The sequence below is a fragment of the Prosopis cineraria genome, unplaced genomic scaffold (genome assembly GCF_029017545.1).
Source record: "Prosopis cineraria cultivar Desert tree isolate PC_DT_omini unplaced genomic scaffold, ASM2901754v1 PC12, whole genome shotgun sequence".
Classification (NCBI taxonomy): domain Eukaryota; kingdom Viridiplantae; phylum Streptophyta; class Magnoliopsida; order Fabales; family Fabaceae; genus Prosopis; species Prosopis cineraria.
The window spans coordinates 6,570,809-6,633,671 of record NW_026555343.1 but is presented as its reverse complement, the minus strand read 5'-3'; the positions used below and the strand labels follow the sequence as shown (position 1 = coordinate 6,633,671).

The window sequence follows — 62,863 nt, the reverse complement described above, 5'->3', positions numbered from 1 at the left end:
ACATGCAGAAGATGATGAGGTTGAGGCTATTACTGCAATAGTATCTAATTACTTAACAACTTTATTGAAAGAGCCTTGTAAAACCAGCTCATAATCAGGTCATACATGGGTGTAAGAAATTTTGCAAGGGCATCCTCAACATTGTTATGACATGTTTCGTATGGAAAAAGATGTTTTTCTTTAACTTTTTGATGAACTAGTGCAATATGGTCTGCATCTAACAAGAAGAACAGGGATTCATGAAATGGTCAGTATGTTCTTAAATATTGTTGGACATGGAGTGGGGAATAGGATAGCACAAGAACGATTTCAACATTCAGTAGAGATTGTTTACAAACATTTTAGAAATGTATTGCATACTTGTGATAAGCTAGCAAAGGAATATATCTAACCAGAAGATCACACTTTTCAAGATATTCATCTAAAAATTTTAGGTGATTCACGATATTGGCCATTCTTTAAAGATGCCATAGGAGCAATTGATGGAACACATATCTTATGTGTGGTCAATGTTGAAGAGCAAGGGAAATATATTGAAAGGAAAGGTATTTCAATACAAAATATAATGGCCACATGTGATTGGGATATGCACTTCACTTATGTCATGGTTGGATGGGAAGGGACTATCCATGATGCTCATTTGTTTGACCATGCACTCACAAGGCCGGACATGAAATTTTCACATCCACCCTAAGGTATATTTCATATTTATCTAATTTAAAATAATTTTTTCAATATTTTTTGGGATCTTATAATATTTATTTTTTTATTAGTAAGTAAATTTTATTTGTTAGATGCCGGCTATCTAATGTCACATGAATATTTAGGTCCTTATAGATCTCATAGGTATCACTTCCTAGATTTCAGGTGTCCATCTGGATTTGCAAACAATAATGAGGTTTTTAATTATTATCATTCAAGCTTAAGGACCACGATTGAAAGAACTTTCGGGTTTGGAAAAACAGATTCGCAATCTTACGACACATACCTAGCTATCCATTTGTGACACAAGTTCGTATGGTCGGTGCAACAATGGCTATACATAATTTTATTAGAAAAAAATCTATAACTGATTTTAACTTTAGGTATTTTGAGGATGAAAATATGATTAACACTAACAATGATAATGACAAGCATGCATTTTTATCAACAATTTCAAGTACAATTTCAAGTGTAGCTTTTGAGAGAAAGATGAATAGGGTTCAGGATTCTATTTGAAATCAGATTGTATATTATAGATCGAACCGTTAATCATGTAACTATTCAATATTAATGAATGTTTAACTATTTATTACATAATTTTTTTCAATATTAAATTTTATATTCTTTTTCTTATTATTTAACATTTTGAATTTTATGTTATTTTAAATTTGTTTCACATTTTTTAAACATTTCTAATATATTATATTTGCATAATAAAAATTATAAATTATCATAAATCAATGTCCTTTTTGGTCATTACATATTAAAAAGTATATTTTAAAAGTATAAATTTTTATTAATCCAAACAATTTTTAATTTGCCAAATTGACTTTTGAAAAAATGTATTCAAATATAAATTTCATTACAACAACTGACTTTTGTCAAATGAATTTTTATCAAACTGAAAATCAAATACACACTTAAATGACTTAGTGAAGTTAGTAAATTTTCAAGTCACTTTTGTATATTTATAAGTGACCTGGGAATGTTTCAAAAGTAAGTTTCTTTTATAATGAAAAATAATTTATTTCTAAGTGCGGTTCCTTATTTCTCAATTAATATTAATAATATTCCCATGCCACGATAATGATTTCAGTGGTGTCATCTTTTTATTTTTCAAGTAGTAACTATATGTAAATAATCATAAAATTTGACAAATTATTAGGTTCATATTCTTTAGTAAAGCTAGTAAATTTATGTCATATCTTGAAATATAAGAGTGGCCGACATGGGATATGTGTACAAAACACATATCTCTTGAGTCTTAATTCAAAACATTTTTTAATACTCAATTATATTTATGTTAAAATTAGAAAATCCTAGATAAATTTATATTTAAACAAAAGCCTTAATATTTTTGTAAGAATTTCAACAATACCTCCCTTATAGGTATGATCTCCCAAAAATTCGACAATATAGTTTTTTTGTACTTTACAACCAGAATATCACAAAAATTAGGAGCACAGCTCCATTCAGCCAGTGGATAGAGTATATAACCAAATAAGAATCCTAAATATAGCCTATATGGAACACTTAATCATGTTTTTAAAACATAATACATAAATTTCATAATTACATCAAAAAGAGATATTTACAAAACAAAATTTCACCTCGTTCCGCAAAAAGTCCCTCAGTGGTCGGTAGGACATGCAATGTCAGTTATACTATTTGAGACTAAACAATTCTCTAGTTAATAACATTCCAATTATAGTTGATGAAAATAATGGAAGGTACATCATTGAGTTTCTTATAAACTTATTAAAATAATCAATTGAGAATAATATAGCACAAACCTTACATAAATATATGTATATATGTCAACAGTTATGTAAATGTAAAAAAACTATGAACACATGAATTTAATTACAACTTTATTAGAAATTCAAGTTTTGCTTTAAACATCAACATTTTTAAACACTTTGGGAATTATATAGCTCAATACAAAATTCAAATATGGTAAAATAATAGTTTGCTTTAAAAGACTAAATTTTAAGAAAGATTAATTTTCAAAATTCATTATTTAATAGGACTTAATTAGAACGATTAATAAGCATGAACACACAATTTATAAGGGTAAATGACCAACAAGCGTAACTCAAAGCTACGAAAATAAGTACGAGTATAAATCCCATGAAATTAATTGTAAGCATAAGACCCACGAAAACAAGTGTGAGTATTATGCTTACGAATAATTATCCCTTCATTTCACATGCATTGGCCATCGTATAGGGTTAACAACTCCTGAGTATCCTACTAGCTAGGTGTATCATGGTGTGCCAAGAGCTAATGGCATTCTGATTCAATCCCACACTTTAAATCAAACATGCATAGGTCGATAAAATCAATATATCATCTCTTTTTAACATTTCTCATCATATTCGGCATAAATGAATTCATTTGTATATATATCTCATGCATAAATCATGATAGTTAAATTGTTCTTTAAACATAAAATCAACATTTTCAACATAGCAGATACTTCTAGATGTTCAATTGAAAGATAAATCCAACTATTTTTGTATAATATAATATAATATAATAAAAATATTTTCATGTATGATAGTTGATAAAAAAATTAAGATGATGAACCAAAAATAGATAAATAAATAAATTAAAATACTTTATCGTTTGTTCTTGCGGAATAAAAAGGGTTGTATAAATAAAAGAGACGGCACATAAATATGGGAAATCAATATTTTTATAAAAATGAATTTGCTAAAGAGTAATTGAGACACTGTTGACTTATCTGATATGTTCACAAAATTTAAAGTTTACCTCTTATAACTTCAATCGAATTGCTTCTCTTCTAAGCACCCTTCATCAATAATGCCTAGAGAAAGGAAGAAGCCAACAGAACAAACAGAACAAGGGAGACAAACCTGGTGACTTACACCAATAACAACAGTGAACCACCTGCTGCACCAATTGATGATGCATAGTTGGAATAGAAGGGGAGGAAGGTCAAACACACCCACGTAATACGGACACCATGGCGACGTACAAGAACACAGATGAATGGAGAAGGAGATTTGAACACACACAGCCACACAAACTAAAGGACCACAGTCGACACCGGTGTATTCAATTAGAGAAGGAAGGAGCTTGAATGGCGGAACCCACAATATCGGCGACGACAACAACTAGATGAGGTAGAGGATTGAGATTGTCGGCTATAGGGATTGAAGCTTCTGAAATAAATGTCCCTGGCTCTCTTTCCATGGTTAGAACATGTATTGTTGGTAAAGGAGAGAAGGGAATGCAAATTTCTAATGGTTTAAGGGTAGTACAGTAATTTCATAGGGTTGAAGAAAATGAGCTCCTATTTTTTGTTTTGTTTAAGGATTTGAACCCAGACTAGGAAGTTGAATACCAAGAGGATTTCCACTAAATCACCATATCATTCTTGTTATGTGTTTCCCAAAAAATAAAAATATATTTTAATACCTCATATAAATTTTAATTAATTAATTAATTTATAATTATTATTATTTAAAATTTTAGGTCATTACAATTTACAAGTCACTTTTATATATTCGTAAGTGATCTTAAAATGTTTTAAAAATGAGTTTTTTCATATTGAAAAATAATTTATTCTTAAGTGTGGTTCTTTGCTTTCTTAACTGATATTAATATTATTCTCATATCATGATAATAACTTCAACAATGTTATGTACATTTTGGTATTTAGTAGAGTATAATTTTATAAAGTTATGAATGTTTTTATTTCAAGGAAGGACCATGGTCCTTCATTAAAATTTCAATATTTGAGGGTCTTTAATTGAAATTAATTACCTTAAGGGTCCTTAATTGTCATCACTAGGGTCTCCATCTGCGTTCTGCAAGCAACCACGCCGCTTTCCTCCTCCTCCTCCTACTCGGCTTCTTCATCTTCCTCCGAATACAAAATGACTTACAAATACGATGTATTCTTAACTTTGAGAGATCCCTACGGTCGCCTAAAACCACATCTTGAAAGCTCTCTAAGAGATGCTGGAATTTCCGTTTTCGTTGATGAAGAAGAAGAGGGATTTTCCTTACACGAGACCATACAAAGGTCAAGAGTTGTGGTGGTCTTCTTCACACCAGAGTTTCTCGAGTCTCGGATGTGTCTTAAGCGACTGATGACCACAATTATGTGGTATCACAACGCTATGAGAAAAAAAGTTTTGCCAGTGTTCTGCGGAGTGACCCATGGGGAATTGCTTAACAAGTTGAAGGATTTGGATTGGGGAAAATCAGCCGCTGGCTGTAAGTATTCAAGAGAAGCCACCAATGTTACTTCGCTCCCTCACAGTGGCTTCGGCTTCACTACAGGAGTTAGGTAAGTGATAACTAATACTTTATTGGCATTGCTCCTCCCGTTTTTGCACTTTACCAGCTATCTTGCCGAAATCATGAAATTCAATTTGTATTATTCCTTTAACAAAAATTTTAAAAAAGTTGATTCAAATTTCAACCAAAAAAATTAATTTTCTTTTCTTTTCCTTTTTAACTTTCATCGGAGAAGATCAGCTTATGGCAAATCGGATTCAAGTAAAGCTATCGAGGAAGTTGCTTCGCTATCTGGCTTCATACTATCAGTTGATTTGGGGTAATAGTTGTTCTAAAATACACACACACACACACACACAAGTTTGATCTCGACATTTTTGCCCCCTATTTACCTGTTTCAATCGGTTTTGATTGTATCTTATTCACTAAATGTGTAGCTAAACTCTTGTTCTAAAATAATTGTAGCTTTATTTATAGTTTAGTATATGTTTTCTTCATTGTGTTTCTCTAAAAATGGTATATGCATGCCTATCTCCTTGTGTGCTTAATAATTTCTTGTTTATGGACGCTACTAAGTGATTAATTTGTGTTTTCTAATTAAGCAAGTGATAGTGTGCCAGATCTACGGGGAGATTGTGTGCCTTCATGAAATTCACACACAATGATGGGTGAAATGATTTGATTGTATGATAGACATGTACCTACCAGCTTCATTGTTATGTAATTGTAATATTGAGAGGGAGGTTAGTTACTGTTAGTTAATTAGAGTTAGTTATAGGAAGATATCTGTTGGGTATTCTTATTTCTCGGTCACGCATCAGAAGTTGGATTTGGTTTGAAAGACCCATTACTTGGTCACTGAGTGTGTCAATGGTGTCTAACTTGGTAAGTCTTTGCTTGACCTGGTGCAGTCTTTCATCCATTTCTTGTTGGGTCTGATTTCTTGTTTTTACCATAAACTGGAAAGATGAGTAGAAGGGAAAAGAGGGTGGCCGAGGAGCATTTGCTCTGATACCACTGTTGTAGGATTGTAATTTCAGAGGATTATAGGAAGAAGATAGATGAAGAGATTGAGAGAAGAACAGAAGGGTTAGAGAAGGAGGTTGAGAGAGATTAGAGAGAGAAGATAGAAGATAAGAGATACTGAATAATACTAGAGTTTCATTAATCTGCCATCCTTGCTTTACGATTCAATTGCAGGGGTTTTTATGGGGACTGACGACTAAACTAAATTGACACATAATGGCTATATCCCCTTGTCATCCTAACTAACTAAGTCAAAATTATAAAATCATAAACATTCATATATATAGTCAAATTAGGTATGTTGTTAGTCCATGCAATAATCACCTAATACATTCGAAGTTAATTCAATCGATACACCTATCAAGAGATGCTTTTAGCTAAAATTGAACCCTAAACTAGCATTATAGACCATTATAAGCATGAAGCAACTAAGAGTGGTTATCCAACAACAGCAACAAGGAGAAGAAGAAGCTTTATCCCACTAGGTGGGATTGGCTATTAAAATTTATTTTATATGCATGTTTATCTTGTATCTTTTAATAATTCATGCATACACTCTTTCTTTCTAATCTAATTTTAATTGGCCAGCAGAGGTGGTACAGAAATTAGTGACCTTATCACCTATTTATTTGTATGCCTTCGTGAGGAATTGATTCGCAATCTTCCACATCATCAAGTAGGTTTAAAACTTCGTGTGAGAGAAGTGCTTGGTTTGTTGGAGTGGGAATACATTCATTTGAAAGATACGGTCGTAATTGGAATTTTTGGGACTGGAGGTGTTGGAAAAACTGCTATTGCCAGAGCTATTTATGATAGAATTGGAGGCAATTTTGAGTGTAGAAGTTTCCTTGAAAATATCAATGATTCATGGGAGAGAGATAAAGGCCTAGTTCTTTTACGAAGGCAACTTATTTCAGATATTTCTAAAAGTAAACTTGATGAGATAAGTGATGTTGAAGTGTCAATTGATCAAATGAAGCAAGTACACAATAGAAGAGCACTATTAGTTCTTGATGATGTAACCCAAGTAGGCCAACTCTTGGCATTGTGGAGAAGTAAAGTGGGGTTTGGCAAGGGGAGTTTGATATTCATTACAGCAAGAGATAAGGATATACTTGATGGTATATTACAGTGGTTTGGTTTTGACATTACATTCAAATTATATGAAATGAAAACGTTGGACAGGAGTGAGTCTCTCGAGCTTTTCAAGTTGCATGCATTTAAGAAATTAAGTCCAACAAATGATTTTTTGGTTCTTTCCATGCAAGCAATCAGTTACTGTGAAGGACTACCACTAGCTCTTGAAATTATTGGCTCCCTTTTGCATGACAGGACAAAATCAGAGTGGAAAAAAGTATTGCATAAATTGAAAGAAATTCCAGATGGTCAAATACAAAATAAGCTCAGGATAAGCCTTGACTTTTTAACTGATTCAGAGAAAGATTTGTTCTACAATATAGCTTGCTTCTATGTGGATCAAAGTGAACACAATGTTCTACAATTATTAAAGGGCTTGAGATTTCCAGTAGAAAAGGCAATGCATGAAATCATTAACCGAAGCCTTGTAAAGATTGTGAATGGCAAGATTCATGTTCACAATTTGTTGCAAGAGATAGGAAAGGGAATCAGTCCTAATAAGCCAAAGCTCAAATATTTATATGATGTGTTCCTGAGTTTTAGAGGGGAAGACACACGTAAAGCATTTACTACTCATCTCTGTACTGCTCTTAAACAGTCAGGTATTGAAGTCTTCATGGATGAAGAAAGGATTGAAAGGGGAGAAATTATTTCACACTCACTTCTACAGGCAATTGAAACTTCTAGGATGTCAATCATTATATTCTCAAAAAATTATGCTGGCTCTAGTTGGTGCTTGCAAGAATTAGAGAAAATCATGGAGTGCCACAAAATTTATCAAGAGGTTTTCCCTATATTCTATGATGTGCGACCATCTGAAGTTCGTAAACAACAGAATGCCTTTGGAAAAGCATGGGAGAGGCTTATAACAAGACCTTCAACTAGCAAAGCTAAGAAATTGACAATCAATTTGCGTAGAGCCCTCACTGAAGCTGCCAATTTATCTGGATGGGATATGCAAAACTACAGGTATTTTATAATTGTTTGTGCTTTTAACTATTGTTTTGAATGCTTGAATTCCACAAGTTCCTTTTTTCTCATAAGTAATGTTGTGTTCCTTTTATTTATACAAGCCTCAACGAAAGCACTTTCAAAAACAGAAAAGAAAAAAAAAAACTTGGTTGTAACAAATCTATCACAAATATCCATCATTAAGCTGCGTGGACTTTATTACCTCTAAATAATTAGAACCACATGTTACCCAAAAAAAAAAAAGAAAGAAACCAAAAAACTGTTTAGTAGATCGAAAGAAAATTAAGGGGAACAATTGCACAAAGTGTTGCTAGATCTTTTTAACATTCAATGCAACAAAAATCTGCTCAGCCAACAGAAAAAAGTCAATGCAACAGAACATGGGGGTTAAATTGGGTTTTACACATTTTTGTTTATTAATAATAAACTGGGTTGAAATATAAGCAAGAGTGAAGGAAAAAAATGAAAGAGTGTAATGTGTGAGAAAACTTAGCCGGATACTGTGGGGCTTTGACATTTCTTCTATATAAAGAACATTAGCTTGCCTGCAGGTTCTTAACACTCTCGGAAAAGTGAAGTGCAAATAATTCTCTTCCATTAATGGGTCTGTTATTTCATGTTCATTGATGACGCATAGTACAACATTGATGTTATTTTTGTGCAAATAAATCCCCTTAAACTTTGAATCATTTGCAAATGATTCTTATTAATTTGAAGTCATGTATAGATAAACTCTTTATTGTTTTATATTTTATTTGTGAAAATAACGACAAGGGAGTCATCTGTATAAATTAAAACTTCTAGGGTGTTCCTAGCCAAATTTTATAGGTTTGGAGGCCATTTGAACAAAACTCAAATTTCAGGAGGGTTATATGTAATTTATGCTGTTAGTTACTGAAGATGCACACTTGATTTTTAATATGTACTGTTATGGGATGATATAAACAAATACATTTGTTTTATCATTCCTTTTCATTAAATTATTCTATTCGAACCTTCTTAATTTGTAGCCCTGTTTTTTAAGAAATTGTAGCATCATAAAATTGGTGCTTTTGAACCCTTTACATTATGGAGAACTAATAAAAAACCGAAAATTTGTGATGGAAATTTCACAAATCTGTTGCAAAAATCTTGTGATGCCCTAATTTATGATGGAGTAATGTCTCACAAATTTTCATACAGATTAATAATTTTTTTTGTCACAAATTTCATTTTTGTTTGTTGGAGAGGAATTATAAAGTAATTATATGTACTTCAAAATGTAAGGACTTTCGATTGTTGCCTATTATTTTGTTGGTTTTATAGTTCGTACTATTTATTTTGTAGATTCTTTGTAAAATTTATTGTTATCTATCCTCTTGTTGCCAGAACTGAAACTCAATTGATTGATGATGTTATTGAAACTATTACATTGAAGTTACATGATAACAAGCACCTGTTTGTTGCTCAACACCCAGTGGGATTGAAATCTCGTGTGGAAGATATCATCCAATTGTTAACTAGTAAATCAAATGAGGTTATCATGGCTGGGATTTGGGGGATGGGAGGGATTGGTAAGACAACCATTGCTAAAGCCATTTACAATGAAATTGGTCAAAGTTTTGCAGGAAAGAGTTTTCTTGCGAATATAAGGGAAGTTTGGAAGCAAGATAATGGCCAAGTTTATTTGCAAGAACAACTTCTTTCAAGAATTTTAAAAACAAGAAAGATAACACTACCAAATGTAGAAATGGGGAAAACTCTAATCCATGAAATGCTTTGTCAAAAGAGGGTGCTTCTTGTACTTGATGATGTGAATAATGAAGACCAACTCAAAGTGTTGTGCGGAAGTCATGAATGGTTTGGGCCAGGGAGTAGAATAATTATCACTACAAGAGATGAACGTTTGCTTAAGATCCTAAGAGTCAATCATGTATATAGTATGAGAGAAATGGATGACAATGAATCTCTTGAACTTTTTAGTTGGCATGCGTTTAAGCAAGCTATCCCTGAACAAGATTTTATTGAACATTCAAGAAGGGTATCTTCTTACACGGGAGGGTTGCCACTAGCTCTTGAAGTCCTTGGCTCTTATTTGTTTGATAAGAAAATAACCTTTTGGGAAAGTGTTTTGGAGAAATTACAACGAATTCCAAATGATAGAATACATGAAAAGCTAAAAATAAGTTTTGATGGTTTGGGTGACCATACAGAGAAAGAGATATTTCTTGACATATGTTGTTTTTTTGTTGGGAAAGATAGAAGCTATGCTGCACAAATATTAAATGGTTGTGGACTTCATGCTGAAATTGGAATTAATCGTCTAATAGAGCTTAGCCTTGTAAAAATTAACAACAAAAATAAGCTTGACATGCATGACTTACTATGTGACATGGGAAAAGAAATCATTCGTGAGCAGTCACCGGAGGAGCCTGAGAAGCGTACTCAATTATTTTTGCATGATGATGTGTTGGATGTGCTGAGAAATAATATAGTAAGTATTTTTCTCAATTACTTGTTTTTTGCTGGTCAATTGTTTCTCAAGGGCTTAATTGTACTATTTTGCTAGTTTGTGCATCTAAGTTTTAAAACTTGTTTCATCACTTATTATGCACTCTCTATCTTTTGATTGTCAATTGTTGGCATCATTTCTTATTTGCATTATATTGCTTTTCCATTAGTGATATGCCATTCCCCTCTTCTTTCCTTTTGATAGGGAACAATAGCTATCAAGGGATTGGCTCTAAACTTGTCAAGAAACAATTCATTATCCTTGAGTACCAAAGCATTCAAGGGGATGAGGAGGCTTCGTTTACTCCAATTTGATCATGTACAACTTATTGGAGACTATTGTTTTCTATCTAAAGAATTGAGATGGCTTTGTTGGTATGGATTTCCCTTGGAAAGCATGCCGCCTAACTTAAGTCTAGAAAAGGTGGTTATTGTAGACTTAAAGTGGAGTAATCTCACCAAAGTATGGGAGACAAGCTAGGTATTTGTAATGAATTGCATTGGATTTTTGAAGTTATTTGCTGGTGACAATATATATTTTGTATTAATTTGTTTCTACTTATTTTGTTGTTTACATTTATTATGACTTTATTTGAAACTATTCTCTTTGCACAGATGTTAGAGTGGTTGAAAATTCTCAATCTGAGTCATTCCCATTACTTGGTACAAACACCTGACTTTTCGAAGCTACCATTTCTTGAAAAGTTATTACTTAAAGATTGTTCATGTTTGTCTATGGTTCACCCCTCCATTGGAGAACTCAAATGTATTACTTTGCTAAATTTAAAGGATTGCAAAGGTCTCAACCATCTCCCAAGAAGTATATATAACTTGAAATCTTTGAAAACTCTCAACCTTTCTGGTTGTTCAAAGATTAGAAAGTTGGAAGAAGACATCGAGCAAATGGAATCCTTGACAACTTTGGTGGCAAATCAAACTGCTATAACACAAATTCCCTACTCGCTAGTGAGATTAAAAAGTGTGAAATATGTATCTCTATGTGGCTATGAAGGATTATCACGTGATGCATTTCCTTCTCTAGTTTTGTCTTGGATGTCGCCAACTATCTATTCAAAGTCCTTGTTCCGATCATTTAGTACCATACCATCTTTAATTAAGGGTCTATCTCATCCTTTCTTTGCCAGAAGCTATGAAATAATAGAAGCAAGACCAAGCACATCTCAAGCTTCATGTAAAAAAACTCCAACATTACTTGGTTTTCATGAAGAAGTTCACAAGGAAAGGTCGGAAAATTTTTTGAATTCTCTATCTATTCAGGTTGGTGGGTTCAACAATGTTACTGATACACTTTTGAAGAGTATTTCACAGGTTCTCTCTTGATCTCTGTAGTAACCACTGATAATTTATCTCAATATCGGAAGTTTGAATGTGCAATAGTATACAGTGTGCTTTTCTCAGTATCACGTGTGTATAACAGCATACATCATACTTTTAAACAGCATTATGTTTTCTTTGTCTAAATGTGTAACTATCTTGAAAGTTACAAAATAAAATATAAGTTTAATAAAAAATTCCAGTTTAAAAAAGAAATTGGAAGGCATCATTATATTAAGTTTACAAATCATACTGGAATTATTTTTTTGATTAATTTGTTACAAATAATCCTTATAAACTAAAACAAATGTATTTTTAATTAAAAATAATGGTGGTTTAACACTCCTATCAGTATATTCTTAAGCAATATTCCTCCTTAAGTGCTACAAAAGCATAATAAAAAATTACCAAACATGTGTGCCAAATATTAAACCTTGATATTTTTCATTAGTACGAGCATTATATAATGCTTCAGAGGTGTCAATGCAAGCGAGTTTATCTTTCCTCTCTTCCCAATTAAGTAGGGTGCCTCTTCTATTGTTTTTGTGGAATAGGGATTCAATGATGGAGGGCTTGACTATTCTCTTCCAAGCGACAATTATCCTGATTGGCTAGCTTTTGAAAACGAAGAATCCTCAGTATCATTTAAAGCGCCTCAAGTTGCTGGTCGTTGCTTAAAAGGGGTGGTGCTCTATATTGTTTATTCATCTCTTCAAGATAACATGACAACTGTATATCCAGTTAGTCTCATGATAAAGAATTTGACAAAGGCTACCATAGAATTCTACAAGCAAGATGCAGCAACAATTTATGCTGAGGATGAATGGAGGAAAATACTTTCTAATTTGGAGCCAGAAAATGAGGTGGAAGTTATAGTAAATTTTGCGCACAAATATACCATAAAGAAGACTGCAATCTATCTGGTATATGGTGAAGAGCTAACAAGCTACGAATCAGTGAATAATGTTAAAACATAGAAAAATGGGAGGTTTGTAATTTTTTTTGGTTAATCTGTTTTTAAATAGTGTATAGGATTGGCTTATACTTATTCTAGTTATTTTTTGATATTTGTTTCTACGTAGGATAATGTCACAAGACCATGTGGAAACAAATACCAAGTGAAGTGGAGGTTGAAGGCTTTGAAACTCTTCTACTTGTTTTTACTTCTTTGATTTGTTGAGGTAATTAATGTCACAAAAATTGTTGAGGAAAGAAAAAGATAATCCTAAATTTTTGTCATAGTATTAGAGCTCACTTCCATCTCTAGTATCATAATACTCACCCATTCTCTTTGTTAAAAAGTAATCAATTCCTGTTATATAGTTTGTGACATTTATAATGGTGCCCACTTGTTTAGTAATAGTTTTTAAAGCCCATTGGGCCTTTCTTTAAGTGACTCAAACCCTTGACCCATGGACCCAAATCCATCACCAATTTACCCAAATTCTTAGGCACTCACTTAAAGCAACTCAACTCTCCTTTATTATGGAACTTCAGGCTCAATATTGATGAGAATTTCTGTTCTTTTGGTCAAATAAGAAAAAGTTGTTATAATCCTAAACTTTCATCTGAGCTGAACAAATGTTGATTTTGGTGATCTCTTAGAATTTGAAGGTTGAAGATGCTCTGAAGCTTGAGCTCTAGAGGGGTGCAGACAAGCACAAAGAGTATAGATATATTTACTATCTTCCATATGGATTTTTCTGCATTCGTGTGACTGTTTGTTCAAATTTTAGTTTTTGACCCATCACAAGGGAATGGTATTGGAATGGTCTTGGTTTCTCTAAGAAATATGGTGGACAAAAAGGAATGTAAGCCTCTATTCTTGATATTTTCTATGTGTTAGATGAATTATTATTCATGAGTAGATAGTAAGCAATTTTTGGTTTATCATGTGATGAAAAGGAATTGAGATTCACGATTATGGTGTTGGACCATTGGGGGAGATAGAGGTCAAGTATTTGTTATAGTAGGTAAGTTGCAGTAATACGATACTCCTTGCAATAACTAAGTTCAAACGTTGTCATGTATGTTTGGCATGTGTTCTTGAATCAGGGAGCAAAAGGTAGCCAAAGATTACTTGTTCAAGCACTTACGGTAGCAATGGCCAAGAGACCTCTGATGACACTCACTGAATCGAGTTTTCAAGTAAGACTTTTACCACCAGTTTCATTGATCAAGTGATCTTCTGGGCTCCAAATCCATATTGGGAGGAGTTAACAAAGAATTATTGAACAGTTTCAAAGCTTGAACTACATTGGAGGTTTGTGTTTTTTTCTTCTATAGGAATTGTCACAACATAGTATTCACTTGGTCTGAATATGCATATGTTTATTCTCAAGGCTTCACTCAAACAAAAGGAAAAGGTGAAGATGGATAGGTAGGGCTTTTGGACTTACTCTATTTATATTTTTTTGGAAGAAAAGAAACATACTCAATTTCTGTCATATGCATATGGACGACAATCAAGAGACACTTTGTCCTAAATTGAAGAACTGGTGTTCTGTCAAATACATCAGTTAATGCTATATATGCTTTTGTACTGAAGTGTATGAAGTTTTTTGAGGTTGCTCTGTGTTCTGTCAACCATATTTGAGCTACTGTTATAAGTACTGAGTTTCTGTTGCTTGCTTTCCTAAGCTACTTGATGTAACACACACACACAAATACTCACACTTGCTCAAAACAGAAGGGAAATGGGAATAGAGACAGAAACAGAGAGTAGGAAGTGAAAGGGGAGTGAGAACAGAGGAGAAGAAAGGAGAGATGTGACAGAAAACAGAGAAAGAGAGGGAAGGGAAGAGGGATGCAGAAGTGAAGGGAGAGAGGGAGCTTTCAGAAACTCATAATGCTTCAGATATTCATCCATCAATTCTCCCCTCAAATACATTTCAGCATCCTTTTTATAGGCATGAGGTTTCCTTCTCCATGAGGAAACCTCTACCCACTTGCTAAAAACAAAAGTGTAAAATATTCCCAATTGCTGAAAAGGAAACTGACAAACAAAAGTAATTGAAAAGTAACACAGCTATAATCATCTTCTAAAGTAGCATTTTCCATATTTCTTATCAATTCCCCCTTGCTTCAAAGAACTCTCCTTTAGAGAGGTAGAGAGTTGATAGGCTTCTAGCAGGGTTGGATCAAGTTGTCGGAATTCATCTTTTGAAATCCTGGTTGTATCTTCACTTGAACGACCTCTCCAGCGAACTAAGTAATGATGAAGGGGTCCCTTAGAGGTAAAGATCATTTGGTCATCCATAATGGACTCAATATCTTCAATTGGTGGTGAGAGAGTTGGCAATGACGAAACTGGCACCTGCAAAATCATCAAAAAGCACAAAAGTTCCTTGATAAGGCATAAGATCCTTTGCATTACAAACTGGACTTATGGCCATATTGAGAGGTAATTCTAAAAGAAAAGCATTAGGTCTCAATTTCTTTGCTATGCGAAAAGGTCCAGTTGCTCGAGCATGCAACTTTTTAAAAGCGTGTTTAGGGTAACGTTCTGGACGAATTTGAGCTATAACATAATCACCTATATTAAAACTTTGAAATCGGCAGTAAGTATTAATAGATAATTTATATTGATCATTACTCATTGCTAATTTGTGCCTAATTTCAACATGTAATTCATGAAGGCAATTGGCAAAGGATTCTGCAGATTCAGAGAGGCGAAATGTCAACGGGATTGGCAGGATGTCAATAGGCTATTTAGGATTAAAACCTTGGACAATCTGGAAGGGACTCATGCCTGTGAATCTATTCATCGAATTATTATATGCAAACTTGGCAGTGGGTAGAACCAAATCCCAATTCTTTAGCCTATCTCCAACTAAACCTCGAAGCAAATTACTCAAACTTCAATTAGTAACTTCAGTTTGTCCATCAATTTGGGGGTGGAAAGCAGAAGAGAACTTTAACTGGGTACCAAAAAGTTTCTATAGGGTCTTCCAAAAGTAGCTTACAAACTTAACATCCCTTTCAGATACGATAGTAGCAAGTAACCCATGTAGGTGCATAATCTCCTTAAAGAACAACTTTGCCAAATGTGAAGCATTTGTAGCTTTACTACAAGGAATAAAGTGAGCCATCTTTGAAAATCTGTCCACAACAACCAATACAGAGTCATGACCTCTAGTTGTTTGAGGCAATCCTAAGACAAAATCCATATTCAAGTCTTTCCAAGGTGCCTCGGGGATCGGCAAAGGAGTATACCAACTGGGATTCTGCCGTTTGGCTTTAGAAATTTGATAAGTTCGACATTGAGACACTATGCGAGCCATATCATGCTTGAGTGAAGGCTAGTAGAACCTATCTTTGACTAATGCCATTGTCTTATTAACCCCGAAATGATCGGCAAAACCTCCAGTGTGTAACTCCCATATAAGAAAATTGTGCATAGAAGTACGTGGGATGCACAGGTTGCTTTCGCGGAAGAGATGACCGTCTTTAAGGATGAAATCAACATGCTCATGAGGGTTACCATTGTTAACTTCTTGGTATATTATCTCAAAATCTGGACATGAAGCATAGTCTTCCTTTAGGTTTTCAAAACCAATAACACTAACACTCATAGTGTGCAACAAGTTGATATGTCGGCTTAGAGCGTCAGCGACTTTGTTTTCTATTCTCGAACAATGCTTGACCACAAAAGTGAATTCTTGAATATACTCAACCCATTTAGCATGTTTAGCACTTAAGTGCCACTGAAAGTTGATAAACCTAAGTGCCTGATGATCAGAGTAAAGAACAAATTGTTAAGGAAGAAGATAGTATTTTCAATGCTCAAGAGACCTTACAATCGCATAAAACTCCTTGTCATAAGTGAAGTATTTTTGTTTTGCATCATTGAGCTTTTTGCTAAAGAAAGTCACAGGGTGAGCCTTTTGGCTTAGAACACCTCCAATTCCTGTCCCAAATGCATCATAAGCAACTTTGAAATACTTTGTAAAATCTGGTAAAGATAGGACTGGAGCTTCAAAAAGCTTCTTCTTAAGATCCTGAAAAGCTACGGATGCTATAAAAGTTCACAGGAACTTGTCTTGCTTTAAGCAGTCAATGATAGGAGCCATAATGGTACTGAAGTTTTTAATGAAGCGTCTATATAAACAAGCAAGGCCATGGAAACTTCGTATTTCATGGAGAGATTGTGGCTCAGGCCATTCTCGAATGGCTTGGACTTTCTCAGGGTCAGCTGCTAAACCCTTTTTGGAAACTATAAAACCTAAGAAGATGACTTGATTTTGAATAAATGAACACTTGAGCAAGTTAATATAAAACTATTCTTGAGGCAAGGTGAGAAAAATTTACTCAAGATGTTCCAAGTGTTCCTCTTTAGACTTGCCAAAAACTAGTATGTTATCAAAGTATACCACCAAAATTTTTTTCAAGTATGAGCGAAGGAGGTGAGTTATTACTCTCATGAATGTAATTGGGGTGTTTGATAACCCGAAAGGCATGACAAGCCATTCAAATAACCCATCTTGTGTTTTAAAAGCAGTATTTTACTCATCTCTAAGTCTAATCCTGATCTGATGATAACCACTCTGGAGGTCAATTTTTGAAAATCAACTAGATCCAGATATCAAATTAAGCATGTCATCAAGTTTAGGGATGGGAAACCTATACTTGATGGTAATCTTGTTGATGGCTTCGCTGTCTACACACATTTTTCAAGAGTCATCTTTCTTTGGAGTCAAAAGAGCAGGTGTTGCTGAAGGACTCATACTGTGCTGGATATAACCCCTTTCCAACAATCCATTGACTTCTTGGTTATGCTTTGCCCTATCTTTAGGGTTCATCTTGTAGTGCGGTAAATTAGGGAGTTGTGAGCTCGAAATGAAATCAATTACATGTTGGATATCTCTCATTGGTGGTAATTCAGATAGAAGCTCATCTAGAGTGATATCCTAGAATTGCTTTAAGAGCTGTTGCACCTCTTCTGGCACTTATAAAATAGTGGCAATTCGTTGTGAGATATGGGACACCAAAATAAACACAATTGTACTTTCTTTGCTTTCCTTCACAAATTGTTTTTCTGTCAGAAGATGCATGTTGTGAGTTTTAAGTTTTTTGCCTTTTGATTTACTTGAGCATTTGCCATCATTGTCAAGCGTAGTAGGACGTAATATGGTCATCTTGCCTTCATGCTTAAAGGTATAGTTAATCTCACGACCATGATTGATGACATTGTGGTCATAAAGCCATAGTTGACCAAGCAGAATGTGAGCAACATTCATTAGTAGAACATCACAAATAATTTCTTCTTTATAGTCACTTAATTGAAGAGGAACACGATACTGTTGGGTGACTCGTAAAGAAGTTTTGTTGACTCATGCGACATAAGAAGGTTTCGAGCGAGGTTCTGTCTTGAGGCCGAGTCAGGCTACTCCTTGACTAGAAATGACATTTCTAGAACTTCTTCCATCAATCACTAACTTGCAAGCTTTGTCTCCATACTTCACAAAAGATTAGAAAATACTTGTTCGCTTCCATGAATCACTAGGTAGAGGGATAGATAGAATGCATCTCATAACTCCAACTCGACGTGTCTCATATCCATGTTCATCAATGATGATATCTTCATTGACATCTGAAGGACACTCAACTGGATCTAAGACTACGTCAGCATTTGCATTGTCCTCCTCATCCTCACATTGTTAGTCAATAACTAGAGTACTCTGTGGGCATTTCGACGTAATGTGACCCTTTGAGTGACAACAAGAACACTTGACAAAAGAATTGCGAGGGTAGGAAACAGGAACTATAGCCTCACTAGGCTTAGAGGTATTACCCTTGAACCCAGTTGCTTGAGTAGGTGTAAAAGACAGGCTGGGCCTAGATGTAAGTGCTCCTGTAGGTCGCTCAGACAAACTGGTAGTTCATGCCTATCTAAACTGATTGCTTTGCATGTCGGTACGCTTTACAGACAAGTATTATAACAGAGACTCTACTTCCAAAGTCTTATGATAAGCTTCTTCAAGAGACTCTGGAAAGTTTAACTTGAGCTCCTTCTATATATATGGCTTGAGTCCATTAACAAACTTGGTAATGGTGCGCCATTCTTCATCCACCTCACACCTAATCATAAGGTCATCAAATCGAGATATATATTCAGAAGCTATGGAGACTTGCTTTAGATTGAGGTATTTGTCATACAGTTGACTCTTATAATGAGTCGACATGTATTTTTCTTTCAGCTTGGCCTTCATTCCTCGTCCCACATCTCAATTGGTGGATAACCTTGTCGCTCAATGGTCCTTTGGACATTTTGCCAGTACTTTCTAGCAGATCTCATGGGTTTCATCTTCGTAAATAGAACTCTGAGTATCACTCATGTCATACTATTCAAAATAATCTTCCATGCTGGCTAACCAATCTAAGAACGTAATAGGATTCAATTGTCCATCAAATTTAGGGGCCTTAACTTTAACCCTCTTGATGATGTCATCGATATGTGTTCTTTTAAAGCTTTCTCTACCATTCCTATGGACTGGATGATGTGGTCTATAATGTTGTTCTTCTGGCCCTTTCTCGTCCAAAGTATTGCCTATGTCATTAGACTGATGATTGGTAAACTCAAGGAGATGGTCTACGATGTCTTTCATCCATCGCTTTGGAGGAATGACCCAATTCTAAGGTAATTACCTCTAAGTTGATTGCGGACTGGGAATTGCTCATTTCTAAGACTTGACTCCTAATATGATAGGTCTTTCGAGCAGCCCTTCAGTCCTTTTCCTTGTATCTTGTTTGTATGTTATTTGAATTGTATTCATTATCTCCTCGAATCTATTGTTTATGAATTCCTTGATTTCATCAAGTCATTGGTCCACATATGCCTTTTGAGCTCTTTCATATTCTTCAAGATGATTTTGGATAATTTGGGAGTTTTTGGCCATGGCAGATTTTAGGGTAGTAATTTCTTGGTCTAATAAAGCTTGTTTATTATATAAATCACAAATGGTCATACAATGACACAGGTGGTATAATAAAGTTCAGGGTTTGGGATGGTACTAGTATCCGAAGGAAGAAAGGCCCACAAGTTGCCTTCACCTCGGAAGGTGAAGTCCCTTTTTAACAATACTAATCCTTTGAGAATTTAAAAATTCCACAGGGATTGTTTGCTAAATAGGTAGCAACTTGAGTGAAGTTTTCACAGTAATCTCTAAAGGTTCAAAAACCTCACAGAAAAATTGTTAGAAACTTTGGCTAACCTAAGGTAATTTCCTCAAAAGCACTGATACGTGAAAATGGTCGGTGTGTCCGTGTCGTCGGATGCGCATCCGACACGGACATGCTTTTCCTAGTTTCCGGCGGACGCGGGTCAGACATGGGCGGACGCGAAACTCTGCTTTTTTCACTTCTTTTTACTCAGTCCTAACTCAAGAAACCCGATGTCCTAAGATTTTCAGCTCTAGTCGGGCCCTTTCTCACGTTTGTCGCTTTGTCGCTCGCTGCCTCATCGATCGTTGTCGTTCTTCAACTCTCGCGTTTTCACTTCTCACTTCACATGCTGCCTCACCGTCTGAGCTCTGCCTCAGCGTCTTTGACCATCGTCGTTCTTTAGTCTTCAGCCTTCAATCTTGGTAATTTATCTTTAGTTCTTCATGTATCGGTGTGCTGGGTGTCTCTATCTCTTCTGCTCTTCACTTCTTTTATTGTTCAATGCTGCTGGATATTTATTGGTATTACTGCATTGTTGGATAATGGATATTTATTGCTCAATGCTTCACTGCTGAATCAAGAGAGGCAGAGCAACCTGATCAGTTTTCCCAATTTAATACTGAATTACTGATTTAATTTTTTTTATTTAGATGGATTATTTTGCCGAGTTAAACATTGATTTATTTTAAATTTTTATTAGCTCTCTTCATGTTAAAATTTCAGGATATTGTTTAAAAATAAACCTGCAATGGCTTCTAATTCTAGACCTAGTAGTAGTTCAGGAAGTGTGAATTCTCAATTTCAATCTAGTAATGAAAGACAGACAGAGAGTACTTCTTTATGGGCTTTTGTAACTTCGGTTCCTCAAGAAAATGAAAGGGAAGGTGGGAATAGAAGTTGAAAGTGTAACAATTGTAATAACCAATATAATGGCTCTTATTCTAGAGTTAAATTTCATTTGTTGAGGATAGAAAGGGTATTGCTATATGCTTGAAAGTTGATGGTAGTTGTTTAGGTAAAATGCGAATAGCTCAAGAGGAGGCTGAGAATAGGACAAAACCAAGACATGTGCCATTGCCAACTCCAACTGAGCGTTTGTCTCCTCTATGTCAAAGGAGTTCTATCCCTATTCAAAGTGAACACAATCAGGGAAAAAGGAGGGCAACAAATACAATAGAAAGAGCTTTCCAACAAGGAATTAGAGATAATTTAACTACTGAAATTGCTAGAATGTTCTATTCGGTTGGCTTGTCTTTCAATTTGGCATGTAACCCATATTTTATTAGTGCATTTCAACATGCTGCCAACAAAGTAATTCCTGGTTTTAAACCTGTTGGTTATAATACACTAAGATTCACTTTGTTGCAAAAAGAAAGGGCCAATGTTGAAAGGCAACTTGAATCAATCAAAGGGACTTGGAATCATAAAAGGGTAAGTATAATTACGGATGGTTGGACAGATGTACAAAGAAGGCCATTAATTAATTTTATGGCTGTAAGTGATGGAAGCCCCATGTTTTTGAAGGCAATTGATGCAGCTAGTGAGTATAAAGGCAGATTTTACATGGCTGACTTGATAAAGAAAGTGGTTGAAGAAGTGGGGTGAGCCTCATAAAGTTGTTCAAGTAATCACTAATAATGCATCTGTTTGTAAATCTGCTGGTAAGATGGTGGAAGATGAATATCCTCACATCTTTTGGACACCATGTGTGGTGCATACACTTAATCTTGCCTTGAAGAATATATGTGCAGCAAAAAATGCAGAGGCAAATGAAATTGTTTATGGAGAATGCCGTTGGATCATTGAGGTAAAGGATGATGCAATCTTCATCTGAACATTTATCATGAATCATTCTATGAGATTGGCCATGTTTGATGAATTTGTGTCGTTAAAGTTGCTTGCAATAGCCGAAACAAAATTTGCATCAACAATTGTGATGTTGAAGAGATTCAAACTTATCAAAACTTCTCTTCGTACACTGGTTATTGGTGAAGAATGGAATGTTTATAGAGATGATGATGTTGGAAAGGCTCCTATTGTGAAGGACATAATTCTTAATGATCTTTGGTGGGAGAAGGTTGATTATATTCTCTCTTCCACTAAACCAATTTATGATATGTTGAGATTTGCTGACACAGATAGACCCACACTTCATTTGATTTATGAGATGTGGGATTCAATGGTAGAGCAAATCAAGGAATCAATTTATAAGCATGAGAGAAAATCACTTTCTGAGTACTCTTCATTTTATGAAGTTGTTTATAACATCATCATTGATTGATGGATAAAGAGTGCCACTTCACTACATTGTTTTGCCCACTCACTGAATCCTAAGTGTGTTATTCTTATTTTTTATCATGAAATTCTTTTCTTTATCATTCTTACATAACGACTCCAATTGATGTTATTATATTATTGTAGGTATTATATAACACAATGGCTTGAAGGTGGACCAAATAGAGTCTCTTCACATAGAGATGCTGAAATATCAATTGAGAGGAAAAAGTGCTTTAAAAGGATGTTTCCACATGAAGAAGAGAGAAAATTGGTTATGAATAAGTTTTCAAAGTTTTTTGGATGTTCAGATGAGTTCTCTTTTATTGATTCCATACAAGTTAGATGGATATTAGAGCCGAAGGTTTGGTGGAGCAATCATAGTGTTGATGCTCCTAAACTTCAAGGACTGCATTGAAACTTCTTAGTCAACCATGCTCATTATCTTGTTGTGAAAGAAATTAGAGCACTTACTCTTTCGTTCATTCACTAAAGAGAAACAAGATGCTTCCAAAAAAAGCGAAAAACTTAGTTTTTGTTCATTCAAATTTTCATCTTTTTTCAAGAAAGAGTGAGAAGTATTCCACTGGAGAAAGTAGATTGTGGGATATTAGTGGAGATTGTTGGGAAATAGATGATGCTGAAAATCTTGAAGTTGCAAGTTTATCTCTAGATGAGTCAATTTTAGAAAGAAAACTTATAGGAGAAAGTGGTGATGTCAATGAAGATGGGAAAGATTAGAATTACTTTAAGTTGATAATTATCTTTTGCCACTTGATGGTGTTTAAGTGCTTAACTACTTATTGTATTATATTTTGTGATGGCATTAGACATCTTGCAATTGTATTTTTAGACATCCAAATATTTAATATTTAATTATTTATATAGTCATACTCGTACCCTAAAATTTTAAAAAATAGCCGTGTCCACGTATCGTATCGTACCCGACACTTGTACTCGTATCGGTGCTTCTTAGGTAATTTCTTTGACCCGAGTATAGGGCCGAATTGTGTGTGAAGTAGGTGTCCTAGGTTATATGAATACTGCTATGAAAAGCCACAAATCAACAAGATAATGATCAATGTACACTATTTTTTTTTAGATCTAAATATTAGACTAAACACAGTTTAAAATTAGAATTGCAATGCTCTAAGAAACATAAGTACTAAACAATAAAAATTACAGACCTAGCTATGAATAGAATACTTCCCTTTAAGAACCAAATAAGTCAGTTAAACGAGAGGGTCGTCGGCCTTACCAACATAGCTTTAGGAGCCTAAAACATGAAATTTTACCCCTAACAAAGCTTTAGATGATGACTTGTGCCTCTCAGCTTCTCCAGAATTGAAGAAATTCCGCAAAAACACAAGAAAAATGCTGAAGGTTAGGTTCTGGTGATATTGTATGGACGGTGCGTGCGGCGGTGGACAGAGGTGAGTTTTCTGGTGCTGACCAAATTTCCCTTCTTGAGCACGATAGTGGTGTTCGTTTTGTGAAATGATGTTGGGAAATGTGGTTTCTGGCTCTAGCAGTGTGAAAACAAAGTATGCAGGGCTTTCTGGTGAGTTTTCTCTGATCTCCGGCAGTAGGAACAATCTAAGAGCATTTAGAGCCGAGCTTTGATACCAAGTTGATGTAACACACACACACACACACACACACACACTTGCTCAAAACAAAAGGGAAATGGGAATAGAGACAGAAACAGAGAGTAGGAGGTGAAAGGGGAGCGAGAACAGAGAAGGAGAAAAGAGAGAGATGTGACAGAAAACAGAGAAAGAGAGGGAAGGGAAGAGGGATGCAGAAGTGAAGGGAGAGATGGAGCTTTCAGAAATTCATAATGTTTCATATATTCATTCATCAATTCTCCTCTCAAATACATTTCAGCATCCTTTTTATGGGCATGAGGTTTCCTTCTCAATGAGGAAACCTCTACCCACATGCTAAAAGCAAAATTGTAAAATATTCCCAATTGTTGAAAAGGAAACTGACAAACAAAAGTAATTGAAAAGTAACACAGCTATAATCATCTTCATCTAAAGTAGCGTTTTCCATATTTCTTATCACTACTATACATAAATTAAAATTGAGACAAGTTTTAGCCACTTTGGAAGCTGTTTGTTGCTTTATTGTGACAATCATGTCAATAAGATATATTCTCTCTGATTCTAAATCCGGAAACTAGTTAACTAATTCACATAAACTGAGAAATTTAGTTAAGTTGGTTAGTTGTTAATGTGTCAACATTTTGTCATAGTTTTACTAAAACACCCCTCCCATTCAATGTAGGGTATTTTCTTTGCAATGAAAAAATTGTGCAATAAATAAGGGTAGTTTGAGAGCGAAATAAATTAATGAGGGAGACAAAAGAGGTTGATATTTTACAAGTATGATCAAAACAAAATTTTCAACTAACTTTTACATTTCGAATTGAAGAGAGTATTTGATTATGCATTGTGAGGATAAAAAGTTTTCTCTAGCCATATCATTGTGACATGGTTGCATCAGTGCATAGATGGTGAGTGTTTCAAATGTTTTCTCATGAAATCATCATTAATTGACACAATAAATCTGGTATGTGAGACCCTACGTGAGAAATTTTTAATCCTTTAAATTTGCCTCAATTATTGATTTAGTCATTCAAGTTTAATTTTTATCCTTGACAATGCTTCTTGCAAAAGAAACTGCTATAACACAAGTTCTCTCTTCACTGGTGAGATTAAAAAGCATCAAATGTGTCATTATATGGTTACGAAGGATCATCACATGATGTATTTCCACCTCTCATTTGGTCTTGGATGCCCCCAACAGATGATTCAAGATCCCTCATTCAAACTTTCTAGCGTGCCATTTTTATTAAAAAATCTATTTCATAATCTATCTAACCAAAGTAGTCAAAATTTGGAAGCAAGCCCACGCACGTCCCTAGTGTCAAGTGCAAAAGCTCTAGCATTAAATAGCTCTCATGACCAAGCTGACAATGCAGAGGCTGAAAATTTCTCGAGTTCCCTTACTATTCAAGTGGGAGGATTCAATAGAATTGTTGATGCGTTATTGAAGAGTATCCCGCAGGTTTTGTATTTATCTCTTAAACATTATAAATATTGCTTTTAACATTGCATAATCAATATTTAAATAATCATTTTTTATCATGAACTATATTGGTATCCATACCCAAGGTTGTGTTAACTGTACACTGTCAAAGGGTGCTAGACTACAATTGCTCAAGATGTTGGAAATGCTTGTTCAGGGTGCTAGACTACACTCTTTCTATTAATGGATGGTTAACAATAGCTGTTGGTGACACTTGAAGAATTTATCACATTGCACAAACATACTTAATTCCTTAACCTATACTGGAAATCGGCAATGTTTCAATACAATATTGACGTTTTCTTCTCATATTGTGTCTGCGTGCATGTGTATATTGTTGAGTAATTGTAAATTTTTTATAAAAATTTTGAAGATTTTTTTAATTACTCTCTATATCACTGTGTGTGTGTGTGTGTGTGTTTTTTTTTTTTTCTTAATCAATATACCTCTAAAAGCTAAAACATAAGTGATTGGAAAGTATGAACATTAGGCGTTTTTCATTATTGTGATCATTATATAAAGCCTTTGCAACTATTGCAACAGGTGACTATTGTGTGGCCTTTTTTCTCAATTAAATAGAGTGCCTCTTTTCTTATGTTCATGGAATAGGGATGGAGTGACAAAGGACTTGGCTTTTCTCTTCCTGGAGACAATTATTGGCTAGCTTTTGAAAATGAAGGTTCCTCAACATCATTTATAGTGTCTCAAGTTGTTGGTCGTTGTTTAAAAAGGATGATCATCTGCATTATCTATTCGTCCCAAGGTAGCATGACATCTTTATATCCTATTAGTGTCACGAAAAAGAATTTCACAAAAGCAACCATCGAGGTTTACCAGAGAGATGCTGCAACTACTGGTGATGAGGAATGGGAAAACATTATATCCAGTTTTGAACCTGACAATGGAAGTTAATTTTGCACATAAATGTATTGTGAGGAAGACTGCGGTTTATCTGGTATATGAAGATGAAATTGACAAAAAATGGTTTGAGCATCAATGAAAGAATTATCAAATAGCGCTGAATCTCTGACCACATACATGGGAGGTTTGTATTGTTTGTTAATTAAGGTTGTCATGGCATATGATGCCCCTCCCCCCACTTGTTCTGAATATGATGTTTGTTTTCATGTAGGATTAATCTCACATCACTCGAACAGAAAAAGTGGAGGGTCATGCAAATGACAAATGCTTTGGGATTCCTTTCAAGCTTTTTGTAATTTGCTGGGGAAAGAGAGAAACATCTTCACTTCTTGTCAGACTCTCACAACAAAGCAAGGGAAGGGTTCCCAATTTGCAATTGCTAGCAGGGCTGCTTGGAGAATGTAGCATTCGGATAATTACCCTTCTTAATATCATATATAGAAATTGATATTTTTAAGAATGGGTGTTTGGTTAGGGGAGAATTAGTCTATACAAGTCATGTAACCAATTTTATATAATTCATATCATATTTGTTAAATAGGATCAAGATTACGTGTATGTAAATGATTTCCAATTCCTTCCATCTGTGATGGCCATAGATTATGTGAGAGAGTAGATAAAACCTGACTCTTTGCTCTAAATTTTTTTATCCTTTCTCGTACTGTTAGAGGACAAAAATGAGTGGAAACTTTATTTTCATACCCTTTGTATATGCAGAATTCAATTTTTTTCCTCGAGGTGAGGAGAACATGCTAAAATAAAAAACATATAGTAGTTTTGTTTGGGTAAATTATTGCTAAATTGTCTAGCCTCTAGAAATATGCCCATTAGGTGATAGGTGATTTTGCAGCTCTTGGATGATATGTGTTGCATTTTGGACAGCTTTTGGGATCTGTAGTTATTACTCTTCTTGGTCGAGAATTTGATGATTGTGTAGCACATTATTAATTGAAGACTTTTGTAGTAGAAGCGCAAGAAGAGGTAAGCCATAATGAATTTTAAAGTATTAGGAATTAGTTGTGAATTGCTGTGCCAGTGACACATTCCTTCCTAATCCGAACAGAGGAATTCAACCCATCATCAGTGCTCAGGTCCTTAGTGATTTGTTCCTCTGGTGAAGCACTTCAATTGAAGCTTAAGCACGTCAATTCTATAGCTTGTTGCTTGTCTCACAAGGCTAATTTAGTTTTAGGGTTGGGGAGCGTGCTTCTCTATGTAAGATAATTAAGATAATTTTATGTGTGATCATCAGTCTAGCCACAATATAGATTACTGTTAGGGAAAGTTAATCTCAGAAGACTTAAATTTTGAATTAAGTTCCTATAGTTTATTTGATTTTAATCGAGCTCTTATAGTTTGATCCATTAGATTTATTAATTCTTGAATGTTAAAATCCTTGAATTTTCTATGAACTTCAATGTAGTCTTTGGATTAGTGAATTTGAATTTGAATTTTAGGTTTAAAATTTCACATTTCAAATTAAATTCATATACATTTAGCTAAATCTAAATCCATAAATTTTTATGTGCCCAATCAAGGGATTTGGCCCACATTTAAATCTAGATCTGAATTCATATACATCCAAACATAACATAAAAGTATTTTTGTTTTATGAAAGTTTACCATTCATTAATAATTTCAACCCTCATAGGGATTAATAAATATAATGAACCAAATTATAAGGACTCGACAAAAAATAAAATAAATTATAGAAATTTAATTCTGAATTGAAAGAAACCTCAAGGGCCTTTGAGGAATTAATTTTCTCTTACTATTATTTGTTTCATGTTCCACTGAAGAAGGATTGGAATGCCAATGTTGGGTTATTGGGCTTTTGACTTCTTTATGTTGCTGAGGAGGCACTTGCTGTGCTCTATTCAGATGTGAATGAACTTCTCACGTGCACAACTCCCTTGAATCATGAAAGGAAACAACTTTGAAATTCATATTTTGCAGATGGAATCAGACCCCTTTTGTTGAGCCTTCAATCTGGTAGAACCAAATACCACACTGGTTTCAAGTGGGTGTCTATATCATAATTGTTAAATAGAATCAAGATTCAAGATTAGTATATGTAAATGATATCCAATTCCTTCTATTTGTGATGGCCATAAATTATTATTATAAGTGTAAGTGATTTTGTAGTTTTTGGATAATGATAGGTTTTGCAGTTAGGACAGCTCTCAGCATGTGCATTTCTTACTCTTCTTGGTGGAAAATTTGAGGTTGAAATTTGAATGATTGCATAGCTGTAGCACTATATCAGCAGAAGACCATTGTAGTAGAAGCGCAAGTTAAGCTAAGCCATAGTAAACTTGAAAATGTTAGGAATTAATTGTGAAATTGTTGTAACGTGTGTTTTGTGTAAATGTAATAAAATAGGAGAATTTCCAACAGAAGCAGAGAAGATAACTTGATGCTTGGGCAAGAATGCTATTGGGAAAGCAAGAGAGAACTGCCCGAAGAAGAAGACATTTTGCAAATCACCATGGTAGTTAGTAATTTCCAGAATTTGAGCTGAACATTCTAATTCCTTTGTGTTTTTTTTTTTTAATTTCATTGCCCAGTATCTTGAAAAATCTAAGAGCATTGTCATCACCCACCCAAACTAATTCGGATCGTACTCTATGGGACTACTCATCAGTGGCAGCGTCACAAGGGCCTTCAGAATATCCCTGACATTTTTATTCAATGCGCTTGTATATTTCAGGACTCGAACCCAAAACTCAGAGTAAAGTGGTTCAAACCAAGTGCCTCCCAGTTGAACATTCTAATTTTTACCAAAAGCAAATCCCAAGGGCTTCAAGGTATATTTATTACTATTAACTTTAATTTGGTAGTGATTACTTTCCAAGAGTTGATGCTATAAATAATATTTACTTGCTATATCTGATTGCACCAAGTTATTCTTGAGTTTATGTTATGCTGATCAATTACAATCATAGGCTGGTCAGCGTGGGAGATACTTAGGGGTAGAAAATGTGTGTGCGTGTGCGTGTGTGTGTGTGCGTGCGTGCGTGTATTAGTTATGTATTTGAATTTCCGAATTATAGAACGATGATTATATCAGTGCTGAACAAGTTTTAGGAATGATAGAGTACATGACGATAACACGAGTTACTTGAGACGAAAAAAATTACATATTACCAAATTTCATAGCTAAATTGTAACAAAGGCCAATCATTACATCATCAGTACTCTAGTCCTTAATGATTATCTTTGTTATTCTGGTGAGTGGTTGTTTTCAAGCTTCAGCATTTCAGAACCAGGTATGCTTATAGCGAAAACTCTTGGCATGTTCAGGGTTTGCCACTGTTCAAGTTTGTTTTTGAGTCTGCCTATATATTGGATATTTTCCTGTTATTTATTTATTTATTATTCTGATATAGTTTCAATATTATAAATAACCTAGCAATAATTAAGACTAGTCATATCGAGAAATAAGGAATTCTTTCATTCATTGGAGATTCTCCTACCTTGGCTGTTAAGCTTTATTAGAGTCAGATCCTTGCTCTAGTAAATAGATTTATTTCCTTCACTGTTTTTGCCTACTGTTTTGATATTTAACAAATAGCCACTAATATTTTACTTAGGGATCGCCATATCTGTGACTTCTTCAAACACCACCATATATATATCTATATATATTTATGTAGCAAGCAAATTTGTACGTGAAAAAACTCCAAGTATAATCACAGAAAGCGCAACAATCCCTTTTGTTGAGTTTCAAGTATCTCAACCCAAGGAGGGGGGGGGGATAAACACCTTGCAATTGTCCCATATGCCTTGTAATACTGGGTTTATGTAGTTTGAAATAAGTGCAATAATTAAGGCTACATGAAATAACATTCTGTTTACTTATTTAGATAATTGGACACATTTCCAAGCAACACATACTCTCACCATCTCGCATGGAAGGGGGAAAAAAAGCATTAGCCTAATAGAAAGAAAAAGTATCTGATAGAGATCCAATCACTCCAGCTGAGATAGATAAGGTCAGTTCACATACCTCAGCCAATGTTCACTGGTGAGCCAGTCAGGGGGCAGAAGGCCCACTTCAGGTTCAAGAATTCTCTTATCCTCAGCCACGATCTCATGTAGTTTTCCATACTTGGTGCTAAGATTTAGCTGCAACTTGTAAAAACACTTCTTCTGTGAAATTAACAGTTCTATTATCATACAAGTTATACACCAACTAAAGTATGCTCATTACTGATAAAAAATATTAAACGTAATTTATCAAGATAAGAAACAAATTATGTATGGAGTTTTTCTAGAACCCCAGATAATTTAAGAAATCATATAAAACAAAAAAGACAAAAATACTAATACAAAAATAAGGAACAAATGTTTAATCAGTGCAAGTCCTATCCTCCTGGACCCCTTCACTGGATCGTGGAAATCCACCACTTTCTCTTCTCCGAGAGCTCTTTTCTTTTTCTTTTTCTTTTCCTTGTTTTTGTTTTTGGGACAACCCGAGAGCTCAAAATCATGGCCTTTGTCTTCTCTACACATTTCTCTGCCTGCAGAAAAAGAGTAGTTAAATTGTAACAATAATGTACTATCTTTTCTTTTAGGCCTAAAAGTAAAACTCTAATCAAAATTAACTCTTAAAACTGGTGCAAAATAACATAGATTTAGGGAGCTAACTATACTTGGTGATGGTGGATGTTCCATCTGTTCATCAAATGACTCGTAATATTTCAAGTAGATTGCTGTCCATTTTACAGTGAGTCCTTTACCAAAAACTACAATCACCTCCACTTGGTCATCTGGGTTTAGATTTGATATTATTTCCTTCCACTCTGCTTCTTCAAATGAAGTCAGTGAATCTTGCCTGTAGTGCAGAGTGGTTGTCTTTGTATAATTTATGATCATCATGCTAATAAAAGATTCAAAAGCCATCTTTTCCAGATCACCTGAAGGGAAATATACACAACAAATGATCATCCCTTTTAAATCACGACCACTAACTCGAGGCACTTTAAATTTCACAGAAGCTCTTTCACCCTTGAAACTTTGCCAATAGGGATATATGTCACCAGGGAGGACACAAACATCACCATACCTACTAGGAGTCAATCCCTGCTTAATAACACAAGCAGCAGCGTGATTCAACTATATAGTTGGGCAAGCAGAAAGGTCATTTCAAATTTTATTAAAAAATTGCATATATTAGCAAGGACTACCTCTTCTTTTCAAATTTTTTTTTTTTAAAAAACGAATTAAAAAGTGTACCTGTGAAATATTCTCTAGAAGAGTAGCAGTGACTTGGTCATTCTTTGCTATTTGAATTAGAAGATGTCTCAAACAATTTTCTGATCTTGAGATGTGAACCTCACTATCACGACTAGATAACACAGAAGATTCAGTCTCTAAGATTTTTGAAGTATTTGATATTGTTGCCATGTCCATGCAAATTCTGGCATAAAAGGACCCCAAAATTTTGGCAGCACCTCGAATCATTTCAGGGTCATTCTGTGATATGATTTCCAACAAAAGGCTTTGTAGTTTTGCCAAGTTAGTAGAAATAAATGAAAGACCACCCATATTGCTATTCAACATATCCGAGGAAATTGGCATGCCCACATGTGTTGGAATTAGAGATAAAGGATTATTTGTTGGGGACATCCTTGACCAAATGAGAGTAGGAAGCACATCACGTGACAATCCCCTATAGCCACAAAGAGATATATAGCCAATGCTTTTTAACCTAGTCAAAGAAAGAGGCACTTGTGTTATTGCAGTGTCATCAGCAATCAGAGTTGTCAAGGAATCCATTTGCTCTATGTCTTCTTCTAACTTTTCAATCCTTGCACAACCAGACAGAATGAGAGTTTTTAGGGATTTTAAATTATAGATACTTCTCGGGAGAGTGCGGAGGTTAGTACAATCCTTCAAGTTTATTAGAAGCAGTTTATTGGCATGTCCAATGGTAGGATGAACAATGGACAAATCTGGACAATTTTTAAGAATCAACTTTTCAAGATTTGGTAGTTTTGAGAAGTCAGGAGTTTGCATCAAGAAAGGGGAGTGACTAAAATTCAGGATTTTCAGCCTCTCCAATAACTGCAAGAAAAGAACAATCAAGGGAAACTTAGTGAAGAAACTCATAAAATGAAGAAGATGGAACAAATTAACGTGTCAAAAATCATGAATGTTGGAAAGTGTCACTCATGAGTTTTGGTATTACTATTAAAGGCTAATTCTCAAGCCTTGCTTTAGAGTAAAAGTAGCATTAAGGCATTTAAAAGCTTGAAAACCACTTTAATGTTTGGCAAGTCTCATAAATATACCGTTTAACGTCTTATTAAAGAATAAAGGTTAATGTGGAAATCTGCCCTCGAAGTTTTCTCGAAGGTGCAATTGGCATCTTGAAGTATTTTATGGTGCAATATTGCCCCTGACGTTTTTTTAAAGCGGTGCAATGTCGCACTACGTTAACAAAAACCAAATGTTGACCGTAGTTGACTTATCATGTGACATGACATGCTCATGTGGCATCCAACTCACCTTTTTTTTTCTTCTGAAAAAATGTTTTGACCTTTCTTTCCCCACCAAGCACTCTACCCCTCTAACACTTATGAATTCTAAATCCATTGCTAGTGACAATATTGAAATCAAGCAAATAATTTTACAAACACCCCAAAGATTTCATAAATCAGGCAAATGCAATCAAGCTTCATCTCACTATCACATATGGGAATAAAATTTTTCCATCAATTCAACTAAAATTTAAGTATTACTTGCATTCACAGATCTATCAATATTCTGCTTGTAATCAGGCATCTTCATGCTTCTTCAAAACCCCCAGACTTTTGAGATCCCTAGACTTCTTCAAAATCACGTGTCTACATATTGTTTTCAAATGATAGAGAGTGATGTGGATGTTTTATAGGAATGCCACATAAGCATAAAGAATTCAACTAATGGTCAACGTTTTGCTTCTGTCAACTCAGGCCACATTGTACCACTTTAAAAAATGTCAAGGGCAACATTGCACCTCAAAAAACTTTAGCATACCAATTGCACCTTTGAAAAAGGCTCAATAGTAGATTTGTACATTAACTGAAAGAATAAACCAATCAGAAAAGATGATAAGTACAACATCAAGTGGCTTAGTTTATGGGTTTATAGTATAGTTTTGTAGAAAGCATGCAGGTGAGGAATATAAAAGAACATAAATTAAAGAAAATTCAGAAGCTATGTTCAAGAGTAGTGATGAAGGAAGATTCATTCAGAAGCTGTTATTAGAAATATCTGAAAGGAAGATCTATCTAGAAGTTATGTAGTAAAACAAAATCTAATAATTATTAGGATTAAAGTACATTTTGGCCCCTCAACTATTCACTTAGAAGCACTTGGTATACTAAATTTTCATGTAGTGCAATTTTCCTTTCAACATTTGAAAAAAATTCATTGAGCACCCTGTGATTAAAAAAGTCAACTGTAACCATTAGCTGACTTAAGAATTACAGAAAATGACCCATAAAATTACAATTATGTATTTGATAAGAAAATTAATAACAATTAAGTCTTCTAAATTACATCTAAATAACATGATACAGATGTCATTTCTCACCCATGTAAAAGTCTAGAATACAATTTTGACCAACCATTAATTTAAGGACTCAATCGATATTAATTTTCTTATAGAGTGTTTACTTACAATTTTATGGGTCCTTTTCTGTAATGTTTTAAATATCTTTTTTTTTTTTGTAATTTTTCAGTCAACTAAGAGTCAAAATTAACTTTTTTAACAGAAAGATGCCAAGCGCACCATTTTCAAATGTTGAAGTGCAAATTTCACCATATGTAAGTTTAGAATAATAGAGATTCCTAAATGAATAGTTAAGGAGTAAAAATGCCTTTTAACTCTGATTATTAAACTTTATTCCTAATTCCAACAAAGTATACATACCTGGGGTTCCCTCCAAACTTGTTTGAGGCTACTATATTTTAACTCAATTGCAACTAAATTTTTCTGATATAAGTTGGCAGGGATGTTTCTCAAAGGAAACCCATACCAACAAAGCCATCTGAGATCTCTACTAATGTATTTGTAGTCTCCATCAAGCTCCACATTACCAAGGCAGAGCAATCTGAGTGTCTTCATCTTCTTAAATGCTTTGGTAGAAAAATAATCTTTATTGGTTTGCGACAGATTCAAAGCTAGCCCCTCAACAAATTCTGTACCCTGTGAATAAATACAATATAAAAATAAAAAGTTAGTAAATCTGTTATTTGTCCACTGAAAGGCAAAATGCAAACCTATGTCACAAGCAGAATAATAAATATAGGACAGGGAAGTTCTTACAGTTTGTTTTGATAATACATCAAGCACATCTTCATGAGACCATAACCTACTACGCTTTCCAAGCTCTTTAGGTGATCGTTCTCGGATTATTTCTCTCCCCATATCTCGCAGCAAATCATGCATGCCAAGCTTGTTCTTCTCATCAATAGTTACAAGGCTCCGCTCCACAAGGACACTTATTCCAATGTCTGGAAATAGTCTGCTACTGTCCAATATCTTTGTGACATCACTCCTATCCATTCCAATAAAGAAGCAAGATACATCAAGGAAGATTTCTTTCACCGTGTCATCACTTAACCCATCAAAACTTATTTTTAGCTTCTTTTGTATCTCATCATTGGGGATTTTTTTTAGTTTCTCTAGTACACTCTTCCACTCTCTCACTTCCCTATCACATAAATAGGAACCAAGGATTTGAAGAGCTAGTGGCAGTCCTCCAGAATAAGCAACTACATTTCTAGAAAGTTCAATGAATCCCTTTCTAGGACTTGGTTGCTTAAAAGCATGCCAACTGAAAAGCTCAATAGATTCACTCAGGTCCATCTTTTCCATTTCATATACATGGTTCACTTTAAGAACATTGAGCAAATGCTTATCTCTAGTTGTGACAATTACTCTACTTCCTGGAGCAAACCATTCACGACTTCCAAATAAAGCATTCAGTTGCTCATCCTTATTCACATCATCAAGCACAACAAGTGCTCTCTTATGGCAAAGACTTTCCTTCAATTTGACTTTTCCAAAATCAATGCTAAATATTTCCATCTTTGTTGTTTTACAAATTTCTAAAAGAAGTTGCTGCTGTAAGTTAATTGGACCATTATCTCTCTCCCAAACTTCCCTAATATTTGAAAGAAAACTTCTACTCTCAAATGTTCGACCAATTTCATTATAAATGGATTTGGCAATTGTTGTTTTACCTATACCGCCCATTCCCCATATCCCTAGCAAGAGAACATCATTTGATGAATGGCTTTCTGATGCTTTAATCAAATCCTGTAGACGAGAATCCACTCCAACAGGATGGTCAGCAATAAACAAGTCTTTCTTGTCCAATATTTTATTGACATGCTCAACGATATTCTTGATATCTTCACTTTCATTCCTACATTATAGACAAATATAACAGAAAATGAGCACCAATAATATAAGCACAAGTAGAAATAAAAGTAACGCTGCTTAAAGCAACATGCATCAGAATTAGAGCAGACATGATGAACAAACTACAATGGAAACAACCATATTGGAAACTGACACTGCAGTACCGTCAAAACTAGAAATGTCAATATGAAACTTTAAGTAGTGAGCTGAAAGGAAAATATATCAAATGAAAGTTCATCATATAAAACATAGACAGCTTTGAGGTGAATGAGAAGAAATGACTCATGAAACATTTAAACAAACAATTGAACTCAAGGGAAAGTGGGCCCCAAAAAAGAACTCAAAGCAACAGTATGCAGCAATTTCCTCTTATCAGCAACAACCATTACTAGTGGAAAATTTTCATTTTACACAAGTCAACAATGTGAGAGGATCCTGACAAATCACTGGTGGGGAAAATGAGAATAGAGAAAGAGAGACAATGAACACACTTAAATATGAGCCCCACATCTCTATAATTCCTCAGTTTCCCTCTTGTCACTGCAAGGAATCTGAGTTCACCAACAATTGACAAAGGTTTCATTCGGTATAAAATTGGATTCCTTAAAGGATGAAATTGAGGCAAAAGGCTCGTATGATACAAAATGGAAAAGGGGAAGGGAAAACTCTACCATAAACATGGAAAACTTTATTTCCAACAAAGTCACCTTGCCATCTAACAAATATAATAAAAAAACTTCCTCAATTTTCCCCATTTTCCAAATAACTTTTCCATGTACCAACTACCACATGCTCTCTAAATTTTATAGGGAGCAAACGGAAGGGAGTGATTTTTCAAGTGTTAAAAACATGTTAGAGATGATAGCATTCGCAATACCTTAATGAAATCGTTCCTTAAATATCAGTCCTTCCTCCAAGGTGCAACTTTTAAACCCCAAAAAAAAAAAAAGCCAGAATTGCAGTGGCTATAAAACTATCATAATTTGAATAATTCACAGCATAATAAGAATAACAGATATGTCAATTTGACCAAATTCAAAGCAATATTTTAAGACAGAAACAGAACATCATTTGTGCTTGTGAAATCGCTATGTCAGCCAAGAAAAAAAAAGTAAACAAATCTTTGGCCAGCTAATAACACACTCATGCTTTGACTACAACATTTTCAGCTGCTTTTCAGAACTCCGCTCCAGCACATTGATTAGATGCATCAATATAAGACTTATTCTCTGATAACGAATTGTTGTTATTTGTTAGATATTACTTCAAAAACTTCTCATATATAAAATTGAAAGTGATTAAAAGGTGCAAATTGTAGCAAGAATCAATTGTGCGTGTCTGTTTAGACTTAGCAAAATTGAAAAGAAATTAAAAAAAAAAACGAACTGTTTAAAAATTACCTGGAATTGAGCACAACAAGCCCTGCAATGCCCCCGGCTTCACGGAGAGCTGTTCTCCACCTCAACACTTCTTCTTCCGTGAGTGAACTTCTTTGTATTAGATCTTGAAACGCTTCTCCAAAACCAGAGATTTGATTACGAACTTCAGAAGGATCCACCCCATAGAACACAGGCAGAACAACTCGACCCTGTGCTCTGTGAAGCTCCATGATTCGTGAGAGCTCGTTGAGGCACCATCTAGAACCAGCATATTCTTTGGAGAAGATAATGATTGAAATGGTAGAAAGTTCAATTCCTCGTGACAATTCACTTGAGATTGCATTCCCTCTAGGAAGGTCCGCATCATCTTTGAAAACGAGAATCCCAGCGTTCCTTAAAGCGGCGTCGAGATGTGAGGTGAAAGTCGCTCTAGTGTCTTCGCCTCTGAAGCTCAAGAACACATCATACCGGGCCCTACCAGATGAACACATCAAAAAGTTAATATTATAATTACAATTTTATCCTATTGTTATTGACTAAGTTTAAAACTATGCATTCATTGATATGTTCATTACTCTCTAGTCTCTAAGGTTTGGTTTGGTTTGGTTTCCCCACCCCCTCCCCCCAAAAAGGAAAAAAAAAAAGAAAAAAAAAACATTTGGTTTGATCTTAAATGCAGGAAAATTTAATTTCCAAGTCCTTATTAATTTTTTTTTTGGGGTAAAAGTCCATTTTGGTTAAATTATGACTTTAAAAAGTGTGTTACCTTATTCTCTAGTAAGGTTTGATTTACATATTTATTCATTCATAAAAAAATATGACGAGAATCACAATTAAATTTAGAAAGACTGAATTAACAACAATTATGTCCAACAGTTACAATTCGAAAGTTATATTAAAAACTAAAATATCTAATTTATAATTAAAATTTTTGAATTTATTATTATCTAAATCAATTCTACTATCAATTCTTTTTTCTAACTATCATTAAAATTCAATCTTTTACAACATTTTATTAATTCAACTAATAATTAAATCTTTTGGTCTCTTACAGATAAAGCACTACCTCATGTTAGACTTTGTAATGAAGGCAAGTAGGAAAGAGAGGAAATTAAAAGAAAGGAAGCAATTAAAGCAAAGAACTAGGATTCAATTATGGAAGAGGAAGAAGGAGCAATAGGGATTAGTACACCCAAGACAGTAGCGTGGATCTCAAAGGCAGACCTATGTGCGAGATTGGCGGTGAAACGAAAGCGTCGTTTGGGGTTCTTCACTATGCCGCATAGCTTCCTCCATCTTTCAAGAGCTTCGCTTGACGGGTTCTTTGGTCGCACTCTCGTAAAGTGCTCATCCATAGGATGATCCGTCGTCCTTCAGTATCCTTCTGCTTTGCTCTTATCTTCGTTGTGTTCTAATTCTTCCTTCTCGTATCGGATCCTTTCAAACCCTTCTCCATCTGCTTCATATATGAATGCCGAGTTCAAGCAACTTCCCACGCACTAACACTGCAAGGACAGTGGCAGCCTCCGCGGTAAAGTTTGGGACCATTTCCACGAAGAATCGTAAGACTAGCCTGCCAAAAAGGAGCAAGACTCGATGGGGACCTCGTGGCAGCCAAATGTGACCTTAGTTGTAAGCGACATTCAAAAGATGAAGAGAATGCAGAGATATAAAGAGATACAAGAAAAGCATTTGCAACAGATAAATAACATTTAACGTTCTGATCAATAAAAATTATTTAGAAGCAAAATCAAAGTAATACTTGACAGATCTTGCAACACAATACCCAAATCTTGCAAGAAAAAATCGATTTTCAGAATAGAAAAGGGAGAAGAAGAAAAGCCACAACAGACCCAAGTTTGAAGATCAATATTGGAGGCTTGGAGTGGAGATCTTTAAAGTCTTGGATGAAAAGATTTGTTGAAATCTTAAAGCAACCAATCGATCAGAGTGGAGGACGAACTGAGATGAAGGAAAGGAGAGAACAACGACTTGGACAGTCGTGGAGAGAGAGATCGCGACGGGGTATAGGCAATAATGAAATTTATTGTTGGAGGATGAAGTATAAGCAGTAGAGGCAATAATTCGGGTCAACTCTCACAGATGAATTCGAACAAGCATGAAAAACTTACTTGTAAATACTTTCCTGTCGCTGTATATAAAGAAATTTTTTATTTTTAAATATAAAATATTGTTGTTATATTTTTTTAATAAATGAATCATTATATTTTTATTAAATTAAAAAAATAAATATTTTCATTAATTTATTTTAAAAAAATTATTTTTTATTTATACTAATTAGATATAAAATTAAAATGTTATTATGTTTTTAATTGAATAATCAATTTTTATTAATTTGTATAATTCGAGTAAAAATATCTTATATATAGGAACGAGGGAGTAAATTTCTTGCATAGTCCTATTCATAATTTTCCTTATATAAAATATAAAAAATAATTTAATATATAAAATAAATATTTAGTTTTGTAAAGTAATTAAAATGATGTTCTTCTAAAAATAATCTAAATTTAAATCTAATAGATTAAAATTTAAAATTATTTATTTTAAGTGAAATACAAAAGACCCTATTTTTTTAATTCAAATATATTTTATAGTTTGGGTGGTTCAAAATTATTGGGATAATGTGAGCAAATTTTAAAAAATTTCACCCACTTCTTTGCCCACCCTTCCAATTAAAAATTATAAGACATTTTTTTTTTCTTAAAGTGAGATGTACTAAAATATAACGCATTTTGTGATTTTCAATATATAATTAATGAGGTTCTTTTTGTCAAAATAACTCTTAATTAGGGGTGTGATTAATAAAATTTTTTTAAAAAAATATCCTATTAAATAAGAATAAATATGGAAAAAGTAGTGTGTAAGTTTAAAGACAATTAACTACTAAATCATTATGGGTATAATTTGATTAAAAATATATTATAATATTGAATGAAGTAAGTATTTTTTAATGAGTGAGTGAGTCTAAAGTCAAAACTAAGTTATAGGGTTCAGAGATTAAATTGAAATAAGCCCACACAATAAGAAGGGATATATTTGATACTCTCTCCATTTAAAAATGTAAAGTATTTTTAATCAATTGTTATCTCCCAATAAAATAGTTATATACTTTTAAACTAATCATATTTCTCCATATTTACTCCTATTAAATACCTTATAATAAATATAAAATCATTCATTCATAGGGGTACATTTGAAAAAAAAAAGATAATAATTATATCTCAAAAAATTAAAAATGCCTTATATTTTTTAACATCTAATTTTTTAAAAAATATTTTATATTTTTAAATGAAGGGAGTAACTTTTAATTTACGGACCATTAATGTTCCATTTGTCTTCTTTTAGAGCAATGCCAATGAACTATTATATGTTCTATTGCATGTGAATTGTGAAGCCATGCTATGTAATGCAAATTATGTTGTACTAGATTGTGTAGATCATGAGGTTTTTTATTTCTGAAATACCGAAGAGTATTAATGATTAAGACAAACCTCCTGACTTGTTTCCAATTGCTTTTGTCTCACATTGAATATGAATCAAAATGCGAGAATTTTACGAGAGGCCCAGGGATATAACATAATAATAAATAAGGCTTATTAAAATTTGAAATTTCAGCTTGGTCTCTAGAAGACTGATATAAAATTAATTTAAATGATGACTTGATTGAAATATCCTTTGTTTACATATTAAAAAAATAGGGATTAGATTTACATATATGTAATGTTGGTGAATTAATAATTAAAGTTGGTAAATTAATAATAGAAGTTATTTCATAAATTTGAATAAACTAATTGAATAGTCTTTTTATTTTCTCAAGAATTAAAAAGTCAAGTAAAGTAATTTATAAGTGATGTTGAAAAATGAACAAGTAAAGTTAAAAAAATTAATAACTAATATTGCTTTGTAAATCAACATAAACTTACTTAACAAATCAAGAATCATCAAGTCAAGTAAAATAATTTTTAAGTGATGTTGAAAAATTAATAAATAAAATTAGGAAATTAATAAATGATGTTGCTTCATAAATATGAAGCAACTTCAGATGCTAAGTTCCCAACATCACATGTAAATCTAAATGTTGCTTTTTTTAATGTTTAAACAAGGGTTATTTCATTTATTTCTTCATTTAAATTAATTTCGTTTCAATTCTTCCAGACTAAGTTAAAATTTTATATTATAATAAACCTTATTTATTATTATCTCACATCCCTTTTTCTTTGGTAAAATTCTCCCAAAAAAAAAAAGTTAATGATCTGCATGAGAATAGATGAAAAACCAAAATAGAGTATCTTATACTTTTCATTCTCACATTGAAGAGTCAAAATTGTAGAGCCTTGTAGGTGGATCAACTACAAATATTATTGACACATAACAGAGGAAGACTCCAGCTGAGGGAAGGTGTAATGTACTGAAAATAGACAACAAGGCGAGTTCTATAGTAACCATTGCGCTGAAATTATATCAAATGGTCTTCTTGTATTTGGTGGATGTGAAATCTCCAAATTTCTCAAAGGAAGCATGGCCAAGAACTTTTTTAATAAGATGGTGAAGCCATGTCTTTGTTAATTAATAGGATCCCAAAACAAATTTTTTTTTTTTACCATGTTGATGTAATGATATTGCCCTCATTTATTTGTAAGTTCACACCTTAGCTTTGGATGCCTTGAAAATAGTAATTGTTAACCACTATAATTTCACATTATTTCATAACATTTTCTTTAAATTTTTAATATATTTTAACACAAGTATACACATTTTGAATAATCAAACTAAGAAAATATACATATCATTTTGAAAATTCACACCATGGCTTGATTTTGATATTTTCAAGTTAATTTACAGATATTTTGGTTTAAGGTTATGTTGGGGGCATGCATTTTGGTCATTAAATGATCCTTTGGAAAGTATTAAGATGAGGAACTATGGTGCAAAGGTAAACAATTAGATTAAATGGAAGAAGTGTAAAAGCAAAGCAAAGCAAAACACATTGTGCTAATTAGCTGAAGTGTGAAAATGGATTTGAGAATTTTAATCATGAAGAGATCATAATTTAACATTAATTTTTTACCTGCTTCTTATTTGTCATTTTTCTTAATTTTTTCTTCTCCCATTTCCCTCCTTCCTACTCAAGGCCTCAACTCTAAAATTGAGACTTTGTGGTGGAAATATGTATAATTTTGTTACACATAGATTGAAGTGACCTCATCATTTTTAATTTTGCTGCACAAGTTGCGAGTCTTTTACATATGATCATCATCAATATTATTATATGGTTAATTTTATGGAATTGAACGAAGGAATTATTGTAGCCAGCCACCAACCGACTCGTGCTTTTGTCGTGCACTAATACTTTTCTCGAGAAATAACGATGTGAATCATGTGATGAAGAAAGGCTTTAGTTAAAGTATTCATTAAGCTGCCAGGAAAGTAAAGCCAAAGCCTAAAGGCTTTTCTTTTTATAAAGTCTTGTAATTACTCTCCCCATTTTTATTTATACCAGAAAGAACCTACATCATACAATTTAAAAAAATTAGTTAATTATATTAATTGTATTTGAAAATAAAAAAGTTAAACTAAATTACTCTTCATTAATTGATTCTTATAACTATAAATGATGAAATATGATGAGTAATTTAAAGAATTTGTAATAAATGTTTGTCATTTTAGTTATATAAAAATAAATTAGAAGTAATAATTTCATCTATAAATGAAAACAGAGGGGGTAGTTTGGAAGAGGAGTCAATCAGTCAATAGAGAATAACAGGTTAATTGAGGCTTTTGAATCTGAAGACCGAATTAATGACGCCTAACGTAATGATAAAAGTATTTTCAAATATCATTTTCTAATAAAGGTTTTTAATTGATAAAGTTAATTCGTTTGTGTAGTTTTACTTAATTTTCCCCCCAAATCTACTTAAAAGTTAAAACTCTTGTATAAAAATTGAGACATGCACTGTATTGTTCATAGATCAATTGTGATGCGAATAATTTTAACTTGATCTAAATTTTATTACGTATTTTCATATGTTGATGTGAATTTTATCTCATGGATAAAAATCCTGTTGTTCAGAAATGATGGTTAAGTGGTGTTACAAAGTTGAGCAACATGAATTTAAAATGTAATTTTTATATATTTTTTGTATTTATATATACAAAAGGAGAATAATACAAAAAATGCGTCTATGTATGGAGTAGATCAATTCTACGTATTTTATTATTTCAAGTAAGTTTTAAAAACTCCGTGTATTTTGTTACGTGGTTCACGTTTTAAAGTTATAATTTTAGGGGACAAGATGAAGGCTTGGAATCTAAAAGTAATTTTTCTCAAACAAATGAATGGAAAATTTTGAGCTTTGATCATTTTATAATTAAAAGTAAATGATTTTTTTTTCTATCAAACATCATTACGTTACATGTCTTAACAAATAATAGGATATTAAGAAATTAACAAGGAATATTTGCAATTTTATAAGTAAAATTAATATTTTAACAAGTGTTTATAGAAGAATTTAAAACAAGTTAGACAAAATGCAAATAATAGTAGAGACGTAATAAGTCATAAAAATGAATTAATAAGTAATGCTAGCAATTTTATAAGTTAATAATTTGTATGAATATTTCAAGAAGGACATTTTGGTTATAAATTTCAACATTTCATTTCATTTCCAAAATCTTGCAACATATTTTCAAAATTTTTTGAATCTAATTTGAAAATAACTGATTATTGTAATCTTTGGATGAAATTCTCCCTATAAACATCACACATCTTTGTGTGTGTTTTCCTGGTTGAGAATCATAACAAAGGCACAGAGCAATGGTGTTTAAATTCTGAGGTTCTGAGAGGGAGGGAAGGAGAAGGGAAAGAGGAGAGTTTTTTTGGTTTGAAAAAATTAGAAGAAAAGGAAAGCAATTTTTTAGAAGAATGACAAGTAAAGATCTCATAATAAGAAGATTAATTTTAAAGGAGAATTACATTAAAATAACACACAAGAAAATTAATTATTATAAGATTTATTAACAATTGAATTAAATTATATTGACAATTTTTTTATGTGGGATCTAATTATAATTCTTTTTAATTTTAAATCAAGATTTTTTAAAAATAATTAATATTGAAGCATGGAAAAAAGAGTACTGAATTTGTGAATTTTAATTCTTATGAGATCATGATTTGACATTAATTTTTTTGTGAAGTTCTTATTTATCATTTTTTAAAATTTTTCTTCTTGCTCGTTCCTCCTATAACACCCCAAGATTTTTTTAAAAAAATAACTATCTCAATCATGATAGAAAATTATCTTTCATAGTAAAAAGAAGCAAACTAGTCATATATATATATATATATATATTAAGCAATTTTGAAACTTAAAACATTATCATGGTAGGAAATGATAAAACATATGTTTATAAAATATTTTACTTTTAAAAATAACTACCATAGTAAAAAAGATTAAGTTAAATAAATAAGTACTATTATTGTAAGTAGAATTTAAACTTTTTAAATTGTCATTTCTAAAATTTGGGATCCCATGCAATTAAAAAAATAAGATAAGTGTGAAAGGCTCAAAAGATTTCTTTAAAATTGAGAATATGATAAACCCAATAGAATAAAAAAAAAAGTAGTTATGCATTTTAAGATAAACCCTAAACCCTAAATCCCATGCAATTAATATGCATGGTTGGGTTATATCTACCCAACATATTTTATATCAATAAATCCAATATAAAAAGCATTTAATAATTGATTTAGGTTTGTACAATTTAACGCCTCAAATAAATTTTAACCTCCTGCATGCTATTAAGTCAAAATTACTTTTTTCAACCTTATACTCTTAACAAATGCAAACCATAAACCAACAACCAAAATAGATAGCTCAATTAATTTTCAAAACAAACTAATTATATAGTCCAATAATCATATCATTTCAAACCATCTAAAATAAAGCAGACATCAAGGTTATAGTCATTCAAAGTATACCAAAAATATAAATAGTTGGAAAGGCATGACTACAATATTACATTCATATAATTGTCAATAGACAAAATGTCCTAGCATTGAGAATATAACACATTAAAAATCATAAATCAAAATACCCAAAAGAGATAGTGGATTTATGCCACTAAGCTTCAAGGACTCCTTCACGCACTACTCATGGCTCTTCTCCTAAAAATTGTTAACCATATGATAAGACTCAAAAGTCTCAGTAATTAATGCCAATTTATGATAGTGTATACAAATAGTTAAATGTGTTCTTTTGTATTGATGGAGAAATTGATGATTTGATAAAGTGAAAAATGTTTGTGAAAACAATATGGATGCTTACTTGGGTAGCATATTATCATGAGCCCAATGTGCTAATAATGAATAAATGAAATTATGAAAATGAGTGAACATCGTATATAGCATGATCAGTTAGCGGGAGTTCGCCTAAGGAGAAAAGTAGTTAAAATGATATTTTCGACTACCTTGTGGTGCATGAGGGTATAGCCTTGTTCCATAGTTTTTTGAGAGATTGTCTTATAATTTGTTGAGGGACTATAAACTAGCTATATCTACCAGTTTATTGAGAAGGTTAGTTTAGGGTATACGATACCCTAGAAATTCAAGAGTGGGGGAAATCGTGGTCCAAGAGTGAGTCCTGTGATCTTTCGCTGGGTCACACCTCACAATTGGTGAGCTTAGATAGTCTAATCATACAGACGAAGCCTTGTTTGATGTTATAGCCTATAATTTTACTCGGAGGGTATAAGGACGGTTTGATCATGCATATGTATTTATCTGATATATCACATAGTTATTTAAGTTTGCAGCTAGTTATGATAATACATTGAGTCATTGTCATATGTCTGTGTATCTTGTGGCAATGTATCATATGATTTGAGATGAGAATTTATGAGAATGAGTTAAATTAGGATAATGGTAGCTTATGTTGCATGTGATAGTACGGATATTCTAAGAAAATCAACATCTTTTTTGTGTGTTATTCAATTGATATACAATTGCATAGGGTAGACATACCTTAGTTATTGAGTGGCTAGATTTACTCTTCTATTTTAACATTTTATAGGATCTATCGCTAGTGCAGAAAGCAAAAAAGACTCCGAGGGCTTAGAAATTTAAGCATTCCTATTGTAATGTCTCTTCAATTCATTTATTTTGTATAATAGTTTAAATATTGTTAATTATGATACATTTTGTAAACACTTGAATTATATGGTTATTTATGATGTCTGGAATGTATTTCAGGCCTTGAGATGTTGTTTATAAAAAGTTGTAAATGTTGATAGGGCCAAAATATTAGTGTCAGTATAGTAAGGTTGTTTTAAACATGATATGAATGCTTTTTGGTAAAATGCAATGCTAAAACTTCTCCTTCTATTTTTGGTATTAAAGAGGTTGAGGGGTAAAAATGTGATATAATGGCATATATGTGCATATAATGTGTTGTACTATTAGTCATAAGTTCAATGAATATGGTTTGGGTGTTATGAATAGTTCTTAGCACTTATAAGGGGTTTTGGACACTCCTTTGTTGTGGAAGTTTTGAAAAGATGTAAAAATATATTTGGGTGTCCAACTTCCTAGTATGACTTAATTTAAAAGTGAAACTTATATTATTATTTAGTTTATAATAATATGAACTTTTAATAGGCACTTAGATCATCTCATTCAAACGTTAAACGGAGAAATAGAGCACCCCAAAAGTTTCCTAGATCTGTTGTCATTTGATGCCATGAACGTGCAACACGCCACAGCACATGGCACCTACATGTAGCAAGTGGCACAAAAAGTGACAAGTTGTGGCATATTGTGCACGAGCCGCAGCACACTGTTTTATTTTTTTTTATTGTGATGCTTTTCAAATTGTTTTGACTTATTTTACTTTTCTGAGATATCTCATGCTTCCAAAACATTATTTCACTTTCACGAAAAGTTTAATAAATGATTTTGATTTGTTTTAAATTATGAAAACTTGAGACCCATCATCTTAAATTACAAACTTGGTAATCTCTGGTGGGTCCCTTGATTACCTTGTATTATGCTTGTATTATGGTTTTAATTGTGATTAGATGAAGAAGAAATTACAACAGATCTTAATCTAGATGGCTCTGTAAACATAAACGAAGCTGCTGCTTGTAGATGCATCATCTGTAATGAAAAAAAGAATTGGATAAAAGGCTTTTCTAAATACCTTGACTATTATCCCAATACTACTTTTGAACTTTTAGATATTTTTAAAGGGTTGAATATTTTTGAAGGGTTGAACTTTGGTTGGAATAGCAAGTTTTCTAAAATCAATATTTACTCTAACTCTCTTGAAGCTTATTCATTCATTCACTATGATTTCAACAATAGTCATCCTCGCTTTGAAAACCATCATGAAGATTAGAGACCTTAATATGAAAGTCGATAATCACCTTTGATCATTTTTCTAGAAAAGCCAATAATTGTGTGGACTAACTCACACGTTATGCTTCATGTGATAGTCTGGATATTAAAATTTTAGATAAGTCACTTATAGGGTGCATAAACTTGTTGAGTGATGACTTGATTGATTTGATTGTTGTCTTTCACATCGTTTTCTCCATGGCCTTCCTCATTAAAACAAAATATCAAATATATGACCTACTGGGGAGAAATTAAGACGGACTGGGAGTCTCTTATATACATTTCACTAATGCATCTTTTAATATCCTAACTTTTTAATTTTTCTTTTGGTTTAAATAATTAATTTTTCACATAAAATAAAGACATTTTACTATGTTGAAGTCTTGAAACGATGAAATTTTGTATTTTTAATGATTTTTCAAAGAAAAAATCACTATCACACTCTTTTAGTGAAGAAAAATCATAAAAAGACCAAAACTTCACTTTTTTGAGAAATTTCAATCTATAAAAATATTTTTTATTTTATGTAAAAGTTAAAAATAAAAAAAATTAAAAAGTTGGAATATTGTAAAAAATATTAGAGAAAATATATTACACATGCTAACTGGTGAATTTCTCCTCTCTTTCCGCGTCAATGTGGAAGTATTGAATACATACAAAGACCCATCACGGAACAATAACGGGAGTGTGGCTTAGTCAGAAGTTATTAGTTTATGAGGAGTTTATAGGAAACTGCGCTGATGGCAGAAAGCGTGTTTTCCTCTTCTTCTTGTTAATTATCTTCCTCTGTTTCAATGTATTCCTTCTGTCTTTATATATAAATTTTTTTTAAATTATTTTTATTTTTAAATAGAAAAAGATGTTAACATATTTTTTTAATTAAATGAATCGTTATTGGTTAATGAATAAATTATTAAGACAAGTATTTTCATTAATTTATTTTAAAAATAAAAATTTATTAAAAATAAAATTAAAATATTACTGTATTTTTAATTAAATAATTAATTTTTATTAATTTATTTGATTTGATTAAAAATATTTTATATTTAAAGACGGAACGCGTAACTTCATTGAAAAGGTGTGAGTTGTTGACAAAAACATCAGCATTAAATGCAGAGAGAGACGAGAAAGCTTCGGCATCATACAGAGGAGAACTTAATAGAAAAAATAATAATAAATTTTTTTAAAATATATAAATAATAATTTAATATTTTAAAATGTTATAATTTTCTTAAAGTTTTTATGAACTTTTCTATTATTAATAAATTTATATAAATTATTAAATTATTTTTATTAAAAATAAATTATTTATAACTTTTTTTTTGTTTGTAATTTTTTTTAAATTCTTAATAATATAACAGTAAATTATAACTTTACATGTTAAATTTTTTATTTATTATTATATTATTGTGAATATAAAAAAATATAAATAATTTATTTTTAATAAAAATAATTTAATAATATATATAATTTGTTAATAATACAAAAATTTATAAAAATTTTAAAAAAATTATAATATTTATAGATGATTAAATTATTATTTATATATTTTAAAAGATTTAATTATCATTTTACTAACTCAATATTGGAATCAAGATGATATTGACATCACAGCCGACATAAGCAAGTTGATTATCGAAGGTCCGAAATTGGATGTTTCCACCATAACTGCACATGAACTTAATTCATGACGATTTCATTGCAATTTTTTAAATTTTTTTAATCGTTATCTATGATTTTTGAATAACTTATTATAACTCATAAATTATTTTTTATTCACTAATAATTAAAATTAACTTTTATTAATTATAAAAGTTAGATTAAATTATTTTTAAAAGTTAAGAGAACAATTTATATGATAAATAAGTTTAAAGTTTATGATGCTATTAAACCTAAAGTTTAAGATTAATTTACTCATTTATCCTTTATTATAATTATTTTTCCCAACATACCCCTATTTAATTATTCACCATTAAAGCACTTATATAAAATATTTAATGAGAATACAATTAGAAAGATGTAATATTTTTTAAGAGATTAATTCTATTTAACTTCTGTTTTTAAAAATTTTTTCCTATTTTTTAAAGACAAAATTTGAAAAACTCATTTGAACAAGTATTTTGATTTTAAATATTTTTAAAACTGTTTTTCTTTTTATTTTTTTAAAAAATGAAAATATTAACTGCAGTCCTTAGACGACCATCATTATTAACCTATTTTTTAATTTTAAAATTATTTTTAAATTAATATAACCAAACAAATTTTTTTATTTTAAAAAGCAATTCTAAAAAATATATTATAAAATAATTTTAAAAATAAAAAATATCAATATAAATAAAATAGACTCTAAAATTTCACCTCATTTTTTTGTAGAACCATAAAATAATTATTTTTTTAATTAAACACGGGTGTAATTCAATTCGTGGCACCATCAAGTGTTAAATAATTTTTTTCCCATCTGTTTTTTTCCAAGAGCTAGAGCTACTCTCTACACACAATACAATGTACTAGTAATTAGTAATACAGTAACAGTAATTATTTAGTTCTTGATGGTGCAACGAACTGGAGTACACTCATGGTCACGAAAAAAAATAATTATTTTATGGTTCTATAAAGAAATGAGGTGAAATTTTAGGTCACATTTAGTATCTTAGAATTGTAAGAAGGAAAATAAAATTAGACATGAAATTATTTAGTTAACTTATTTGATATGCCTGATTTGTTTTCTCAATGAAATTTGACTCTATCAAGATTAATGGAATCTAATTCTACTGTAGGTCATGAAATCTAATTCTAATTCAATAAAAAATTGACTGATGTGTCATTGAAAAAATAAAATAAAAGGCATTTTAAATTTTAAAAGCACAATCTTTATTTTTTTTTTACTGCTAAGTTTTTTCACTTAAAAATAGGGCCTCAGTCTATGTTTGGTTTAAATTCTTATTTTCTACTTTTAAAAATTATTTTATAATATAATTTTTAAAATTTTTTAACATAAAATAAAATAAAAATTTGTTTGATTGTTTTAATTTAAAAATCATTATTATTATTAATTTCAATTTGTATTGTTATTTTTTTAAAATTCAGTTATCAGTAGAGTTGAGAATAATTAATTATTTAAAGTGAAATTTGTAAATAATTCTCCCAACAACTTTTGCATCCACGTGGAAGGAGAGAAGAAACTTTTCAGGCAATGTCGGGGAAATTGCGCAATGTACGGGAAAATAAAAGCATAGTTGGACCAGGCCTTGCTCTGCTCATGTCTCTCTCTCTTGAAGTCAACCATGTCTTGCTTTGCTTCTTCATCCTCCACTGTCGCATCGGATTTGGTTTACGATGTCTTCTTAACTGTGAGTGATCCCGATCATCCTGCAAAAGCTGAATTAAGAAACTATTTCAGGGATCTTCAAATCAAAACTTTGATTGATGATCAGAAGGGGGTGTTTTCGATAACTGAGATAGCAAGGTTCAGAATGGTTGTGGTTGTTTTCACACCAGGTTTCGTGGAGTCCGATGTATTCCTCAAGGGACTGATGAATATAAGGAGGAGCCAAAAGATCATGAATACAAAAGTGTTGCCTGTATTCTGTGGAGTGAGCGAGGAGCAGGTACGTGAGCAGTTGGAGGGTATGGATTTGAGAAGATCAGAATCGTGGCATTTGGATTTCGATTTGGAATCGAGAAAAGCCAATACTGAAGCCGCGTTGCTTTTAGATTCGAGAAAAGCCATCGTTGAAGCTGCTTCCTCACATGGCTACACTCTGTCTTCTGATTTTGGGTAATTAATCCTCCTTTTGCTGATCTTTCAGATTGTGCTTTTGGCCAACTATGGCAATAATCACTTTTTACAACAATAAATACTCCAAACACTAAATAAAAGAATCAGAATTGGAAATGAAAATGAAATAAAATTAGGTTATAATAAAAGTTTGATAGTATTAAATTAGGTTATAATAGTATTACATTACTGTTGCTGGGCCGAAGTCATGCGCTCTGTGGACTTTTTTTGTGACTGTATTGAATCTATTTTATTTGTGACCAAAGCGTGTGAGAAATCTTATCTTTTAAGGATACTGTAGATGATGCCTGTCTTTTGTATCGTAGTATTGGAGTCTATCTATTCACCATATTGATAGAGTTCAATACTTATGCTGACTATTTGGCAAAACTGTCTCATAATTTAAATGTCAATTTTTATATCTTTAATCTCTCTCTACTTCTTATATAAGAAGAGGCGGTTGATGAAAGAGCCCTACTAGTAATTATATCCTTGATGTAATCTCTTTTTGAGATATAAATGCAATTTTCAATCAAAAAAGTATTAAATTACTGTAATGTCCTCCTCAAATAGTTGTGCAAAAAAATGTCCTTGTCAAATTAAAAAAAAATCTGGAACTCGAAATCGTCCACCATGGTGTTTCTCCACTGTTGGGGGCCAGCATATCACCATCCCTGTCCAGAAACGTTAATCAACACTCACAAAACAGATTCAATAAAATCAAAAGATATCCCAAAAACCTGGCATTTCAAAGAGCCCAACCAATAATTGGATCCCAAAAATAGAAATCCCCTCCTTTGCGTCTGGCTCGATTTTGCCTCCTGAAGTTCATGCACTTCATCACCTTTTCCGTGCCTCATCATGTCCTGTAGTGTGCAATTTAAAAGGATTTGAGATGAGGAATAAGGGTGAGCCACCTATTGTCAACAACCACCAAGAACCCAAAATTGCATAAATATATATATATATATATATATAATAAACTTAGTTTAAAAAAAAAATTTAACGGGTATATTAAAGAGTAGTTGTATTGGATTTTGTGATGAAAAATTACGTCACTAATCAAATCCCCTGTGCTAAAGAGATGAGCAAACACACATGCACAACACGATGAAGCAGTCGTACTCGAGAAATGTTGTTAATAAAGGAATTTAAACGTACTGGGTTTACATTTTTTATATAGATATATACATATTATTTTTTTTTTCAAAATACGTGCCTTTGTCTTTTAGATCTAATTTTAACTACCTACACAGGGATAAAATCAGTAACGGTATTGCAGATCAATCATGTCTACACATGTTCCACAATGTTATGTTTGAGGATCGTCCATATCATCAAGTAGGGTTATCGCTTCGTATGAGAAAATTGCTTGATTTTTTGGGGTGGCAATACATTATGATGAAAGATTTGTTCATGGTCGAAATTTGGGGCCCTGCAGGTATTGGTAAAACTACAATTGCCAAAGAATTTTATGATAGAGTTGGTGGCAATTTTGAAGGGAAGATTTTCTTGCAAAATCAAACCGATAAGCATCAATTTATAAAAGATGTTAGGCAACAACTTTGTTCAGATACTTCTGGAGTTGAAATAGAGGCAAATGATGTCTTATTGACATGCATGTCACCCCGTAAAAGAGTCCTAATAATATTTGATGATGTAGATGATACTGATGTTGATGATTATATTTGCCATGTATTGCGTAAAAGTAGAAAGTTGTTTGGTAAAGGGAGTTTGATATTCCTTATAGCAAGACAGATGTCTCCCTCTATCGGCTTTGTTGACTCATCGTATGAAATGAAAGTGTTAGACAGTCATGAGTCTCTTAAGCTGTTCAGTTTGTACGCATTTAAGAAATTTCCTCCAGCGAAGGGTTTTGAGAATCTTTCAAAGAAAGTCGTTTCTAAATGTTTTGGCCTACCATTGGTTCTTGAAATAATTGGCTCTCTTTTGCATAAAAGGACAATACCGGAGTGGAAAATTGTATTGAATAAATTATTGGACAGTGCTACATCATATCCTGGTCTAATTACAACGATGTGTAGACTTACTTATGACTTTTTAACTGACCCAGAGAAAGATTTATTCTATAACATAGCTTATATTTATGAGGACCAAAGTAAACATGATGTTACACAATTGTTAAAAGGATCGAGATTTCCTTTGGAAATAGGAATGAATGTACTCATTGAGCGAAACCTTGTAAAGGTCGTGAATGACAAGTTTTATGTTCATGATTTATTGCGGGAGGAATGGGGAGCCTATAGCTATGGTAAAAGACAGAAGCTCAAATATAGCTATGATGTATTTTTGAGTTTTAGAGGTGAAGATACACGTAAATCTTTTACTACTCATCTTTGCACTGCTCTAAAGCAAGCAGGTATTGAGGTCTACATGGATGAAGAACGAATTGAAGGGGGAGATAATATTTCTTCTTCGTTACTGGAAGCCATTGAAAGTTCTAGAATTTCAATAATTATATTCTCAAAAAATTATGCTGGTTCTAGTTGGTGCTTGCAAGAATTACAAAAAATCATGGAGTGTTACAAAACATCTTATCAAGAGGTATTGCCTATCTTTTACGATGTTCGGCCATTTGAAGTTCGTAAACAACAAAATGCTTTTGGAAAAACATGGGAAAAACTTGTCAACAGAACATCAAGCAGCAAAGTGAATGAATTGACAACCAAGAGAGCCCTTGCAGAGGCTGCCAACTTTTCTGGTTGGGACATGCAAACCTACAGGTATTTTTTATTTGACTAAACTATAATTTTAATCCCTTAACTTTACATAAGGTCATTTTCATCTCTTAATTTTACAAAGTATCTTTTTAATTCTTTAACTCTGATACAGTTAATTTTATTATAAAAAGTTTTTACATTAAATTTTTAAATGTTGACAAAACATTTTCATCTGTTGACATATTAAATTTAATTTTTTTTTAAAATAACAATGAATGGCACAAAAAATAAACATTTGAAACTAATGGTGTCAAAGTTAAGAGATTGAAAAGATATTCTATAAAATTAAAGGACAAAAAATTGAAACCTTTTATAAAGTTAGCTGACAAAAGAATACTTTAGCTTTTTTATTTTCTTTTACTTGTTACTGTTAGGAATAGTCAAATCCCTTTCGGTGTTTATTTTTTTCATAGCTAGTTTGACTTCTTTTGGATACAAGTTTCATTTAGAAAAATCTTGAAAGAAAAGAAAAGAAAAGAGAGAAAAAAAAATTGGTTTCAACATGAGATTTATGAGCAACCCTGGTTAAGTTCCTAGCTTCTTTGACTTACCTGCCTCTTAATGATTAAAAATCACATGAATCATCCCTTGGTAATCTTGCTACCACTACCACAATGCTCATGTTTTTATAGAAATCTGTTAATGCAGCAAAAAAGAAGGTTGAATTGGGTTTCACACATAACAAGCGCTTTCCAAAAAAGCTTTCGAAGTAGTTGGAAATATATATAATAAAGCATTTAGATGTATAATAATTCACCAAAAAGAGTATATGAAAGCAAAATTAGAATAATGCAGAGTTATAAAAGATGCACTACATTTTTCACCAAAAGAGAGAGAAAGAGAGGTGCACTTAATTGGTAATGATGACCTTCTTATATATTATTGATTGGCCAACAAAAGGGGCTTTCATATATGATGGAGTATAATTCTATAACCAAATTCTTAATCTTAATTTTAGGCTAAATCGTCACTAATTCTTCTATAATTTATGGAGGACAAAATCAATGTCGTTAGATGTAAAATTCTATTCATGTCAAATTAAACAATTATTATAATATAAAGTTAAAACTCTTCTTTCACCCAAAAAAAAGAGTTAAAGATCTTCAAATTAAAATTATGCAGATTATAAGAAACCTGTTTAGTTAATTAATATTTTGGGGGAAAACTGAAGCAGAACGTGTAATGATGTAAACTTAAATTTTACTCGATTTTGAGTAAAAGAATGATTTTTTTGGATTTTGGTCATCATGGAATGTCTCTTCATATTAATTACAAAAGCTCTTGTGTAGTCACATTCAATTAAATTTCACTATTGCTTCATGTTATTGTTTGTTTTATTATCATTTATTGCTTGTATTACTTATCTAATGTTTAACTAATTAAAATGAGCTATAATTACCTGAAGATAACTGATCTGTGTCGTATGTGATATATAGCAAAAAACACAAGATGTTCCATAGGAATCTTATCTGTGCTCAAGTTTAATTTAGTCAAGACATAACAGTTGATATAGTAATTCAAGTAATCTTGAAGGAAAAGGAATTGATTGTGTACACCATTGACGATGCCGAGCTAAAAAATGGAGTAGCAGGTTGGTCATTTCAACAAGTTATTTGAATGTCTTCTTCTGGCAACACGTCTGTCATTTTGTTGCTATTATTATTTGAAGCATGCACTTTAAGCATTCTCTGTAGAACTTATTTTCATCTAATGTTAATGTTGCCAGAACTGAAACCGAGTTGATTGACCACGTTGTTGAAACTATTACAATGAAGTTAGGCGACAGCAAATGCTTGTTTGTTGCTCACCATCCTGTTGGATTAAAGCCTCGTATGCACGATATCATCCAATTGCTAAGAAGTAAATCAAATGAAGTTGTCATAGTAGGGATTTGGGGAATGGGGGGAATTGGCAAGACAACAATTGCTAAAGCCATCTACAATGAAGTTGGTCAAAGGTTTGAGGGAAAGTGTTTCCTTGCAAATGTTAGGGAATTATGGAAGCAAGATAATGGTCAAGCTTATTTGCAAGAACAACTTCTTTCAAGCATCTTAAAAGCAAGAAGGAAGACGCTACCAAATATAGAAATGGGAAAAACTTTGCTCAAGGAAATGCTTTGCAAGAAAAGAGCTTTTGTTGTACTTGATGATGTGAACAATGAAGATCAACTTAAAGCATTATGTGGAAGCCGAGAATGGTTTGGCCAAGGTAGTAGAATAATTATCACTACTAGAGATGAACATTTACTTAAGATCCTTAAAGTGATTCATGTATACAATGTGAAAGAAATGGACGACAATGAATCACTTGAGCTTTTTAGTTGGCATGCATTTAAGCAAGAGATTCCAGAAAAGGATTTTGCTACGCTTTCAAGAAGCATAGTCTCTTACTCTGGAGGGTTGCCCCTTGCTCTTGAAATTCTTGGCTCCTATTTATTTGATAGAGAAGCATTTATTTGGAAAAGCGTTTTGGAGAAATTACAAAAAATTCCCAATGATCAAATACATGAAAAGCTAAAAATAAGTTATGATGGTTTGAGTGACAATATGGAGAAAGATATATTCCTTGACATAAGTTGTTTCTTTGTTGGTATGGATAAAAGCTATGCAACACAAATATTAAACGGTTGTGGACTTCATGCAGAAATTGGAATTACTCGTCTAATCGAGCTAAGCCTTGTAAAAGTTGGCAACAAAAATAAGCTTGATATGCATGACTTACTACGTGACATGGGAAGGGAAATCATTCGTGTGCAATCACCAGAGGATCCTGAGAAGCGTACTAGATTATGGTTTTATGATGATGTTGTTGATGTGTTGAGAAATAACAATGTAAGAACATTTCTCAATGACTAAACTGCACTATTTCCTTGCCTTTTTATAAATAAAATTTAATGCTTGTTTCTACAGTATCGAGTATGGTCTTGCTATCTTTTATTTGCTAATTGTGGGTTTAAGACCTTATCCCATATTGCACATTTCACATTTTCATTGACTTAATTTTTGATTTTGGAGTATTATTTTTTTCCTTCTTTAATTTTATAGGGAACGATGGCCATCAAGGGATTGGCTTTAAACATGTCAAGGAACAATTCATTATCCTTCAGTACGAAAGCATTTAAGAAGATGAAGAGACTTCGTTTGCTACAACTCGATCATGTACAACTTGCAGGAGACTATGGTTATCTATCAACAGAACTGAGATGGCTTCGATGGCATGGACTTCCCTTAAAAAACTTGCCAATGGACTTATGTCTAGAAAAGACAGTTGTCATAGACTTAAAGTGGAGTAATCTTACTGAAGTATGGGAGAAAAGCCAGGTATTTACCATGATCGTTTGGAATTAAACACTAGGGACAGTTGTTACATATATTTCCGTTGATCTATTTTATTCTTTCCATTATTATAGAGTTTATGCTAAAATTTTCTCCTTTCACAGTTGCTGGAGTGGCTGAAAATTCTCAATTTGAGTCATTCTTATTACTTGAAAGAAACACCCAACTTTTCAAAGCTACCATATCTTGAAGAGTTAATACTCAAAGATTGTCCACGTTTGTCTGCAGTTCATCATTCCATTGGTGATCTTAAATATATTATTCTGTTAAATTTAAAGGACTGCAAGAGCATCAACCATCTCCCTGTAGGCACATATAGCTTGAAATCTTTGAAGACCCTTAATCTTTCTGGCTGTTCAAAGATTGAAAAGCTTGAAGAAGACATGGAGCAAATGGAATCTTTGACAACATTGGTGGCAAATCGAACTGCTATAGCACGAGTGCCCTTCTCATTAGTAAAATTGAAAAGCATTAAATATGTGTCTTTGTGTGGCTATGAAGGATTATCTCGTGATGTATTTCCATCTCTTGTTTTGTCTTGGATGTCACCAACCTGTTACTCAAAGTCCTTGTTCCGAGCATCTCAGATCATGCCATCTTTGATCAGGTGTTTATCACATCCTTTATTCACTAAAAGCATTGAGAAATTAGGAGCAAGACAAAGTACATCTGGAGCTTATTGTCAAAAAACTCCAAAATTAGTTGAATTTCCTGAGCAAGTTCACACAGATAGGTCAACAGCATGTATGAGTTCTTTGACAATGCACGTAGGTGGGTCCAACAAAGTTGTGGATACACTTCTAAAGAGTATTTCAAAGGTTATTTTCCTTCTCTTTCTACTCCACTACTGCATAATTTATCTCAATATTGGAAGAATAACTTTCTTATACATGTTAAATAGCTATTAAGTAACAAAATGTTTTGAAATTTGAATGTAAAAGAATGTACAGTGTTCTTAAATGAATATCATTTAGGGGTTAATATGTACATTATATTATACTTTGAACAATATCATGAACTTGTGTGTGTTAATCTGTAATAATACACCCTAAATTGACCCTTTATGCAGTATCAGACATGAGTGTCAAAGATTTAACATTGATATCTTGACCTAGTATGAGTTTTGTATAAAATAGTTCAAAGGTGTCAAGATAATTCTTTTCTCATCATTTAAGGGTTAATATGTACATTATATTATACTTTGAACAATATCATGATCTTGTGTGTGTTAATGTGCAATAATGCACCCTAAATTGACCCTTTTCCTCAATAGCAAACATGAGTGTCAAATATTTAGCATTGATATTTTGAGCTAGTATGAGTCTTGTACAAAATGGTTCAAAGGTGTCACGATAATTCTTTGCTCTCAATTAACGGGTGCCTCTTTCTTGTGTTCATGGATCAGGGATGGAGTGATGGAGGGCTTGAATATTCTCTTCCGAGAGATAATTATCCTAATTGGCTAGTTTTAGAAAATGATGGGTTTTCAGTATCATTTAAAGCTCCCCAAGTTGCTGGTCATTTCTTAAAAGGAATGGTCCTCTACATTACCTATTCATGTCTTCAAGATAGCATTGGATCTGTGTATCCTATTGGTGTTGTTTTAAAGAATTTCACAAAAGCTACCTTGAATTTCTACAAGCGAGATGCTACGTCTTTTTCTACTGATGAAGAATGGCAGAACATAATATCTAATTTGGAGCCTGGAAATGAGGTGGAAGTTGAAGTTAAGTTTGCAAATAAATATGTTGTGAAGAAGACTGCAATCTATCTTGTATATGATGGAGAAGTTAACAAGCTGAGCATCACTGAATAAAGTTAAAGCATAAACGAAAAGGTACTTTTTTTTTTTTTTTATCTTAGTTAATTGGGCTGTCATAATATGAAGTTCACTTTTACTTACTTTAAGCATACTATGTTTTTTTTTTTTTTGGATAATGCAACAGGGATTCACACAAGCAAAATGTAAGTAAAGAGTGATAAGTCGAAGGCTTTCTGACTCCCGGGCTTTTCACTTTTTTGTTATTTGTTGAGGAAAGCAAAGACAGACACATCGTGTCTACCTCCATCTCTGGTATGATGTCATAATACTCTCTTTATCACTTTCATCCTCTCTGTTATTACTATCTATTATATAGTTTATCAATGATCATTATTATGGGGCAACCACAGTGATTTTGCTTAATCCCTTTTTGCTGACATGACATTACAGTAGAGATTTTCTTAGGACCACTTTTGCTACCTCAAATTAGGTTTTCTGTTTGACAATGTTTCAATGACCATGCTAGACTTTTCATGAAATTCTTTGAAGGAGATATATTCCAAGTTGAAAGACCTATAGATTGGAAAAGACAATTTGTGATACATAAAGTAATTGATCCCATGTGTGGACTTAATCTACATCCAGTTATGGTTTGAATGAGTTATTGATATAACTCCATATATTTTAGTGATTTGAGAGCTATTTTATGGTAAATTTAGAGAATTATATACCTTTTCGAGTTTACTTTTTTTTTTTTTTTTGCTTAAAAAGTTTAGATAAGTTGGATCCAAAGGTTCACTAAAACTAGGGCATATTTCTAGGTTCATTGAGTACTTACAAAAGTATTTATAGATTAAATAAATTACCTACTAATAAGGTCACATCAGTTGTGGGATTTGATCAGATGATCTTGTTGATTATGAGTGAAATTCTTGTCAATCAATTGGAATTGGTGGCTTTACTTTTTCTTTACCTTTACTGTAGGTAGTGGATTTTAGCTTTGTTTAATTGTTTGTGTGGCTCTAGGTGACCCTTTGAAGTGGATGAGTTGTATGGATAGCTTGTGACTAAGTGGTATCAATTTGGCTTGTGAGCTCAAACTGAATGTTGACTCAGCCTTGGACTGTAGCTGTGGCAAGCGAGGAATTGGCCTTTTGATTGATCCGTGATAGTTCTGTTCTACTCCTTGTTAGCTCTTGAATGTGAGGCACTTTCTTAGTAGATATCTTAGTTTTTTGGACCAAATAAAAGTTTCTTTAACCCTAATTTAATCTTGCCCTATTCTATCAGCTTTCATGACTGGGGTGGTTGCACTGTAATGGAGCTGAAATCAAGATTGCTTGTCTTTGAATGATTGATGCTGCAGAAAAAAAAAATGAAAGGATAGAAAATTGAGAGAGAAAAAAAGCTAGAGAATTAGTAATTTAGTATCATCATAACTGCTTGTAGTTTGATGGACAAAAAATATATAAAAAAAATAGACAACGGTCACAATGCCAATAATACCCTTACGATAGAATACATCAAGTTTTATGTCATTGTTGGAAGTAGCAGGACACCTACAGCTCACATTACTCAAAGGCTCCTTAACATTATTTAATGTGCTTCAAATCATTGGTTGTGGTTTAAAAAGGATGATCATCTGTGTTTTTTTTTTATCTATTTGTCTCCACAGGGTATCATGATGTCTGTAATCTGTATATCCTATTAGTGTTAGTGTGTCATATTAAAGAATTTAACAAAGGCTACGAACCAGAGAGATTCTGCAACTACTGGTCGTGATAAGGAATGGCAAAACTTTGTATCCTGTTTTGAGCATGAAAATGAGGTGGAAGTTGCAGTTGATTTTGCCCATAAATATATTGTGAAAAAGACCATAAATATATTGTGAAAAAGACTGATGTTTATCTGGTAAATGATGGCCATAGATTATCTATGTGAGGGAGAATAGAATTAAAATGTAAAGCTTTGCACGAGGAAAATTTTTTTCTCCCTTAATGCTGTTAGAAGACAAATTTGGTTTTTTTTCTTTTTCTTTTTTTTTTCCTCTTTTTTTTTAAAGAAAGGGAACCCATCATCAAAGGCTAACATATATTATTAGCATATTTTTTTATACAAGCAAATTAAACACACTTACAAGCATATGTATTAATTTATCCAACATTTGACTGGCAGGAGGAGAGCTCTGTCTCTCTGTCGTCTTTGCTTCCTCTGTCTTTGTTTCACTTTTCTTTCTTGTTCATCTTTTCTTCTGTTACGTTCTTTGCTTTTCTTGTTCTGATTTTCTCTTAATCTTTCTAATATGGGCTCATCGGTTTCAAGGCCGGAGTTCTTCTTGGCACAACTCTCACTATGTGAACGGTATCATTTAGGACAATAGAAAGTTTCATCCATCAAAGTTGCAGACTTGTACAAATAATTTTTGGAAGCTTCAAGGATTTATTTCTGGGGTTCAATTTGTGCAAAATAAATTTACTCTTTATTTTGAAAAGACTTAAGGTCATCTTTACATGCTTCAAAATGGTCCTTGGCTCCTTAACGGTGGTTTAGTTGTCTTGAAAGAATGGCAGCCTTTTACTCCTCTTTAGTCGATTTCTTTCCACACAGTTGATCTTTGGTTACATATCTATGGCTTACCTGTTGATCTTTATACTTTAGAGATGGCTCGGCTATTTATTAACCATTTTGGTTTTTTTTTTTTCTGAATTTTGATCAAGGCTGTCTAAGGGATGCTTATGGCTTCATTTAAAGGTTCGCATGTTGCTATCATCCGAGCATAAATTTCATGGAGTCGTAACCTTTGCATCAGGTGCTAGCTTTGATTTCTTCATTCAAGCTGAACGTTTATCACTGCTTACACATTGGTAATGTGGAGCATTCTTGCTCCTTTGTCTGTTCACTATCTTGAGTTTGTTCGTTCATGGCTTTGATTATAGTATCTTGGTGGATTATGATTGGAACTGGAAGTTCAATTATTATCATCCAGAAGATCCTCTTCGCAGAAAGTTTGACTCTCTCTGTTGGCCAGAGTTTCTTTGTTCTGACATTATATTCCTTCATCTGATGTTCCTAAAGATAGTTTTTCTGGCTGGAGAATTTATGTCGATGAGGAAGATTTTTTTGGAAACCTTTTGTGACAGGCGTCCATTTGAGGTGTCATCTTCAAACTCTACTAGCTGTCTCAAGCGGAAATATTTCTCCATCTCTTTGCCTTGTTGCAATGATTCGATCATCAAGTCTTGATATGCCAAAATCACGAAAATTTAATCCTCCAATGCCTTCTTGATGATTTATAACAGAAATTAATTAAACTAACTATATTTTTCAATAATCAAAATGTAATATGTTTGGAAAAAACAAAAAAAAAACAATTAAATCCAAAACTCTTATTCAAATTTTTTTTTTGTTTTTAAAAATAAAAATATTTTTTGAAAATATAAACCAAACAGCCTTAATCCACGCCTTCTTGGTTCTTGAATTATGTCCATGAGGTGGCAGCTTCTGATCAAAGCAAACATCTAAAACGAAAGGCTTCATCTTCTGCTTGCGATATGGTTAAAAAAAATCCTTAAAAGTACAATCGACACCTGGGCTTTTCTATGTGCTCTGCTCTTGCCACTTAAACTTTCACGGACTTCCGACCTCTGATGACAT

At 32.8% G+C, this 62,863-nt stretch overlaps 3 protein-coding genes across 17 annotated transcripts in view; 2 read left to right on the top strand and 1 right to left on the bottom strand.

Annotated features, from left to right (window-relative positions):
- Window positions 1-4,551: 4,551 nt before the first annotated feature.
- On the top strand, window positions 4,552-27,084 carry LOC129288830 (TMV resistance protein N-like). Its single transcript, XM_054925600.1, is given in 13 exon segments — window positions 4,552-5,023; window positions 5,210-5,293; window positions 6,589-8,106; window positions 9,478-10,582; window positions 10,805-11,080; window positions 11,215-11,928; window positions 12,489-12,922; window positions 13,017-13,745; window positions 13,840-13,907; window positions 13,990-14,197; window positions 14,277-14,314; window positions 22,519-26,509; window positions 26,597-27,084. Coding segments are annotated over 7 exon segments (4,536 nt in total). The 5' UTR covers window positions 4,552-4,607; the 3' UTR covers window positions 12,912-12,922; window positions 13,017-13,745; window positions 13,840-13,907; window positions 13,990-14,197; window positions 14,277-14,314; window positions 22,519-26,509; window positions 26,597-27,084.
- A 3,485-nt stretch (window positions 27,085-30,569) lies between these two features.
- Window positions 30,570-39,221, bottom strand: LOC129288835 (disease resistance protein RPV1-like). Of its 4 annotated transcripts, XM_054925624.1 has the most exons (8): window positions 39,036-39,219; window positions 38,407-38,755; window positions 37,204-37,656; window positions 34,703-35,807; window positions 34,307-34,582; window positions 31,624-32,454; window positions 31,041-31,470; window positions 30,570-30,908 (listed from the first exon to the last, which is right to left on the bottom strand). In XM_054925624.1, exons 2-8 carry the CDS (start codon window positions 38,535-38,537, stop codon window positions 30,676-30,678), a joined length of 3,459 nt encoding a protein of 1,152 aa, XP_054781599.1. In that variant the 5' UTR covers window positions 38,538-38,755; window positions 39,036-39,219; the 3' UTR covers window positions 30,570-30,675. The 4 variants fall into 4 exon arrangements, with proteins under 4 accessions (XP_054781599.1, XP_054781598.1, XP_054781600.1 ...); XM_054925623.1 differs by having other exon boundaries at window positions 38,407-39,219; XM_054925625.1 differs by lacking the exon at window positions 30,570-30,908 and having other exon boundaries at window positions 31,071-31,222; window positions 31,305-31,470; window positions 38,407-39,221.
- Window positions 39,222-50,803: 11,582 nt separating this feature from the next.
- The window catches only part of LOC129288832 (disease resistance protein RUN1-like), a 15,648-nt gene continuing 3,588 nt past the window's right edge, over window positions 50,804-62,863 (top strand). For 2 of the 12 annotated variants that reach the window (XM_054925603.1, XM_054925604.1), the window contains exons 1-9: window positions 50,809-51,371; window positions 52,628-54,115; window positions 55,839-56,943; window positions 57,157-57,432; window positions 57,552-58,265; window positions 58,853-59,284; window positions 59,394-59,521; window positions 60,236-60,411; window positions 61,927-62,362. In XM_054925603.1, coding sequence (XP_054781578.1) covers window positions 50,878-51,371; window positions 52,628-54,115; window positions 55,839-56,943; window positions 57,157-57,432; window positions 57,552-58,265; window positions 58,853-59,263 — 4,488 coding nt within the window. In that variant the 5' untranslated portion in view covers window positions 50,809-50,877 and the 3' untranslated portion in view covers window positions 59,264-59,284; window positions 59,394-59,521; window positions 60,236-60,411; window positions 61,927-62,362. Of the gene's footprint in view, window positions 51,372-52,627; window positions 54,116-55,838; window positions 56,944-57,156; window positions 57,433-57,551; window positions 58,266-58,852; window positions 59,285-59,393; window positions 59,522-60,235; window positions 60,412-60,499; window positions 61,068-61,926; window positions 62,363-62,863 lie in introns of those variants that run through there. The other 10 variants (XM_054925609.1, XM_054925606.1, XM_054925614.1 and 7 more) reach the window with 10 other exon arrangements.

Bases quoted from the DNA above. Each gene is read 5' to 3' on its own strand.
- LOC129288835 (XM_054925623.1), bottom strand. From the start codon at position 38,537: ATGGATGAGCACTTTACGAGAGTGCGACCAAAGAACCCGTCAAGCGAA. The intron at 35,808-37,203 runs GTAATTTTTAAA...TCTATAATGTAG, and splicing joins CTTGTTGTGCTCAATTCCAG to GAATGAAAGTGAAGATATCA. The intron at 34,583-34,702 runs GTAAGAACTTCC...ATTTATTCACAG, and splicing joins ATGTATTATCAAAACAAACT to GGTACAGAATTTGTTGAGGG.